At 36.8% G+C, this 72,089-nt stretch overlaps 1 long non-coding RNA gene across 1 annotated transcript; it reads right to left on the bottom strand.

Annotated features, from left to right (window-relative positions):
• Positions 1–12,972: 12,972 nt before the first annotated feature.
• On the bottom strand, positions 12,973–67,111 carry LOC120102313 (uncharacterized). The gene is made up of 4 exons (XR_005503649.2): positions 67,015–67,111; positions 22,280–22,365; positions 20,956–21,063; positions 12,973–13,503 (listed from the first exon to the last, which is right to left on the bottom strand). It is a non-coding gene; the product is annotated as an uncharacterized LOC120102313 (long non-coding RNA).
• Between the last annotated feature and the right edge of the window lie 4,978 nt (positions 67,112–72,089).

Here is a 72,089-nt window from a genome sequence, read left to right as displayed (position 1 = left end):
TGGTAGGTGGTCCAGTGTCAAGAAATCTGAGGGAGGCAGGTTAATTAAGACTACTGGTCCTACTACAGTATTGACTTCCTTTTCAGCTTCTTCCAGCTTTTCACTAATTTCAACCACAGGGGTCAGCAGTTTCTCTCCATTGGTTGGGTATAAATATCTGCATCTGACTCTTTCAGCTGCTTGTTGAGTCTTTCAGAGGGCAATCATGGTAGGCCCCTTTTAATATTTTTATTGAGTAATTTTGCATTGATATTAGTAAGAGAAATTGGTTTGAAGATCCGTTTTTGTTGCATCCTTTCATGGTTTAGGTATCACAGTAATGGTGGCGTCATAGAATGAATTAGGTAGTGTTCCTTTTCTTTCTACTTTATGGAATAGTTGAGGAATACTGGTATTAAGTCTTCGTTGAAAGTCTGGTAGAATTCTACACAAAAGCTGTCTGACCCCTGGCTTTTTGGTTGGGAAGTTTTAATGACTTCTTGTATTTCTTTAGGCCTATGGAACCATTTAGATAGTTTACCTGCTCTTGATTTAACTTTGGTATGTTGTACCTGCCTAAAAAACCATCCATTTTATGTAGATTTTCCAGTGTTGTTGAGTATTGACTTTTGTAGTAGTAGTATAATGATTTTTCTGAATTTCCTCCATTTCTGTTGCCATGTCTCCCTTTTCTGATTTCGATAATTTGTATACTGCCTCTAGGGCCCTTTAGTTCATTTGACTAGGGGTTTATCTATCTTGTTGCTTCTCTCAAAGAATTAGCTTTTGGATTTTTCAGTCTGTATCATTCTCTTTGTTTCTATTTGGTTGATTTTGGCCCCGAGTTTGACCATTTCCTGCCTTCTACTGCTCTTGGGTATGTTTGCTTCTTTCTGTTCTAGAGCTCTCAGGTGTGCTATTAAGTTCCTAGTGAAGATTTCTCCAGTTTCTTTACCAGGGCACCTAGTGCTATAAGTTTCCCTCTTAGCAATGTCCCAAACTTTTGGATATGTTGTATCAATATTTTCACTGAATTTCAAAAAGTCTTTAATTTCTTTATTTATTCTCCGACCAAGTTATCATTTCTTAAAGAGTTGTTTAGTTTCAACTTGTATGTGGGCCTTCTGTTGTTTTTGTTATTATTGAAGACCTTAGGATGTATGGGATTATTTTAAACTTCTTATATTGATTGATGCTTGTTTTTTTTGCCCAATTATATAGTTAATTTTGAAGAAGGTGCCATGAGGTGCTGAGAAGGTGAACTCTTTTGTTTTAGGGAAAAATGTTCTGTAGATATCTGTTAAATCCATTTGGTTCATAAACTCTATTAGTTTTACTCCGTTTAGTTTCTGTTTCAATGACCTGTCCATAGTGAGAGTGGAGTGTTGAAGTCTCACACTAGTAGAGAAGTTCTTCTCTTAATTCATTTTCAGTTCTAAAAACAAAAAAGTAACTTGGAATATTCTTTTCAGTCATGTACCTTTAAGTGGAACACTCTCACACATCATTATTAATCATATATATATTATATATATGATATGTATGTATGTATGTATGTATGTATGTATGTATGTATGTATGATTGTAAACCTTTCTTCTGACATCATTTTCCTCCTCTGTTGAAGGGATGATGGATATACTAGTTCCAAGGAGGAGTCAGTAAAGAATAGAAAAATCATGGCTAGCAAAATCTCTTGTTAGGGCTAGCTCTAGTTTATGGTCCTGAATCTCTAGACACATGCAACAATGTTGATCTAAGCCCAATTTCTTATGAATACTTTGGACATAGTGTAATATATACCTATCATACTTGTGGAATAGTTTCTCCAGCCAGGAATTTACTTACATACTTCCACATCAAACCGTAAAACAGAAGTTAGGGTTTATTTATGGACAGTAATTAGAGATAATAGAATCACTCACAATATGTGAGGACTGTCTAGTTTGCTGATCCATGCTAATTCTACTGTTAAGAATAAAATGAGAAAAAAGTCAAACATTCTAATTCTTCTATTTATTTTCCAAGGATTAATTTTTACTTATTCATTTGTATATATGTGTCTCTCTGCTTAAATGGAGGCAAGACGTTCAGACATCATATTTCCTTGGACTGGAGTTATGGGCAGTGATGTAAGTGTTTAGAAATCAACTCTAGTTCTCTGCAAAATAAGCAAATGATCTTAACTACCAAGCCACTTCTTTGGTCACCAGGAGTTCCCTTTGGGGGTGAAGAAAGACCTTGAAACTTTCCATTATTCTGTTCCTGCTTTTCTTCACAAGATATGTTTCATGTAACGAGTATCCTTAGTTCATGATACTTCATCTTATAAATCACACAGTGTTTATATTTGCTCTTCATGAATTAGAACTGTTGTTCCAATTTTTACACTTAGACAGATATACAGAAATAACGATGCCACAGTCAGAAAACATAGAAATGTTGAGAATGAAATGTCAATCATGAAAATTGAAGAGAAAAAAGTTTTGTAGCTACCCCTAGGATTAAGAATAGAGGAATTGCAAATGGAGAATTTTGAAGCCAGTGCAAGTACAAACATTGGAGCAGATTTATACCTGGGCTGAAATTATATTAAATACAATGAGATGTTTTAAATTATAAAGTTATTTCACTTTCAAAGGAATCACCATATATATAAAATGGAGAGGGGAAATACAAAATAGCAAAAGCAAAGGAATTGGCCTATTCTTCTATTGTCCTAAAGTACAGCTCTCTGGCCATCTGATTAAGATACTACTATTGGACATGAATTTTGTGGAGCATGATGAATATGAAACTATTTGCAATTTTCTATATGCAGATATCTGGTTAGACCGGAACCAATGTTTGACAATGCTTTCTCGTCTTTATTGTTTAGCGTTGACATCTTTGTTATAGGTGTGTGCTTTTATTTATGTTACTTCCATTTCATTCCACTCATCTTTGGTTGAAACCTGTCACCGTGATACCACCAGAAAAAATTTTTTATACAGGATTATTTTAGTTATCCTGGGATTTGTGCGTTTCTATGTGAAGTCGGGAATTGTTCTTTGGGGGAGGGCGGCAAGGGGGAGAGGATGGGGAGGGGAACACCCATAAAGAAGGGGAGGGGGGAAGGGGATGTTTGCCCGGAAACCAAGAAAGGGAATAACACTCGAAATGTATATAAGAAATACTCAAGTTAATAAAAAAATAAAAAAATAAAAAAAGATCTTGAAAGAATTGTTTTGGAATTTTGGTAGGAATTAAATTGGTTCTGTAGATTGTTTTGGTAAGATGGCCATCCTGGCACAATTAATTATACTATGCTATCCTTGCAGACAGAAGCCTAATGTCACTGTGCTCATAGAGGCTCCACCTAGCAGCTGATCTACTGAAACAGATGCAGTGACCCTCAGCCAAACATTAGACAGAGCTCAGGAAACTTTGTGCAAAAATTGGAGGAAGGATTGAGGAATCTAGAGGGAATAAAGACTCCACAAAAAGACCAACAAAGTCAACTAACTTAGATCTTTGGCAGCTCCCAGAGACTGAACCATCAAAGAACATACATGGACTGGAACTAGGGTCCATGCACATGTGTAGTAGATATGCAGCTTGGTATTCATGTGTATCCCCCAACAACTGGAGCATGGGTTGTCTCTCATTCTGTTATCTGTCTATGAATCCTATTCCCCTAACTGGGCTGTCTGGTGTTAGTGAGAGAGGATATGCCTAGTCCTGCAGTGAGTTGATGTGCTAGGGTTTGATAGTTTCTGGGTGGGGAGCTCCCCCTTTTCAAAAGAGAAGAGGGTAGAGAGGGGCTGTGTGAGACGAAGATTGGAAGGGAGGTTGTGACCAAGATGTAAAGTGAATAAGTAAGTTAATGGAAAGAAAGGACTTTGTAATTGCCTGGATAGGTGGCTCATTGAGTAAAAGTGTAACAAAATCTTGGAGAAATTATTATTTTATTTTTACAAAAATTATTTAATTATTTATGTGGCCATTTATTTACATTATTTTTTATTGTGCTTATTCTATTACAAGATGCATACTTTAAACCTAGTAAACTTCTCTTATAGCTACCCTTTCAAAATAAGTGTCTGATAATACTTTAAGTTGTTTGTGCTTGTGCTATACATTCTACTTTGTCTTGACCAAAATTTCCCTGCATGGTTAGAAGCCATGGTAAATAATTATTAAGTGTTTGCTGCAAATATTATTTCAGTTTATGTCCATACACTTACACTTCACTCTACTATACAAATTTTATTGTGTTGGTTTATCAGTTATTTGAATGATGTTATGTATTAATGTGACTAAATGTGACATATACCTTACCTTACTAACATGTTTCCAATCCAACTTCTTTATACATTCTTACTGATTCTCATGATTTACAATATCTGGTAATCACTACTTTACATGCATATTGACTAATATGACTTTCACAGATATGAGAATATGTGTATGTGTTCACATCCACTGCATATTTGATGTCTCTGATGACCAGAGGAGGGCCAGAGATCACCTGGGACTGTCGCCACTGACAGATAAAACAGCCATGTTGTCTCTGTGGCCTTGAACAAGGTCCATGAAAGGGTAGCAAGTGCTCTTATCAGCTGCACTGTATCTGTAGCCCCAGGTTTATGAAATTTTACACAAGTGACACAATTTTATTCTTATTTATAGACAAGGCCTCGATCCATTTTTCTGTTGATGTGTATCTAGCCTGATTCTCTTATATAGCAATTATAAATATTATTTATATATAATATTAGAGCTCTTGTTTCTTCACCTATATTAGCACAACAATATCTGCAATGTACTCTTCAAATTTCAGTGTATTAATTTATTCTAGAAACTGCATACATATTTTCATATTGGCTAGATGAATTTACCTTTTATTACCAAAATATAAATCTTCCATACCCAAATCGTCACCAGAATTTATTATTATTTGTTGAGACAGAATCATCTTTGCATATATGTGGTGCATTCAACTTGGTATACTGTAGCCTATGTTACATAAATATTCTGATTCCACATTTTTAGAGTTTGTATATTCTTGATTATAATTATTTTGGCCAATTCAAGAAAATTACTTGCATCCCTTGAAGGCTAGTGATGGTCAACAAGTTTCAGAAAGTTGTTGGAAATTTGTGCATCCATTCTAAAGCAGAGTCTGTTCATCTCATTTTCCATTTATTGATTACATGCTCTATAAAAGCTAAGACCTTCTCCCATTTGACTGGTTGTCTTTTCACACTGGTAATTGTTCTCTTTTTGTTCTGAAGCTTTTTAAACTTTAGAGTATTCTCATTTCTAAATCTTCCTTTAGTTTACAGAGCTACTGGAGTCTTACTTAGAAATTCACCATTTCTTCTGGTATCTTGAAGTGTTTTTCAGACATTTTCACTAGTAGTTTCAAAGTTTAAGAGGTACATTACAGTGCTTTATCACTTTGAGTTGCTTTTTTGTGTATTATGAGAGAGTTTGGGTTTTTCTAAGTGTGAATACATAGGTTTCTTCCAGTTGTTTATTCTTTTTCCAATGCAAAGCTTTACTCCTTTCTTGGGTATTAGAAGACTACTATTGCGTTCATTTATTTCTGTGTCTGATGTTATATGTTCATGAGTATATATTCTTATTTTATTTCAGTATAATTCTGGTTTTGTTACTATAGGTCTGTGATGTTTCAAAATTACTTATTTCCTTTTATATTTCTCTATTGTACAGAATAGTGACTTTCCTAAGTTCATTTCCCCATAAAAATGATGATTAGCATTTTTAGGAATACTGCATTGTTCTGTGTCTACATCAGTTTCATTATTAAAGTAAATTTGTTTTTCTTCGGTACATCATATATCCTGGCTAGTTTTTGTCCATGTGTCACAATTAGAGTCACCTGAGAAGGACGGTCAACTGAGGAATTATGTCAAAGGACACACAAATAAGGAAGTGGTATTTTCTTCCTTATTTTTGTTGTTGAGGGAGGATTGAGCCCAGTGTGTATTGTGCCAGCCCTAAATAGGTGGCCCAATGAGAAATAAAAATGGTAGCTCCATATAAGCATTAAAGTAAGCTGGAAAGTAGCCTTTTCCCATTGTTCCTGCCTCTTTCCTGTTTGAGTCACTTTCTTGAATTCCTTCAATATATTCCCTTGATTAGGTTGTGCAAGCCAGATAAATCCTGTAGTCTCCAAGTACGTTTTGGTTTGTATTTTATCACAGCACCAGAAACCCAACTAGAACATCATACTTCAATCTGTAGGCTTACCTACTTATCTTGACTCAGAAACATTCTCTTTCAACTCTTATTTTAATTCAGTAATTTTCCTGCATTCTTGTTTTACTGGCTGTTTGTCTGTTTGTTTGTTTTTTCCTGGATTTCTGGTGATAGGTACGTTAGACCTTTTATTCTTCCATGATGTTTTCATATTTTTCTGCATTCAACCTGGTGGGCTCTAGGAACATTTAATTTTTCTATATGTCATCCACTCTGTTAATTCTCTTCAACTGCTTCTACTCTATTGAGAATCCCATCAAGATAATTTCAGTAAGTTAATATTTTTGCTACCAAAATTGACTATGCTCCTGCTTTAGTCCCCTGGAATCTTCTTTCCTGTTAGGTCCTGACCCTCTTTCTTTGTTCCCCAAATTGCATAAGTCCATTGAGAATTTAATTTCATTTCTGTAATTATCTGACCTAATTTTTTCCCCTGTCAGCTCTTTTATATTTCAATCACTTCTTTTCATGGCTCAAAGCAAAACCATCCTAAGCAATTAGCATCATTTCTAAGAATCTTGTATTTTTTCATGTTTGACAGTGCAAATCCTAGCTTCTCTCTGATTCATTTGGGTAGTATATGTTCTAATTATTCTCAGCAAGGATTGGTCCAAATAGACTAGTCATCATTGGGAAAGGCATAGCTTCACTCCTATGCATTTTCTTAACAAATTGCACAATGTATAACCCCATTAATAGCTAAACATAATACATATGGGATAGATTATAGATAAATGTATAGATAGATGCATGGATGGATAGCTAGCCAGACAGACAAATAGATAGACAGACAGAGATTGCCCTTAAACAATGATCATATGTTTCTTACCTAATTTTTTCACCAATGCTCTATTTATTTTGCCTGCATTTCTTCAAATCCCTTAACATCCCATAATGATAATATGTGTAGCAACAAAGGGAACTGGAGAGATGTCTCTATGGTTAAAACCATCAGCTGGTCTTCCTGAGTCTCCCAGCATACAAAGCAGGATTACAATGATCTAAAATTCAAATTCCTGGAGACCCAAACATGGTGCAGTTAAATTTCTTAACTAGGATTCTCAACTCTTTGACCAAATGACAGACTACTACTGGACTCTGACAACATATCTGTTGAATTTATATTTATAAATACTAGGGTATCCATTTTGTAGAATAAGCCTTTATAGAGATAATATGAATTTACAGTGTGGTATTAGAATATGCCAGGGAAGATTCATAACTGCTTTATTATATCACCTTTAGCACCATTTATCTTGATCTCTAAGCATTTACTTACAAAAGTGGTCCATAGCAGAGTTTCTCTCAGATGAATTCCAAGTCTCAAGTGCAATAGACCACAAGAGAAATAGCTTTTTTCCTTATGAAATTGTCCAAATATGAGCTCAACAATACTTTTATCAGTCATTTTTCTAATCCATTAGCAATATTGACTTTGCCGTGAAATGAGAGTAATTCAATTTCAGATTATACCATAAAGCTGAAATCATTATAGCTTTGCCTGCTAGTTTTATACTAGTTATGGCTCTGTCAGAGTTCTCTTGATAAAGCTTTATATTTCAAGTTTTATCCTCAGACATTTTAAAAAACCTGTATTCCTAATGACTTTTGAAATAGCATAGGTTCTTATGAGAATTCAATGCTAGTCTTTATTCAGAGATGAACATTGTGTCTTATACTTAGACAGTCTTTATTCCCAGATACAAGTTTGAGGATATTTTCATAAAATGGCTATTGCACCTTAAGTCAAATTATCTTGAGAACTGGGTCATATTCTTTGGGATACCTTACAATTCGTGAGATCCTAACTTGTAGATTGTCTCTCAGTTCTATATTCTTGCCTTTTATGTTCTTTAGAGTATCACGCTGTCTTTGTCTTCTGAACTTTCAATGGGAACAATTGTAGCACTTTAAGTACTACAACATATAGAGTGTTCAATGATGTCAGTAGCACTCTTACTTGCCTTGAGGACATTTTATGTTTCAGTTTTTCATATGTCACAAACCTACATATAGATCTTAGCTGTACTCTGAGCTCATCATATTATGTGATATGTATTCTAAGTTATGATAGAAAAATGAACTGTTTCGTCAATGAACAGATAATAATTCTCTCCTTTCCCTCTCTAACACTTAAGTATGACCCACAACTTGGGCTGCTATCTTCTTATGCTGAGGATTGCTCTCAGAGTCTTGTTTATATTAAGTAAGTGTTCTACAAATAACCCCTAACCCAGTCTAGATATAGACTTTAAGGACAGAGTTTATTTTTAATATTTTATTTTAAATTATGTATATAAGTGTGTACAAGTGGGCAAATATGTGTATGCCATTTGTCACTAATGTACAGGTTCCCACAGAAGCCCAAAGAAGGCATCAAATTCTGTGAAACTGAAGTAACAGGTGGTTGGAAGACAGTGGTCGTAGGTGATGGGAACATAACTCTGGTTCCTTTGCAAATGTAGCAAGCACTCTTACCGACTGAGCCATCTCCTCATCCCAATTGGTAGATTTTGTAATAGCAGAATAGAAACATTGTTGGCAGGAAACTCCTTAAATGAGAGTTTTGAAATAATGCTTATATTCATGCATACTTTTTCTGTTTGTTTTACGTTTTTGTGCTGGTTGCTTTTAGATTTCCTTCTTGCGTCTGTTAAGCATCTTAGTAAATACTTGTATGTTTCACTTTCTTGTTTGAAGACTTTGAACAAGAGAGTAAGCTAATCTTTATTTCATATTGTTTCAAAGTAAGAGAATATTACCTCTTTTCCACATTTTACATGGGTCATTGACCTCCTGGTAAAAATTCCTGGGCTTAAAGCAGATTGAACCCTAATGGAGATTTGCATCTTAAGCTTTCGGTACCTATTCAAATAATATCAAACCTCACTTACTTGTTTTAAAAGTAACCCTTCTTTTCTAAAATTAAAAATTATGATATTATAATTTAAATTATAATTAAATCATTACAGATAATCTATCCACAAAATAATGTCTAAAAACACAGATATTATAAGGATAGAAAAATATGCTAAGAACATTTTCAGATTCTATTGGGAGCAAGGTCTTCATGTGTGAATTTGACAATAAAAGAATATGGTAGCTTTTATAAAGATTGTATGACTAAATAATTATTCCAGATTACAAACTCTATTACAAATTTTAGAGCATGTAATATATTTTAAATATATAGATGGCTTGCTTGAAGTATGTCTGTGCACCACATGTATGTAGTGTCCACAGAGGAAAGAAGGAAGCAGCAGATCTTCTGTAACCATAGTTACATGAGTCGTCACATGGGCTTTGGGAATTGAACTTGGGTCCTCTTGAAGGGCAAACAGCAGTCCTAAGAGTTGTACCATTTTTCCAGTCCCAAAGCATCTCTATGAATCCCTAACTCAGTATATTTACAAACATCTTTCTAAAGGAAGTTTTTCTCTCTTTTTCTAACTTCTCCTTCCCTATGGCCTCCTTTAGCGGGCACACTAGGTGCTAACTAAGTGAGTTTTAATTGGTGATGTTTCAACAATGCAAATTTATAGAAAATGAGAATCTTTTTATCCATGAACACTCATTTGGAACTTAACCTTTTGACTATTGAGTAATTCCATATTTTGGTAATGTTAGGAAAGAAACATTTTAAAAGTTAGACAAAAAAATTTCTGAAGGTAGATTCATTTCTATATATTAGTTTGAAGGAAGACATCCATAATTTAAATATGAATACATTATAATGATAGAATATCTGAATGTTATTTATTTATTATTTATTCTTACTTACTTTGCATCCCAAACACAGTTTCCATTCCATCCTCTCCTCCAAGTCTGTCTCACCTATCATCCATTCCTTCTCCATTTCTCTTCAGAGGAGGGATGGCCTTGGTGAATATCAACCAGCCGTGGCATATCAGGTTGCAGTACTACTAGCCACCTACTCTTCAATTAAGAGGAGAAAAGGTAACCAGTAGGGGCAAAGGGAAGAACAGAGTCAGAAACAACTCTTTTCCCACTGTTGGGAGTCTAACAAGAATACCAAATTATACAACTGTAACATATGTGCTGAGGGCATAAGTCAGGCCCATACAGGCTTTCTGCTGAGTGATTCAGTCTGTCAGCCTGGATGGACCTAGGGTGATTGATTCTATGTTTTTTTTCTTGTAGTGTCTTGAGCCCTTTGAACCCTCTGACTCCCAGAATCTTTCCTCCAATTCTTAAACAGGATTATGCAAACTCCATCTAATATTCTGCATCTGTTTTAATCAGTTGCTGGGTGAAGACTCTCTGATGACAGTTGGGCTAGATGTCAATATACGAGTACAGCAGAATACCAATAGGAATCATTTCATTGACTTTTTATGTTTGGTTGTTTTTTCATGTTTGGTACTATCATTAATCTCTGTACTGTCCAGCCCCAGGTCTTTACTCTCTGGGCAGTGTAAGTAGTGGATTCCCTCTCATGGCGTAGGATTCAAGTTGAATAAGTCATGGATTGATCTATTCCACAATTTCTTTTCTACCTTTATTTCAGCACATCTTGCAGCCAGGACAGAATGTAGGTTGAAGATTCTGTGGCTGTGTTTTTTTCCCAATCGCTGTACTCACAATTTGTTTGGTTATAGAAGAGGATCAGTTCAGGCTTCTTATTCTCATTACTCTAAGTCTTAGCTAGGGACATTCTCATTGATTCCTGGGAGTTTCCGTTGCCCTATGTGGCTAGCTTGTCCTAGAGATGGCCTTGATTTCAGTTATCTCTTCAGTACTCTCTTCCTCTGTCCTCTCCACACCCGATCTATCCTGTTCCCATCCCCACTCTATGCACCCAGCTAGTTCTCTCTCCCCATTCACCCACCCATAGATGTATGTTTTGTTTCTCTTTGAGCCCCCCTTAGCCTTTCTTGTTGCTTAGCTTCTTTAAGTCTGCATTCTAGCATAGGTATCCTTTACTTTTTATTTCAAATCTACTTATAAGTGAGAACATACCATGTTAGACTTTCTGGGTCTGGGTTATTTCAGCCAGAATGATCTTTTCTAGTTCCATCAATTTGTCAGTAAATATCACAATGCCATTATTTTTAATAGCTGGGTAATGCTCCATTGCATAACTGTACCATATTTTCTTTATTCTTCAGTTGAGGGACATCTAGGTTGCTTTTAGTTCTGGCTATTATGAAAAAGGGATGGATTTACTTCAATGTATTACTTAGTTCAGAAGTATGTCATGTTATAATTTAAATATAAATGCACTCTGAGGTTAGAATACCTGGATTTCATTTTTTATTTAATTTTTATTGATTCATTTAATATCCTGCTCAGTCTCCCCTGTAGTTGACATCTACTACAATCCTCTCCCCATTCTCCCTCCCCTTCTCCTCTGATCTGGGCTGCCTTGTCTGGTCCCAGTGGGAGACGAAGTGTATAGTTTCACAGAGAATACTTGGATTTCTTAACTCACAGTCATATACAATTACATAAAATTAAAATGGGATTACTTCATTACTATTTCAAAATTCAAGTTTTTCTTATTCCCAATTCAGAATATGTTAGGCACCAGAAAACACTAATGCATATTTTAAATTGTGTAGCATTTTTGTTTTCAGAGTAAACAATTTTCTAGAATTTCTATTTTTCTAAGCTAAATTTAATATTTGTCACAAATCTTGGATAACTATTTAATAATAAACCTTTTTTAAAAAGCTGCCATTTCATTATTCTATTATCAGATCCAAACATAAGCACTTCAATATCAGTATAATCTGAAAATAATTTTTAATATATTTTCAATAAAAACAGTCTCTGTCCTCTACGTTGTGTTATTGACACATGAAATCTGATTTATTTGGCCTGATGTTCAGCATGGAAAGAAATAAAGGAAGAACATCAAAACGAATGGCTCTCATTTTCCAAAACATACTCTGAAGTCATTCAGTTATCCAGCAACCTTATGCAAAGAGGGAATGTCTGAGCTTCTGGAATACAGGGTAGAAAGAAAGGATTTTTAGAAGAGGGACAAGATATGAAGATGTGCTGAGTCTTGGGTTGGACGAGATTGGTTTGGAGACCTGGCCCTCATAGTCAGAGCACCTAGAAAGTCTCACCCAAGAGCATTAGGAATTATATGTTTCGGAAAGGTGTGACAGAAGAGCTTCCTGTGCTCTTTGCCTGCTATTACTGAATTGTGGGTCTCATTGGTTCAATTTCATTTTCTCCACTGTTTTAGCTATTATGGCAGACCTCTAGAAATAGCTATTTCAGATTTAGTTGTATCCAAATAACAATGTGCTAATCCTAATTCACACTTGTGTTTTCCTGATGAGACCAGAATATGTTACCACTCTGAATATTTTCTAGACATATTCAGAGATGCCATGTCTTAGGGAAGAGGAAGTAAATTCTCAGGGAAATTGATCAGAAATAATATTATCCTGATTAAGCCTGAACTTAATCTAATTTTGACATTCCCATTTTAATGCTTTTTCAAAATCCAATTAGCTTACACAGATGATTAGCATTTACACGCCTCTTACTTTACAGTCTGCAAATTTCTGTCACCATAACTTTCTTTTTCATTTTTAGAATTTTAACTCATATATAACAAGAAGATTTGACAAGATTTTAATATTAGCTACATCAGAGCATATGCTACCAACACAAATTGTGCATTCAGATGTCAAAAAGTCATCATTAAAACAGGCAAGCTGGAAGTGTTATCAAATCAAATGACATAAAACTTGTGGTAATAACATATTTATTGTTTGCGTCACTTTTTCATTCTCTGCTTGAGGAATGAAAATCAAACAAATGAACACTAAAACCAACCAATACTGTAGTATATTGATGGTCCTTCTTAGAGAAGACCAGAAAATTAGTCTCCTCATGCTATAGAAAATTGACTCTACCATTTGAAAGCCTTGCGAGATGCCATGTTGCAAATCTCACCCATAAAACAGTATCAGTCTCACAGAAACCTCTGCAAACATGAGATGAGATGATAAATGATGCTCCTTGATTTCTGTGTAGCTTCAAGAGCATGAACTTAAATATCTCACACGAGTATTTTCCAGTTCAGAGTTAACTGATAATCTGCATTTTTTACATGAATGACAGATGGACATGCTTGAGTAAATATTGCATAAGATTGAAGTACTTAAATAAGAAACTGCAGATTCTCCACATTCATACTTTTCAGACAGTACCTTCCAAGGAAAGTTACAGACATAGTGAGCCACAGAGTATGTATTTGGAGGAGGGGCTTTGAAGATCTGTAAGCAAAAAGATACAAAAGTGATTAAAAAATGGCACAAACTCCCCCCAAAACAAAACAAAAATGCATATCTCTTTTTATCCTAATGTTTTATGATAAGGAATAATGGCATATCAGATCATTGGCTCATTGGGATCATTGCTTACTCTAACAATATTGTGAGCCTGAACTTGGGGACTCAGAAGCCACATAAGGACTAATGCAGTAATTACACTTCCTAATCCTTATGGCATGGGGGGAGGCATATAGAGATCATGAAAACTCACAAGATAGCTAGAATTAGGATGGATCCCTTAAGTTCAGTTGAAAATCTTACTATTCTTTTTTTTTGTAGGTCTATAGGTATAATTTTATTGATTTTATTTTTTTTATTAACTTGAGTATTTCTTATATACATTTCGAGTGTTATTCCCTTTCCCGGTATCCGGGCAAACATCCCCCTCCCCCCTCCCTTCCTTATAGGTGGTCCCCTCCCAACCCTCCCCCCATTGCCACCTTCCCCCCACCAGTCTAGTTCACTGGGGGTTCAGTCTTAGCAGGACCCAGGGCTTCCCCTTCCACTGGTGCTCTTACTAGGATATTCATTGCTACCTATGGGGTCAGAGTCCAGGGTCAGTCCATGTATAGTCTTTGGGTAGTGGCTTAGTCCCTGGAAGCTCTGGTTGCTTGGCATTGTTGTACATATGGGGTCTCGAGCCCCTTCAAGCTCTTCCAGTTCTTTCTCTGATTCCTTAAACGGGGGTCCTATTCTCAGTTCAGTGGTTTGCTGCTGGCATCCGCCTCTGTATTTGCTGTATTCTGGCTGTGTCTCTCAGGAGCGATCTACATCCGGCTCATGTCGCTCTGTACTTCTTTGCTTCATCCATCTTGTCTAATTGGGTGGCTGTATATGTATGGGCCACATGTGGGGCAGACTCTGAATGGGTGTTCCTTCAGTCTCTGTTTTAATCTTTGCCTCTCTCTTCCCTGCCAAGGGTATTCTTGTTCTCATTTTAAAGAAGGAGTGAAGCATTCACATTTTGATCATCCGTCTTGAGTTTCATTTGTTCTAGGCATCTAGGGTAATTCAAGCATTTGGGCTAATAGCCACATATCAATGAGTGCATACCATGTATGTCTTTCTGTGATTGGGTTAGCTCACTCAGGATGATATTTTCCAGTTCCAACCATTTGCCTACGAATTTCATAAAGTCGTTGTTTTTGATAGCTGAGTAATATTCCATTGTGTAGATGTACCATATTTTCTGTATCCATTCCTCTGTTGAAGGGCATCTGGGTTCTTTCCAGCTTCTGACTATTATAAATAAGGCTGCAATGAACATAGTGGAGCACGTGTCTTTTTTATATGTTGGGGCATCTTTTGGGTATATGCACAAGAGAGGTATAGCTGGATCCTCAGGCAGTTCAATGTCCAATTTTCTGAGGATCCTCCAGACTGATTTCCAGAATGGTTGTACCAGTTTGCAATCCCACCAACAACATGTTCCTCTTTCTCCACATCCTTGCCAGCATCTGTTGTCCCCTGAGTTTTTGATCTTAGCCTTTCTCACTGGTGTGAGGTGAAATCTCAGGGTTGTTTTGATTTGCATTTCCCTTATGACTAAAGATGTTGAACATTTCTTTAGGTGTTTCTCAGCCATTCGGCATTCCTCAGCTGTGAATTCTTTGTTTAGCTCTGAACCCCAATTTTTAATAGGGTTATTTGTTTCCCTGCGCTCTAACTTTTTGAGTTCTTTGTATATTTTGGATGTAAGGCCTCTATCTGTTGTAGGATTGGTAAAGATCTTTTCCCAATCTGTTGGTTGCCGTTTTGTCCTAACCACAGTGTCCTTTGCCTTACAGAAGCTTTGCAGTTTTATGAGATCCCATTTGTTGATTCTTGATCTTAGAGCGTAAGCCATTGGTGTTTTGTTAAGGAAATTTTTTCCAGAACCCATGTGTTCCAGATGCTTCCCTAGTTTTTCTTCTATTAGTTTGAGTGTGTCTGGTTTGATGTGGAGGTCCTTGATCCACTTGGACTTAAGCTTTGTACAGGTTGATAAGCATGGATCGATCTGCATTCTTCTACATGTTGACCTCAAGTTGAACCAGCACCATTTGCTGAAAATGCTATCTTTTTTCCATTTGATGGTTTTGGCTCCTTTGTCAAAAATCAAGTGACCATAGGTGTGTGGGTTCATTTCTGGGTCTTCAATTCTATTCCATTGATCTATCTATCTGTCTCTGTACCAATACCATGCAGTTTTTATCACTATTGCTCTGTAATACTGCTTGAGTTCAGGGATAGTGATTCCCCCTGAAGTCCTTTTATTGTTGAGGATAGCTTTAGCTATCCTGGGTTTTTTGTTATTCCAGATGAATTTGCAAATTGTTCTGTCTAACTCTTTGAAGAATTGGATTGGTATTTTGATGGGGATTGCATTGAATCTATAGATTGCTTTTGGTAAAATGGCCATTTTTACTATATTACTCCTGCCAATCCATGAGCATGGGAGATCTTTCCATCTTCTGAGGTCTTCTTCAATTTCCTTCTTCAGTGTCTTGAAGTTCTTATTGTACAGATCTTTTACTTGCTTGGTTAAAGTCACACCAAGGTACTTTATATTATTTGGGTCTATTATGAAGGGTGTCGTTTCCCTAATTTCTTTCTCGGCTTGTTTCTCTTTTGTGTAGAGGAAGGCTACAGCTTTATTTGAGTTAATTTTATACCCAGCCACTTTGCTGAAGTTGTTTATCAGCTTTAGTAGTTCTCTGGTGGAACTTTTGGGATCACTTAAATATACTATCATATCATGTGCAAATAGTGATATTTTGACTTCTTCTTTTCCGATCTGTATCCCCTTGACCTCCTTTTGTTGTCTGATTGCTCTGGCTAGAACTTCAGAACTATATTGAATAAGTAGGGAGAGAGTGGGCAGCCTTGTCAAGTCCCTGATTTTAGTGGGATTGCTTCAAGTTTCTCTCCATTTAGTTTAATGTTAGCAACTGGTTTGCTGTATATGGCTTTTTTTTTTTTTTGGTTCTTTTTTTCGGAGCTGGGGAGTATATGGCTTTTACTATGTTCAGGCATGGGCCTTGAATTCCTATTCTTTCCAGGACTTTTATCATGAAGGGGTGTTGAATTTTGTCAAATGCTTTCTCAGTGTCTAATGAAATGATCATGTGGTTTTGTTCTTTCAGTTTGTTTATATAATGGATCACGTTGATGGTTTTCCATATATTAAACCATCCCTGCATGCCTGGGATGAAGCCTACTTGGTCATGGTGGATGATTGTTTTGATGTGCTCTTGGATTCGGTTTGCCAGAATTTTGTTGAGTATTTTTGCGTCGATATTCATAAGGGAAATTGGTCTGAAGTTCTCTTTCTTTGTTGTGTCTTTGTGTGGTTTAGGTATAAGAGTAATTGTGGCTTCATAGAACGTATTCGGTAGTGATCCATCTGTTTCAATTTTGTGGAATAGTTTGGATAATATTGGTATGAGGTCTTCTATGAAGGTTTGATAGAATTCTGCACTAAACCCGTCTGGACCTGGGCTCTTTTTGGTTGGGAGACCTTTAATGACTGCTTCTATTTCCTTAGGAGTTATGGGGTTGTTTAACTGGTTTATCTGTTCCTGATTTAACTTCGGTACCTGGTATCTGTCTAGGAAATTGTCCATTTCCTGAAGATTTTCAAGTTTTGTTGAATATAGGTTTTTATACTAAGATCTGATGATTTTTTGAATTTCCTCTGAATCTGTAGTTATGTCTCACTTTTCATTTCTGATTTTGTTAATTTGGACGCACTCTCTGTGTCCTCTCCTTAGTCTGGCTAAGGGTTTATCTATCTTGTTGATTTTCTCAAAGAACCAACTTTTGGTTCTGTTGATTCTTTCTATGGTCCTTTTTGTTTCTACTTGGTTGATTTCAGCTCTGAGTTTGATTATTTCCTGCCTTCTACTCCTCCTGGGTGTATTTGCTTCTTTTTGTTCTAGAGCTTTTAGGTGTGCTGTCAAGCTGCTGACATATGCTCTTTCCTGTTTCTTTCTGCAGGCACTCAGCGCTATGAGTTTTCCTCTTAGCACAACTTTCATTGTGTCCCATAAGTTTGGGTATGTTGTACCTTCATTTTCATTAAATTCTAAAAAGTTTTTAATTTCTTTCTTTATTTCTTCCTTGACCAGGTTATCATTGAGTAGAGCATTGTTCAATTTCCACGTATATGTGGGCATTCTTCCTTGATTGTTATTGAAGACAAGTTTTAGGCCATGGTGGTCCGATAGCACGCATGGGATTATTTCTATCTTTCTGTACCTGTTGAGGCCCGTTTTTTGACCAATTATATGGTCAATTTTGGAGAAAGTACCATGAGGAGCTGAGAAGAAGGTATATCCTTTTGCTTTAGGATAGAATGTTCTATAAATATCCGTTAAGTCCATTTGACTCATGACTTCTCATAGTCTGTCTACATCTCTGTTTAATTTCTGTTTCCATGATCTGTCCATTGATGCGAGTGGGGTGTTGAAATCTCCCACTATTATTGTGTGAGGTGCAACGTGTGTTTTGAGCTTTAGTAAGGTTTATTTTACATATGTAGGTGCCCTTTTATTTGGGGCATAGATATTTAGGATTGAGAGTTCATCTTGGTGGATTTTTCCTTTGATGAATATGAAGTGTCCTTCCTTATCTTTTTTGATGACTTTTAATTGAAAATTGTTTTTATTTGATATTAGAATGGCTACTCCAGCTTGCTTCTTCTGATCATTTACTTGTAAATTTGTTTTCCAGCCTTTCACTCTGAGGTAATGTCTGTCTTTGTCTCTGAGGTGTGTTTCCTGTAGGCAGCAGAATTTAGGGTCCTCGTTGCGTATCCAGTTTGTTAATCTATGTCTTTTTATTGGGGAGTTGAGGCCATTGACTTTGAGAGATATTAAGGAATAGTGATTATTGCTTCCCGTTATATTCATATTTGGATGTGAGGTTATGTTTGTGTGCTTTCATTCTCTTTGTTTTGTTGCCAAGATGATTAGTTTCTTGCTTCTTCTAGGGTATAGCTTGCCTCCTTATGTTGGGCTTTACCATTTATTATCCTTTGTAGTGCTGGATTTGTAGAAAGATATTGTGTAAATTTGGTTTTGTCATGGAATATCTTGGTTTCTCCATCTATGTTAATTGAGAGTTTTGCAGGATACAGTAACCTGGGCTGGCATTTGTGTTCTCTTAGCGTCTGTATGACATCAGTCCAGGATCTTCTGGCCTTCATAGTTTCTGGCGAGAAGTCTGGTGTGATTCTGATAGGTCTGCTTTTATATGTTACTTGACCTTTTTCCCTTACTGCTTTTAATATTCTTTCTTTATTTTGTGCATTTGGTGTTTTGACTATTATGTGATGGGAGGTGTTTCTTTTCTGGTCCAATCTATTTGGAGTTCTGTAGGCTTCTTGTATGCCTATGGGTATCTCTTTTTTTAGATTAGGGAAGTTTTCTTCTATGATTTTGTTGAAGATCTTTACTGGTCCTTTGAGCTGGGAGTCTTCACTCTCTTCTATACCTATTATCCTTAGGTTTGATCGTCTCATTGAGTCCTGGATTTCCTGTATGTTTTGGACCAGTAGCTTTTTCCGCTTTACATTATCTTTGACAGTTGAGTCAATGATTTCTATGGAATCTTCTGCTCCTGAGATTCTCTCTTCCATCTCTTGTATTCTGTTGGTGAAGCTTGTATCTACAGCTCCTTGTCTCTTCTTTTGGTTTTCTTTATCCAGGGTTGTTTCCATGTGTTCTTTCTTGATTGCTTCTATTTCCATTTTTAATTCCTTCAACTGTTTGATTGTGTTTTCCTGGAATTCTTTCAGGGTTTTTTGTGTCTCCTCTCTATAGGCTTCTACTTGTTTATTAATGTTTTCCTGTGTTTCCCTAAGGGAGTTCTTCACGTCTTTCTTGAAGTCCTCCAGCATCATGATCAAATATGATTTTTAAACTAGATCTTGCTTTTCTGGTGTGTTTGGATATTCCATGTTTGTTTTGGTGGGAGAATTGGGCTCCGATGATGCCATGTAGTCTTGGTTTCTGTTGCTTGGGTTCCTGCGCTTGCCTCTCGCCATCAGATTATTTCTAGTGTTACTTTGTTCTGCTATTTCTGACAGTGGCTAGACTGTCCTATAAGCCTGTGTGTCAGGAGTGCTGTAGACCTGTTTTCCTCTCTTTCAGTCAGTTATGGGGACAGAGTGTTCTGCTTTCGGGCGTGTAGTTTTCCTCTCTACAGGTGTTCAGCTGTTCCTGTGGGCCTGTGTCTTGAGTTCACCAGGCAGCTTTCTTGCAGCAGAAAAATTGGTCTTACCTGTGTTCCCGAGGCTCAAGGTCGCTCGTGGGGTGCTGCCCACGGGTTCTCTGCGGCGGCAGCAACCAGGAAGACCTGTCGAAAATCTTACTATTCTATTGTCTTACAAATCTGACTTAGTTCAATATTGTGCCATGATTTAAGTACAAACATACAATTCAACTAGAAATTTGACATTTTATAAATAGTGCATAAAGTTTTTTTAGGCCTGTCTGGAAGCTGGTATCAATTTGTCTATCCTGCTGTGTGTGTCAGTTCATACAACTCCTGGTGTTGGTGGAATGGCCATATGAGAAGTCATGATTGATTTGATCAAAGCTGCATCTGACTGCAGCTGCCTGAAATGTATTTTTGCTCTCAGGAACTTATAACTGAAATTCAAATGTCCTACTTGCTTTCTAGAAACACAGCTAGAATTTATGTAGAAAAGAATACAGTCCCCATGCATTTACAAGTGTATGCATATGCATACTCACATGTAAGGATGGGGATGAGAACTGAAACAGAGGAATATTCTAGGAGAAGATACATCAGTCTTTGAGGATATGAAAGCATGGACACCTTCAGGTACGTTTTTACCTCTTATTATTAGTCACTCCAGAAAAAGCCTAAGTCCTCCACACCAATTGCCTTTTAAGGTTCGGACATACTTGATGAGTTTCAAACCTTTGAAACTAAATGATACTGTATCGTTGATGTTAATGAAAATAAGCTTCATCAACCATAGATATAGAAATGATTATCATCCAAGTAGAGAAATGAAATTATTTAACTGAAACTCAATGACTTTAGTGTAATTCAAGACCAGCCCACCCAACTTCAGGAGAGTCTATGTCTCTTCCCTCTCTGTTAGCCCCTTTTCCATTAATTAGCATATAGAGATAAGGGTGTAGATCCATCTCTCTTCTAACATGGCCAAAACAATATTGGGAATTTTATTGGTGAAGATTGAATGAACTTTTTTATATAATCAGCAAAAGCTGGTGGCTAAGAAACAAAGTATTTACAGCAGATATATGGAGAAAACATGTTGAAAGCTGAGGCTGTGGGCACTAAGAATTTCTAGCCAAAGACTATTAAGTATAGTCTAGCCATCCTATGAATATGGGTATGTAACTTATAAACTCCTACCTTCCTACTACATTTATCTTTTTCATGGATACCATAGTGAGTTGAGTAACTGGCAAAAGGCAAGTTTATTGGCTGAAACTTCTGTTCTTCATGACTGAATGCACTGGCCTGAGGGAAAAAAGAGATCTAAATCTATTAAACTACCAAATAACAATAAGTCCCCTAATAGTACGTACCATAAAAATAAAACAAACTATTTTTATCACAAAGTAGTGCTTACAAAAGTGTGAACATTTGTGTATGATTATTCATCTCAATAGCAATATTAAGTGAATCGTGGTATATTCTGTTTAGATTGTGATTGTTTGCAGTTTCCTCCAAAGAAAAAATTTTATTTTTTTATTAGTAGATACCATATAGTCTACTGAATAGCATGCACTCTTCTTTTATAAATTAGCTTCAGTGATAAATAGGTGGAATTTTAATCTTAGAAATGAAGCAACAAAGAATTCAAAGGTTCTAATCTGCCTATCACAATTTCTTCATTAAATATGTCAGTCTCCCTTTTCTCTGGATGATATATTTTACTTCCCTGAATAAATATTGTTTGCTTGTTTATGCTTCTATGTATACATGTAATAAAGAAACATTATGAAAATATGTAGCAATAATGTGTGAATATAATTTTCAGTCAGCGATTCCCCCATCCTGTATTGTTACTCATATCTATTCTACACTTACCTTTTATGTAATTGCCTAAGATAATATATTGTTTGTGTGAAGAGCAGAAGTAAGGTTTATTTCTTTATGTCTCAATTCATTATCATTACTCGGAGATTGTTATACTATGGGTCAATCATGAAGGACGTGACTCTTCATTATCAGCCTGCGTATTGGTGTTGGACTTATTTAGCCCTGTTTAAGCAGCTATATTGTTGAGATTACACAGATGAAGCTTCCTTGTCATTTCTAAGAGGCACAATCTGATAGCAACTTTCTTGATCTTTTGGCTTTCTTCTCTAAGATTTTGGTGGAGGAGTTCTATTGTACTTTTATCAATTTTGACTAGGCACCTGAATATCTAGATCTCTGTATTTTGACCAGTTTTTGATTTCTGTAAAGATGTCCTGTTGCAAAATGAAATTTCCTTTATGAGGTGTTGGAACTGCAGTAGATCTAGGAGAGAGGGAAGGTATGAGTTGTCAGAGGAGTGGAGGGAGAGTAGGCTATGGTTGGATGTATTGTATGAAAGGAGAGTAAATTTTAAAAGAAGAAATCTTGACCATCAATTTTATAATCTCTCCCTAAATCTGCTCCTCCAGAAAATGGCAGGGCTCTCGGGGATATCAACCAAAAACAGCATGACAAGAAACAAGATACAAACCTTCATATGATGGCTAGGTGTACCAAACCAGTCAGAAGAAACGTGTTCTAAAGTCAGGCAGAAGAGTCAGGACACTCCCACTGCCACTGGTAGGAGTCCATAAAACGGAAACATAAAACATATAACTGTATGAAATATATAAATAAGCAAGGCTATTCTAGCACAGAGAAGATCAATAATAATGAGATTTGAAGGACCCTATTTTGTCATGAGCTGAATATTTCACTGCTCTGTGATGTCTTTTGACTGGGACACTACACACTTTGTTGGGATACCTTGGGTATCTTACATGATTACAACATATGCGGAATGAAAGGATTCATTTTAGCTACTTCATAGGCCAACCAAAACCTTTTGTGTAGTCACTGGGTTTGAGTTTGAAAGATTCCAACCTCAAGGAAAGAATGAAAGCTGACTGTACAGTGATGCGACTCTAGATCATCCTTGTCCTACAGAATTAGTTGCTTTAAAATGTATTTTAGCACATATATTTTCAGAACTGACAAAGAGGATAAAATGGATGAAAACATCAGGACAGTGCATATAAGGTCTAATTTTCCCCTAAAAATAGTTGTACATAAAGGAGAAAGCCATTCAATATTTATAACGCATAATTGCTAATATCTGCAGCAGTTTGTATTGAACTATAGGTCACAGAAATTGTCTTTTTTTTATTATTGTGCAACAAAATGAGCCTCTAAGTTTCTTGACTTAGACACTAGTGCTTAGATCTTAGAACAGTTTGAGCAGCCCTTAAAGTCACAAAGTGACTGGAACCTCACTTGTTGGTTTTCTGCACTGTTTACCTCTCATCCATCAACATGTTATTTGACTCTCCTCCTAAGAAAAGTAACCACTCGATGGCTGGACTTTACTAGTCAATGAATGCAGTTCCCATGTTTAGAAAGTGTATTTTTCCCAGTATCATCAGCCAGGTGCCTGTGGTCTGATGAAGGAAGTCACCTCTCTGAGGTACTTCTGAATACATTTGAATTACAATGAAGATAACAAGATTCCTGCAGCCTGCAACTTATCCATTTTTAGTTATTTATCAACACAGTAATGGGATTATTAGTAAATTGCTTTTTTCCTCCAACTTGCTCCATTTGACTTCTTCCATTTGCTTGCATTATCAGGAAAATAATTTAATGCATGCTAATGAATTCTAAATTTGCATAAATCATCTCCCTATGTGATTTATAATCCTGACTTAAATATAACCCCAAATACCCACATGCAAGGAAAGCCTATTATATGTGTAGGCATAATTCTCATAATCATACAATTTATAAGCTGAGCAATTGAAGAGATTAGATGACCTCGAGCCACTCAGAAATGAACCTTTTTTCTTACATTCTTACCTCTTTATCGGTCTGTCAATTAGAGAAACTTAGCATATTTCCATCTTGTAGTATTTTCAGCAGTGCATTAATGTTGAACAAGTAATTAGATTTCCTCAAAATCATTTTGGTTTTTTTACATAAAGAAAAGCACAAATAAATATGATTCCAGCTAATTTATTTATACACTCAATACATTTTGTGATAGCTTAATAAATATGCCAAAAACTAAAATATGAAAACAGGATCATAAAGAAAGAATGAGCACAAAACACTATTCTCTAAAACAAGAGAAAATGAGTGGAATCTTAGTGACATATTTATTGCCATCTCTCTAATACCAACACTTACAAAAATAGCAGTTACTTATTTACAGGTGTTCTTTTAAGCATATATTCATGTTAACCATTTAATTCCCTTAAGTGGCCTTCAACATCAGCCCAGTTTTCAGCTATAGTTTACCAATCCAGTTACTGATACATGAAAAGATAATGCAGATTCAGTAAATTACAAAGGAAGAAGGAATGTTGATCACTGATCACATTGTGCAATGTGCAAACCATTACAAAGTATGGTCCAGGCAAACTAGTATTAATAGAAATTTGGATATATCTATCGCTCCTTATCAGTTGGTTAGGTCCTTCTATGATTTTGGGGGGTGGGGTGAGCACAATGTATGAAAGAAGTTACACTAATACTTTGTATTGGCCAAATCTAAAAGTGTTTTTTGGCACGCATGAATATGCAGTGATAATGATTAATCAAAAAAGGTATTCAAAAACATGTCAGCAGGGGAAAAGATCATGCCATTCACGTTGGAAGGAAATTGAATAGCCTATTAAAATTGTCATCAGAAAGAAAGCATCCTATCTTAACAATATCAAAAAGAACAGCTATTAACTAGCAGAAGAAAAAATAGCCCGAAAAGGAGGACATGTATGAATTGAGGTCTTACACAAGAAACAGTATCATATATTTGCAAAGCAGATAAAATTATGCAATTACTAAGTTTCTCATCTAACCACGATCAAAGCATAGTTTTTTTCATACTCTACAATCTTTTAGGAGTGTCACGTTTTCTCTTAGGCTAATAGGTGTAAAAAAGGAGAACTCCAGGTTCTCTGATTCAGTTTCTCTGAAGAAGTCTTTGTTCTGTTTTCACAATAGACTAGCCACTTATTAGCTGATAATATCACTGACCACAAAGGGGAAGATTAGAACTCTCATACCACTCTCATTATTCCTTCTGGCATAGGAGCAATAGCTACTGCACCTATACACTCAGAAATGCCCAGAGTACCATAATAATTCCCCATAGGGACCAAAGATACACAGCAGAAGGAACAGGAGAAGAGAAAATGATGCACTCCTGAAAAATGTTCAGGAAAAAAAAGTCAGGGAATAATGAGGTGGATAACTAATACAAAGATTAAAAGATGAGAGAAGGGGAAATAACAGCCACAATAATGCCAAGAAAAATAGACCTCAGTTTTTCAGCTCTGGACAATCTTTAAAATAGCTAATGTAAAACCTGATGTGTTTTTAAAAAGGAATGATAAGTAGGGAAACAATACCAAAAGATGTCCTAGATTCAGGCAGTCTCGCTGTACAAAGTTGGGGAGGATTGTATTTAGCAACATAAAAAAAAATAAATCCAGCAATTTGCTTTGCATCTTTGGCATCCAACTAGCAGATGCATGAATAATGTTACCTGAAGTTGGAGCTCATAAGGCAACCTTCCCAGCAGATTATTTTCCATAACTAAAGAAAGTTAAGCCTCTGATTTTGGCTAAGGTGAGTACACACAGTTAGGCAGAGGTGTCTTTCTCTAGAGCTACAGAAACTATTTCTATTCAGAGAGAATGACACACACACACAGAGAGAGAGAGAGAGAGAGAGAGAGAGAGAGAGAGAGAGAAACAGAGACAGATAGAGAGACATAGACAGAGAAAGAGACACAGAGAGACACAGAGATGCAGAGACAGAGATAGAGACAGAGACAGAGAGACAGAGAAGAGTACCAGGGATTATTAAGGACTAGATGTATTATAGGTGAACAGAGATAGGTCAGCAGAGACTGTGAACATAGAAACTCTGGGTTACCTTGGAAGTTCCCATTACAACCCAGGAACTGAAAGCTACCCTATTAATCTCAGAAACAAAGTCCTGATGTAACTTTTAAAAACCTCACTTTAAGTTGTAAACTGCATCACTTCTGTCATTGCAGTATTCTACATGGAACAACGTAAGAGGGAAGAAATTTTAAGATTTAACGCACAAGGAACACTGAGTAATCTTGATCTCTTTTAAACTACTGCACTCATTTCCTAATTACACTGCTTTAATTTCATGGTGCTGTTCAGACTTCATTTGATCATTGTCTGTGGTTCTGTACATGCTCAATTAGGTAATCTTTGCTATTGTTTCCATGCACTATTCACATACAAGTCCTCTCTATTCTTGCTTCATTTTCTTTTTCTTTTCAGTCTCTCTCGGTTCTATTCCCTTTAAAATGTTAATTAAATGAAATTAATTTAATTTTATGTGTAGAGCACATGCCAAAGCATATATATATATACCACTCAGAGGACAATATCTTGGTGACAATTTTCTCCTTTTTACACCTTGTGATTCCTGGGGATCGGTCTTGGTGGCCAGGGTCATTAGGTGTAGAGGTTTCCTACCAGCTCACTTTAAATTTTTTTGAATTGACAAAGTATTTGCAGCATTAACACCAGTAACATGGTACCTCTAAACTTGCTGCCACCTCCAGGTGTACACAGTTAGGTCAGAAAAAAATTAAGGAAAATTTTTAAAAAGTCAGCTCCCTGTACCAATTAGAATTTAGTTTCTTTTTGACATTTTAGCTACAAACTTCTTTGACTTTAATCATCTTTAAATTATATGAATCCTATTTATACAAACTTTTCTCATTCCATTCATTTGTCTTTTCTTGCCAATGAAGTAATACTAACATTAATTCTTGTCCTTATCCCACATATACCCCTTCTATCCTGAAATCTAGTAACTAATAACTTAATTTATATAATTATATCCTTGATTATGTATTTGAAAAATGATATTGAAGGTGGGTCCACTGTATTTTTCTTGATATTACTCCATTGGCAGAGTAGGCTTATACAGCAGTTGTGGCTTTGTCAGTATTTTTTGCTCAGAGTGGTACCTGACACCCTGAGTGTATGAACTGATGCATTTGCTACTTAACTCTCCTGTGGAAGAATAACATCTTAATCCTACTATCTGTATCCATTTGATTCATTCAAATTATTTTCAATTAAAAGAGTACATCTTATGAAAATAACCCAGTCAATGAAATAATAATAGAAACACATGTCTAAATACAAGCATAAGAAACATGGAAACTCAAGACAATGTGAACCCTGCAATCAAAGGATTTTATTTTATAGTAAGGCATTCGAATGAGAGTGAATTGTATGACAACACAAAGAGTAGTTCAAAGATTTCGTTAAATCAAAGAGGATTTAGAAATGTCTGAATTAATTCCAAGGAATACGTAACAGTAAATATATCAAAAACAATTGCTGACTTCTTAGCCGAAAACTTAAAAGCCTGTTATGATATATTCTAAAGTGTAAAAGGCAACAGCTGCCTTCCCCAAATAATGTATCCAGTAAAACTGTCCATTACAACTGATAGAGGAGAAACTTTCCCTGAGAAACATAAAAAAATTCATAATCAATAACCAAACTGCAGATGATATTTGAATGAAGAACTAAACAAACCCATGGAAAACAGAATAGAACAAATGATCATGACAACACAGTAATTAAGCAAATGACAGAAACACTCAGAAACCCAGCAAGATGACATTCATCCATATTTTACAACAACTTTTACTATTAATGGTATAAATTTTCCAAGTAAAATCCATGAACTAGGAGGCTGGATTACAAAAGAAAATGTATGCAACTATCCCTCTAACAAACTCTCCTTACTGAGAGTGGGATGGTGGAAAAGGCATTTGAAACTAAAGGAATTAGATTGTTAGTAGATGATACTATTCTACCTTTTGACAATGGAGACTGCACAACAAAATAGTAGAGAAGATAAACAAGCTCACTCCATATTGGATAAGAGAAAACAAATTGAAAAGACAAGTCAATTCTAAATATGCATGCACCAAAAACAAGATCCCAAAATTTCATAAAATGAGCATTACTGCATCTGAAGACACAATCATAGTGAATAACTCCTCACATTCATGAATAGGCAGGATATTCTAACAAAACCTAAGCAAAAAGTTCTCTGAATTAAATAACAGTAGAGAAAAAATGAACCAAATATATATGTTCAGGGATCATTGAAACCAAACACATTGAAAATGAACACTCTGAATAGTCCAAGGGTATTTCTACATAATATGATATACTGTAGCACATTGTACTATATTAGTCAAGATTCTCTAGAGTCACAGAAGTTATGGACTAGACTGCATCCTCTTTCTCTCTCTTCCCTCCTACACACCTCTCCATATATATGACCTGCTGGCTTACTGGATGGTTCTTGGATGTGAATGAACCATCCAAGAGTTCAGTATGTGCAAATTTTCACAAGACTGGATATCTGTTTATGTTTGAATCATGAAGATGTATGCTGCAATGCCAGTGAGGTAATGTATGTGCTAGTACGACAAGGCCAAACAGGCAAAGGAGCAAAAAACTCCATGCTTTTACATATGCTTCCAGCAGGATTGTGGCCCAGGATAAAGGTCTGTATTCTGACATCAAGATCTGAATCAGAAGTGTATCATCCTATCTCAAAGGTATGGACTAAAAGTGAATTTATCCACTTCAAACCAGGCAGAAAATTTCTTACAAGTGTACCCTGTATATCTGGATTGTAGTTCATTACAGAAATAGTCAAGTTGACAACCAAGAATAGCAATCATACATTTAAATTAAAACTTAGAGAATATCTATAGCTTCTTGTAGTCTATCTGATCACAATAGGCTAAAGGTAAAAATAAGCAGGAAATATAAACTCTATAAAATATACAAATTGAAAGAGATAGAATATTATCAATAGAATTAAAGGTGAATATTAAAATTTTATGCCAGACAGTAATGAAACTCAGAAAACCCTAAAGACATCCCTTGAAAAATGTAATGCCCATAAAAATAAAATATAAAATAAATCAAAAAATTTCTAGACATACATTACCAAAATATAGCCATGTTGATATAACCAAATGAAACATCTAAATTTATCAATGGGAGTAAAATATTGATAAAATATATCCTGCAAGCAAAAACTGACAAGTTTGAGATAAATTACCACTGAATTCTCCAAGACTCTAACAGAACTAATACTACTTATCTCCAAACTATTTCACAATATATGAATGATGCTAAGTAATATTTATAGCATAAATATTTCCCTGAGACTAAAACTAGATAGTCACATGGCAATCAAAGATTATAGGTCAGTCTACCCTATGATCACAAATACAAATAGTCTTAATAAAATACTTTCAAACCAAACTGACATACAAATATAATCATATGGTCAGGTTAGCTTGTTTCTAGGAGGTAAGGGCATTTCCACATATAGAAATAATAATTTAACGAGATGATAATGAGATTTATTTTTCCTTTGAGTTTGTTACATAGTGGATTACATTGATGGATGTCCGTATATTGAATGACCCCAGCATCTCTGGGATGAAGCCATGGTGATCATTCTGATGTGTTCTTGGATTCAGTTTGCAAGAATTTTGAGTATTTTCATCAATATTCATGAGAGAAATTGGTCAGAAGTTCTCTTTCTTTGTTGTGTCTTTGTGTGGCTTAGGTATTAGTGTAACTGTGGATTCATATAATGTATTACGTAGTGTTTCTTCTGTTTCTATTTTAGGAAATATTTTGAAAAGTATTGGTATTAGGTCTTTTTTGAAGGTCTGATAGAATTCTGCATAAAAACCATGTGTTCTTGGGGATTTTTTGGTTGGGAGACGTTTAATGACTGCACATGATAATCTTATTAGATTATGAAAATGCCTTTCATAAAATACAATACCTCTTCGTGCTAACAGTATTGGAGAGAATAGGAATTCAAGGACTATACCTAGATATAATAAAAGCAATATGCATCAGCCAATAGCTTCAAACTAAAGGAAGAGAAACTTGAAGAAATCCCACTAAAATCAGGGACAAGGCAAGGCTTCTCTCCCCTATCTATTCAATATAGTACTTGAAGTTCTAGCCAAAGCAATTAGGCAACAAAAGGAGATCAAAGGGATACAAATTGGAAAGGATAAAGTCAACATATCACTTTTTGCAGACCATAGTATACATAACTGACCCAAAAAATTAAACTAGACAATTCCTGCAGCTGATAAACAGCTTCATCAAAATGGCTGGATACAAAATGAATTCAAAAAAATCAGGAGCTTTCCTCTACTCAAATGATAAACAGACTGAGAAAGAAATTTGGACAATGAGACCCTTCACATTAGTCACAAATAATACAAAATATCTTGGTGTGACACTAACCAAGCAAGTGAAATATATGTATGACAAGAACTTCAAGTCTCTGAAGAAAGAAATTGAAGAAGGCCTCAGAATATGAAAAGATGTCCCAGGCTCATGGATTGGAGAATTAATATAGTAAAAATAACCATCTTACTTAAATAAATCTACAGATTCAATATAATCCCATAAAAATTCCAATTCAATTCTTCACAGACATAGAGCAACTTTGAAATTTATCTGGAATAACAAAAAACCCAGGATATCAAGAACCATTCTCAACAATAAAAGAACTTTTGGAGGAATCACCATCCCTGATCTCCAGCTATACAACAGAGAAATAGTGATAAAAACACATGACATTGGTACAGAGACAGACAGGTAGATCAATGGAAAAGAACTGAAGACCCAGAAATGAATCCATACACCTATAATTACTTAATCTTTGACAAAAGAGATAAAACCATCCAGTGGCAAAAAGACAGCATTTTCAAAAAAATGGTACTGGTTCAACTGGCAGTCGCCTTATAGAAGAATGCAAATTGACCCATTCTTATCTCCTTGTACAAAGATCAAGTACAAGTGGATCAAGAACCTCCACATCAAAAAGAACCAATGAATTTAATAGAAGAGAAACTAGGAAGAACCTGGAGGACAATTGCATAGGGGAAAATTTCCTAAACAGAAAACCCGTGGCTTATGCTCTAAAATCAAGAATTGACAAATGGGACCTAATAAAATTGAAAAGCTTCTGTAAGGAGAAGGACACTGTCAATAGGACAAAATGGCAATTCACAAATTGGGAAAGGATCTTTACCAATTTTATATCCAATAGAGTGCTAATATCCCAAATATTCAAAGAACTCAAGAAGTTAATATTCCAGAGAACCAAATAATCCTATTAAAATTGGGGTACAGAACTGAACAAAGAATTTGCAACTGAGGAATCTCAAATGGCTGAGAAGCACCTAAAGAAATGTTCAACTTTCTTTGTCATCAGGTAAATGCAAATCAAAACAAACATGAGTGTCCACCTCGCACCAGTCAGAATGGTTAAGATCAAAAACTCTGGCAACAGCAGATGTTGGAGAGGATGTGAGAAAGAGGAACACTCCTCCATTGCTGGTGGGATTGCAAGCTAGTATAACCACTTTGGGAATCAGTCTGGCAGTTACACAGGAAATTGGAAATAGTTCTACCTGAGGACCCAGCTATACCACTCCTGGGCATATACTCAAAAGATGCTCCAGCACATAACAAGGACACATGGTCCACTATGTTCATAGCAATCTTTTTTTTTTCTTTTTTTCGGAGATGAGGACCAAACCCAGGGCCTTGTGTTTGCTAGGCAAGCGTTCTACCACTGAGCTAAATCCCCAACCCCAGCAATCTTATTTGTAATATCCAGGAATTGGAAAGTTTCCAGTTGTTCATCAATAGAGGGATGGATACAAAAAATGTGATTTACAAAATGGAGAACTACTCAGCTATTAAAAACAACGATTTCATGAAATTCATAGGCAAATGGATCAAACTTGAAAATATCATCCTGAGTGAGGTATCCCAGTCACAAAAAAGCACACATGGTATTTACTCACTGATAAGTGGCTATTAGCCAAAAAGGAGCTCATACTAGCCACAATACAACTCATAGATCATATGAAACTCAAGAAGAAGGAAGATAACACCAAAGTGTGGATGTTATACTACTGCTGAGTAGGGGGATGAGAAAAATGTCTGGGAAGTAGAGAGAGAGAGGAATCTGGGAGAGAGAGGAGAGGCAGGTAAAAAAGGGGGGCGCTGTTCAGAGATGATAGAGATGGGGGAGATGTACAGAGGGTCAGGAATTTGAAAGTAGGTGTGTGGCAGTGGAGAAAGGGAAACTGAGGTTAGCCACTAGAAAGTCCCAGATGCCAGGGACTCAAGAGTTTCCCAGGGCCTAACAAGGAGGACTTTAGCAGAAATACCCAACAAAGGGAAGATAGAACCTGTAGAGATCATTTTTTTTATTAACTTGAGTATTTCTTATATACATTTCGAGAGACCATTTCAAGTAGATAGGTACAGCTCAGTGTTAAGGGATGGGGCTATCAACCCACCGCGAAAAAACTAATCCAGAATTCCTCCTGCTGAAAGAAAACACAGGGCAAAGAGTAGAACAGAAACTGAAGGAAAAGCCATCCAGAGACTGCCCCACCTAGGGATCCATTCCATTTGCTGACACCAAATCCAGACACTATTGCTGATGCCAAGAGGTTCCTACTGAGAGAAGTCCGCTATAGCTGTCCTCTGAGAGGCTCTGCTCTGGACCAATACAGATGAGGATGTTCACATCCATACATTGGACTGAGAATAGGGACCTCAATGGGTAAGTTAGGGCAAGGACTGTAAGAGCTGAAGGGGTTTGTACCCTCATAGGAAGAACAATATCAACCTACCAGACCACCTTCCCCCCAATGTCCCCGGGGACTAAGCCAACAAACAAAGTGTACACAGTGGCTATCCATGGCTCCAGCTGAATATGTAAGAGGATTACCTTCTCTGGTATCACTGGGAGGAGACACCCTTGTTCCTGTGCAGGCTTGATTACCCAGGATGGGGGAACCTATACCGCTGAGTTATGAGTGGGTGTGAGGATGGGGGAGCACCCTCATAGAGGCAGGGGGTAGGGAGAAGGTGCTAGCGGACTTGTTGAGGGGAAACTGGGAAGGAGATAGCATTTGAAATGTAAATAAATAAAATAACCAACAAAAAGAAAATAAAAATCTGTAACATAAATCAGCTCAGGAATAATATTATACTTTAATCTCAATAAATAGAGAAAGGAATTTTTGACAAAATCCAACATATTTCTAAGATAAAAATCTTGAAGGGAATATGAGTATAAGGAATATATCTCAAATTAATGACAAATAAATATATGCCAAACCAAAAACAAACATTATAATAGAAGTGAAAATAAAAAAAATAATTCTAATAAAATCAGGAATTAGAAAAGAGTGTCTACTTTCCACATTTATTTAATGTGGTACTTAGAACATTGGCTAGAACACACAGCAAGAAAAAGAAACAAACTTGACCCAAAAGTAAAAGAAAAAGTCAAAGTATCTTTATATGTAGATGATAGGATTCCATATAATTAGAATTTCAAACTCTTCCAGTAAAAGCTTTGGACAGATTAACATGTATAGCAAAAGAAAAGAATACAGATTAGCCTACAGAAATCAGTGTCCTTCCAATGCATTAGCAGACATGCTGAAAGTCAAATTTGGAAAGTATCCTCATGCATAATAGCCTCAATAAACACAAAGTCAAATAAAAGTAATTATAGTAGTAGTGGTACTGATAATAATAATATTAATAATGATATTGATGATGGTGATGATGATGATGATAGCAAAAGGAACCACTACAGAGTAACCATATCTATGGAAATTAAACATCTCCACCAACAAAAATGGTAAACATGGAAAAAAAGATATTTAATAAAACACTAAGAAAGATCTACCATGTTCATTGACTAGAAGAATTAAAAATTTAAAAATAATCATAATACTAAAATTCGTGGATTCAATACACTCTTTGTCAAATTTTCATTGGTACTGTTTTCAGTACTAGAAAGGTAAGGATATAAAAATTCCTGGTAAAATAAAGTAATCTGAGCAAATAAACAGTGCTGGGAATATCACCACATGAGATCACAAAGCTAAAATAACATGGGGCTCCTACAGAACTAGTATAAAAATCAGTATGGTAGAATATAGGACCCAGGTACAAGTCATCACAGATACAATCATCTGATTTTAGAAGAAAAAGAAATGGTTCCTGTAAATATTCTTGCGAGCAAAGATCACCTCTTTCATGAATGTTCCTGGGAAAACTGGATGTTCCCAGGAGGAAGAGTTGGTCAGAATTGCAAGAACCAGTGAGAAACTTTGTGCCTTATTTCTGATCTATATACCATACACTGCCAGTGTAAGGAAACTGCTTCAGAACATACGTATATAGGCAAAAACTTCCTGAAAAGAATCCAAATACCTAATGAAACAATTCTAACACCATAACACTTGTAATTACTTGAAATGAAGTAAGTGGAGAAAATTTTGGGTAACTACACAAAGTGAAACATATTATCAAGAATATTGAAGGAATTTAAAATATTAAATACCAACTAATTAAACATCAAATCAATAAATGTGGTTATGTCAAGAAGCTTTAAAAATTAACATTGTACTCGTTTGAATAAGATTGATTGCCATAGGCTTATATATTTGAATGCTTAGAAACTAGGAAGAAGAATTTTTTACTTTTTACTTGAATATTATTTTATATTTTAAATGTAATCCCCTTTCCCAGATTCGCCTTCCCAAAGCCCCCATCCCATCCTCCCTCCCCCTGCTTCTATGTGGGTACTCCCCCATCCACCCAGATACTCCCATTAAACCACCTATGCATTCCCCTACCCTGGAGCATTGAGCCTCTCCTCCAATTGATGGCCTACAAGGCCCATCCTCAGCTACATGTGCAACTGCAACCATGGGTCCCTCCACTCTTTGGTGGTTTAGTCCCTGGGAATTCTGGGGGTTTTGGTTGGTTAATATTGTTGTTCTTCCTATGGAATTGCAACCACTTCAGTTCCTCAGTCCTTTCTCTAACTCCTCCATTGTGGACCCTGTGCTTACTCTAATGGTTGGTTTCTTTCTCCTAGTTCCTCAGTCCTTTCTCTAACTCCTCCATTGTGGACCCTGTGCTTACTCCAATGGTTGACTGTGGGCATCCACCTCTGTATTTGTCAGGCTCTGGCAAAGCCTCTCAGGAAACAGCTATATCAGGTTCCTGTCAGCAAGCACTTGGCATCTGCAACAGTGTTTGGGTTTGGTGGCTGCATATGGGATGGATCCCCAGGTAAGACAGTCTCTGGATCGCCTTTCCTTCAGTCTCTGCTTCACATTTTGCCTCCATATTTCCTTCTTTGAGTATTTTGTTCACCCTTCTAAGATGAACTGAAGCATCCTCACTTTGGTCTTCCTTCTTCTTGATCTTCATGTGGTATTCTGAGCTTTTGGGATAATGTCCACTTATCAGTAGGTGTAGACCATGTGTCTTCTTTTGTGTCTGCATTACCTCATGCAGGTCCTCAGGTAGAACTATATTCAAATTTCTGAGAAATTGACAGACTGATTTCCAGAGTGGTTGTACCAGTCTGCAATCCCACCAACAAAGGAGTGTTCCTCTTTCTCTACAACCTGGCCAGCATCTGCTGTCACCTGAGTTTTTGATCTTAGCCATTCTGACTGGTGTGTGGTGGAGTCTCAGGGTTGTTTTGTTTGGCATTTCCCTAATGACTATGGATGTTGAACATTTCTTTAGGCATTTCTCAACCATTCAATATTTATCAGTTGAGATTTCTTTGTTTAGCTCTGTATCCCATTTTTATTAGAATTATTTGGTTCTTTTGGAGTCTAGCTTCTTTAGTTCTTTGTGTATATTGGATATTATCCCTCTATGAGATGTAGGATTGCTACAGATCTTTTCTCAATCTGTTGGTTGCCATTTTGTCCTATTAACAGTGTCCTTTGCTTTACAGAAGCTTTTCAATTTTATGAGGTCCCATTTGTCTATTAGAGCATATTAGCCATTGGTATTCTGTTTAGGAAAATTTCTCCTATGCCCTGTTTTTAGGCTCTTTCCCAATTTCCCTTCTATTAGGTTCAGTGTATCTGGTTTTTTGTGGAGGTCCTTGACCCACTTGTACTTGTTCTTTGTACAAGTAGATAAGAATGGATCAATTTGCATTCTTCTTTATGCAGACCCCTAGCTGAACCAACACCATTTCTTGAAAATGCTGTTTTTTTTTCCCCCATTGGATGGTTTTAGCTCCTTTGTCAAGGTACAAATGACCATAGTTGTGTGCTTTCATTTCTGGTTCTTCAATTTTTTGCATACTGTACATTTTATTTCACATTTTCAAATATTGTATATTGTGTTTTTATACAATATTGCAAAGTTGTATGATTAGTAAACCATGTATGAGCAAAACATCATGAATAATGCTTGTATAATTTTCTGAAATGACCGAAAGGGTACATAAAGGAATCATTAACTAAGAGTGGAAAATACAAGATACCGAAAGATTTGAGGTTTTATGTGTCAGTCTGTGACCACTGATTTCCCTTTTATTTTTATTAAAATGTAGCTTAAGTACCCTCAGTTAAACGGTACAATTTCTTTTTCCTAGTCCTTGCACTATGACATGTTTGGTTGTCCTGTTTTGACTTCAAATTACTCTGTGTGTGTGTGTGTGTGTGTGTGTGTGTGTGTGTGTGTGTGTGTGTGCCTGTGTGTATCTGTGTGTATGTACATATGTATGTGTGTATGTATGTATTTGTGTGTGTGTGTATGTGTTTGTGTGTGTGGGAAAGTGAACATTTGTTTGCATACATGTATGCAAAGAGGCCAGTGTCAATATTCCATCAATTCTCTTCTGTTTGTATACCTACCTTTCTCTCTACCAATATCATGTAGTTTTTATGATGATTGCAGAAGGGATGGTGATTCAATCAGAAGTTCTTACATTGTTGAGAACAGTTTTCACTATCCTGGGTTTTTTGTTATTCCAAATGAAAGTGAAATTTTTTGAAAGTGGTGTAAGTATGTCACTGGGAATTGGTATTGATGTTCCAAAAGTCCATTCCTTGCTCAGCTTCTATTTCTCTATGCCTATGAATTAGGGTGGAGTTCTCAGCTACTGCTGTGATGCATGTCTGCATGTGGCTATGCTTCCTGCCATGGTGGTAATGGATTAAGCCTTTAAAATAGTAAGCAAGTCCCCAGTTAAATGCTTTTCCTTACTAATGTTGCTTTGGTATGCTATGTCTTCACAGAAAGGGACAGTGACTAAGCAAAGATCATTAGCCATCAACAAAATAGAAATTAAATATCCAAAAGATGTGCACAAATTTTAATTAAAATGTAGTCTTTATGAAGATAGGTAACAAATGGTGGTAAGGATGTGAAAAAGACATTGGTAGTGGAAAACAAGTTCATGCACCCAGTGTAGAAATCATACACGTTTCTCAAAAAAGAAAACAAACAAACAAACAAATATTTGTTCTATACCACAGTTATTACTCAAGAGACTAAAAAACAGACACGGCATAGTTATTTACATCTATTGAACTATTGTTAAGATCTATGCTATGGAACCAATATAAAAATCTATCAACGGTGAGACAATTGAAGAAAGTGAACATATACCCAGAATGAAATCTTATTAGGACTAAAATGAACAAATTCATTATAACTTACAGATGGATGGATATAAGCAGAAATTATATTAAATAAGTATAGTCATTCTATTAAAAACAAAGCCAGCTATTGTATACTTTTGGCCACTTTAGCAGGATGAAGACTAAGGGGAAAAAAGGAGGAAGACAGGGTTTACAGAGAGGGAAATGATGCAGGAGTATAAACTTAAAGGCATTAGACATTTATATTAAAATGTCATAATAGATGCAGTGCTAAGGCTGGAGAAAGGAGAGATGGCTTAGCAGATATGTATGTTTTTAGTGTTTTTAGGTTTTACAGAGATTGAGAATTCGGTTCCCAAATCATGGACCAGGATTTCACCTGGATTCTCATTTTCTCTATATTGTCAGATCCATTTTTTTTAGTGTATTTAGTACTTTTCCACGGTAGACAACACTGAAAAGATTTTTGTACTGTACCAGCAAAAAATGCATTATAGGATCACATTACTTTACAACTCAATTCTATTTAACTATTTAGTCATTGCTTGGCCCTTCTGATATTCTACATGCACTCTTGGTAGATTGGCCCGCCTGTTCCCCCACTCTACACACTACATGTCTTCCAGAAGGTCAGCATCAACCAAGGACACAGGTAAAACCCCCGCCCCAATATACTCACCAGCTTGGACGCCCATAGAGCCCATCAGACTTAGTATCTGTCAAACCCTGCTGGAGTTCTAATGCCCTCCTAGTCTGTTTGTTGACCTGTATCTGTGGCTGATCAGCATGCCCATTACCCAACATACACCCCTGCCTGTCTCCTAGGAAGACTGTTCTAATCCGGCACATAGGAGTTCTGCTTTAACCAAGGACACAGCAGGACTGCCCTAACAAGAAACAATACAGTGTAATTCCCACCTCCCGGGAGCTCAGCTCTAAGCCAGGATACACAGTTAGCTCTATCTGTATCAAAAGAGGCCTACTCCATTCAAAAACACCCAGGCTGGTATAACCCAAGGCAAACAGATGGTGAAAGGCAAGCACAAGAGCATAACTAACAGAAGCCATTGCAATTTTGTCACCATCAGAACCCAGGTCTCTTACCATACAAAGCTCTAGATACTCTAATAATACTGAAGATCAAGATTCTGACTTAAATCCTATCTCATGAATATGATAGAGGCCTTTAAGGAGGACAAAATAATTCCTTTGAAGAAATGCAGGAAAATATAGTCAAACCCTTAAAGAGAAATAAATCCCTTAAAGAAATACAGGAAAATACAATCAAATAGGTGATAGAACTGAACAAAATGTTTCAAGGCCTAAAATTGAAAATGGAAATGATAAAGAAATGGAATATGCAGATGGGACCCTAAGAAAGAGAACAGGAAATACAGATGCAATCACCACTAGAAGAATGCAAGGGTTGGAAGAAAGCAACTCAAGCATAGAAAATATCATCGAAGGTATTAATAAACCTGTCGAAGAAAATTGCAAGTGGAAAAAGTTTTTAACTCAAAATATCCAGGAATTAAGGATGCAATGATGAGAAAAAAACCTAAGAATAATACAAAGAGAAAAGGGTGCAGATTCCCAGTTAAAAGGGCCAGAAAGCATCCTCAAAAATCATAAAAGAAAGCTACCTTAACCTAAAGAAAGATATGGCCATAAAAGTATAGAAACCTGAAGGACTCCACATATATTGGAGTATAAAAGCAAATCCTTTAGCCACATAATAATCAAGCCACTAAATGTGTACAACAACAACAACAATAACAACAACAACATCAAAAAAATGTATTAAAACTTTCAAGAGAAAAAAGCCAAGTAACATAAAAAGGCAGACCTAGCAGAATTACACTTCACTTCTCAAAAAATACTTTAAAAGCCAAAAGATCCTGGACAGATGTCTTTTTTTCTCCATCTTTATTAAATTGAGTATTTCTTATTTACACTTCAATTGTTATTACCTTTTCCGGTTTCCAGGCCAACATACACCTAACCCTTCCCCTTCCCTTCTGTATGGGTGTTCCCCTCCCCATCCTCCCCCATTACCACCCTCCCCCCAACAATCCGGTTCATTGGGGGTTCAGTCTTGGCAGAACCAAGGGCTTCCCCTTCCACTGGTGCCCTTACTAGGCTACTCATTGCTACCTATGCAGTTGGAGCCCAGGGTCAGTCCATGTATAGTCTTTGGGTAGTGGCTTAGTCCCTGGAAGCTCTGGTTGGTTGGCATTGTTGTTCATATGGGGTCTCAAGCCCCTTCAAACTCTTTCAGTCCTTTCTCTTATTCCTTCAATGGTGGTCCCTTCTCAATTCAGTGGTTTGCTGCTGGCATTCGCCTATGTATTTGCAATATTCTGGCTGTGTCGACAGATGACTTATAAACCTAAAGAGAACACAAATGCCGGTGAGGACAAATATAGCCAGCAAAATTGTCAGCCACTATAGATAGAGAAACCAAGGTGTTCCAAGACATATTTAAGTTTAAAAAGTATTTTCTAATACTCTAGCCCTAGAGAGGACACTAGAAGGAAAACTCCAAAACAAGGAGGGAAACTGCAGACAAGTAAAAAACAAGAAATTAATCATGTCACACCATATAGAAAAGAAGAGGATTACACATATACATTATATCACCACCAATAACAAAATAAAAAGAACTAACAATCATTATTATTGCTCAACATCAATGGACTCGATTCCTCAATAAAAATACAGTCTAATACACTAGGTATGAAAACAGGATCCAACATTCTGCTGCAAACAAGAAAGACACTTCAGCAACAAAGAGAGACACTACTGCAGAGTAAAGTGCTGGGGAAAAAAGTTTTCCAAGAAACAAGCTGTAGCAGTCATTCTAATATTCAAAAAAATAGACTTTCAACCAAATGTAATAAAAATGATGGGGAAGACCATGTCATAATCACCAAAGTAAAAAATCGGCCAAGATAAAGACTACATTCTGAACATTTATGTCTCAAATGCAAGAGTATCCATCTTTGCAAAATGAACTTTCCTAAAGCTCAAAACACACATTTGAATCCCACACCCCACCCTCACCAGTGGATTGGTCATTGAACCAGAAACTAAACAGAAATAGAATGAAATTAACAGAAGTTATGAGCCAAGAGTTTGGGCTAATATCTACTTATCAGTGAGTGTATACCACATGTGTTTGTGGCAGGGTTACCTCACTCAGGATCGTAATTTCTAGTCCGAACCATTTACCTGAGAATTTCATGAAGTCATTGTTTTTAATAGCTGAGTAGTACTCCATTGTGTAAATGTACCACATTTTCTGTATCCATTGCTCGGTTGAAGGACAACTAGGTTATTTCCAGATTCTGGTTATTATAATTAAGGCTGCTATGAACATAGTGGAACATGTGTCCTTATTATAAACTGTGGTATTTGCCCAGGAGTTGTAAAGCTGGGTCCTCAGGTAGTACTTTGTCCAATTTTCTGAGAAACTGACAGATTGATTTCCAAAGTAATTGTACCAGTTTACAATCCCACCAACAATGGAGTAGTGTTCCTATTTCACAACCTCACTAGTATCTGCTGTCACCTGAGTTTTGCCATTCTGACTGGTGTGAGGTAGAGTCTCAGATTTATTTTGATTTGTATTTCCCTGATGACTAAGGAGGTTGAACATCTCTTTAGGTACTTCTCAGCCATTTGATATTCTTCAATTGAGAATTCTTTGTTTAGCTTTGTACCCCATTTTTAATAGGGTTATTTGGCTCTCTGGAGTCTAACTTTTGTGGTTCTTTATATATACTGGATATTAGTCCTTTATTGGATGTAGGATTGGTAAAGGTTTTAGCCCAAAGGTTCAGAATACTCAAGACACAATTCACAGGCCACATGAAGCTCAAGAAGAAGGAAGACCAAAGTGGATGCTTCAGTCCTTAGAAAGGGGAACAAAATACTCTCAAAGGAGGACATATGGAGAAAAAGTGTGGAGAAGAGACTATAGGAAAGGACTATAGGAAAGGCCATTCAGAGACTGGCCTACCTGCAGATCCATTTCACATACAGACACCAAACCTGAACTCTATTGTAGAGGCAAAGAAGTGCTTGCTGACATGAGCCTGATATAGTTGTCTCCTAAGAAGCTCTCCAGACCCTGACAAATACAGAGGTGGAGCTCAAGCCAACCACTGGACTGGAGGAGTTAGAGAAAATACTGAAGGAGCTGATGGAATTTGCTATCCCATGGGAAGAATAACAATATCAACCAATCAGAACCCCCTAGATCCCAGGGACTAAACCACCAACCATAGAGTACACATGGAGTTACCCATGGCCCCAGGCACATATGTAAAAGAGGATGGCCTTCTTGAAAATCAGTGGGAGGAGAGGCCCCTGATCCTATGAAGGCTCAATGCCCTAGTTTACATGAATTCCAGGGCGAGGAGATAGGAGAGGGTGGGTGGGGCTGCACCCTCATAGAAGTAGGGGAAGGAGGATAGGCGGTTTCTGGAGGGGAAATTGGGAGGGTGGATAACATTTTAAATGTAAATAGATAAATTATCCAATAAAAACAATAGTAAAAGCAAAAAAAAGTTATGAGCCAAATGGATTTAACAGATATCTACAGAACATTTCACCCTGAACAAAACAATACACTTACCTCTTAACACCTCACAGAACCTTCTCCAAAATTGACCATATAATCAAACAAAGAACAAGCTTCAACTGACATAAGAAGATTGAAATAATCCTTTCATTGTATTAGACACTATGAAATATGACTAGATTAAAAATAAACAAAAACAACAGAAATTGAGCAACTAATACTCAATGATAACTTGGTCAAGGAAGAAAGAGAGAAATTAAACTTTCCACAGTTCAATGAAAATGAATGTACATCATATTCAAACTTATAAGACACAATGAAAGCAGTAATGAGAGAAAAGTTCATGTTACTAAATGCCTGTAAAAAGAAATCATTGGCATTCTATACTAGCAACTTAATAACATACCCATTAGCTCTAGAACAAAAAGAAGATTACACTCAAGAGGAATAAATGACAGGAAGTAGTCAAACTAAGGGCTGAAGTCAACCAATTATAAACAAAGATACAATATAAATCAACAAAATCAAGAGCTGGTTCTGTGAGAAAATTTACATTATAGGTATACCCTTCACCAAACTAACTAAAAGACATAGAGATAGTATTCAAATAAACAAAATCAGAAATGAAAAGTGTAACATAACAAGAGAAACTTAGGAAGTTAAAAAAATTATCAGAACTTACTACAAAAGCCTATATTCAACAAAACTGGAAAAACTCAATGAAATGGATGATTTCCTACACAGATACCAGGTACCAAAGTTAAATCAAGATCAGATAAACTGTCTAGAGTTCCATAACTCATAGGAAATTAAAAGTTATTATTAAAATCTCCCCAATCAATAAAAACTCACAGCTAAATTGTTTTAATGCAGAATCCTACTAGACCTTCAAAGAGGATTTAATACTAGTATTGCTCAAACTACTGCACAAAATAAAACCAGAAGGAACATGACCTAAATCATTCTTTGAGGCCACTGTTACTGTGATACCTAACCTAACCCACAATAATACTGAACAAAGAAATAGAAATCCAGGCTAATTTTGCTTATGAACATCAATGTAAAAATAGTCAATAAAATGGTAGCAAACTGAATCCAAACACATGAAAAATGTCACTCCCCAAAAGGGGTTATTCAAAGGATGCAGAGATGGTTCAGTATATTAAAATTTATCAACATAATCAACTATATAAACTTAAAGCAAAAAATTATTAGATGCTGAAAAATCCTTGAAAAAAATTCAACATCCCTTTATGCTAAAATTCTTGGAGAGATCAGGAATTCATGGCAGGTACCTAAACATAACAAAAACAATACACATCAAAGCAGTACTTAACATGAAACTAAACAGACAGAAAATTGAAGCAATTCCACTAAAATCAGGGATAAGAAAAGACTGCCCACTCCATACCTATTCAATAGTGTACTTGAAGTTCCTTGTTAGAACGGTAAAACAACAAACATTGATCAAGGAGAAACAAATTGAAAAAGAAGTTAAGGTATAATTATTCAGAGGTGATATCATAGTAGATATAAGCAACACAAAAAATGCTACAAGATAACTCTGACAGCTAAAAAATAGCTTCAACAAAGAGGCTAGATATCATATTAATTCAAAGCAATCAGTAGTCTTCCTTTATATAAACACTAAATGGGCTGAGAAATAAATAAGGGGAGCAATGCCCTTTACAATAGCCACAAATAACATACAATATCCTGGTGTAACTCTAACCAAGCAAGTGAAAAATCTGTATGACAAGAACTTCAAATCCCTGAAGAAATAAATCAAAGAAGACCTCAGAAGATGGCCAGATCTCCCATGCTCTTGGATAGGTAGGATTGATGGGGAAAATGGACATCTTACCCAAAGCAATCTAAAGATTCAATTTACTTCAAATCAAAATTTCAATACAATTCTTCAGATACATGGAAAGAACAATTCTCAACTTCATATGGAGAAAAAGAAAAGAAAAAAATAGCTGAAACAATTCTAAACACTAAAAGTAGTTGGGGAAGATTCACCATCCCTGACCTAAGCTTTTCTACAGAACAATAGTGATAAAATCTGCATGGTATTGGCTCACAGACAGGCAGGTGCTAGACTATTGTTTGTCTATATTGAACATAAGCCACTTATTTAAAATGTTATGGTTCTGTGACTTTTATGGTGTGTTGATTGTTAATGTTAGAGAAAAGGACATTTTTTAAATAGAAACCTTGATATGAGGTGGAAACTACTTATTTGGTTATAAAGTCAGTTATGTCAAAAGATGTTTTGCTGGGTTACATAAGTGAAAGGATGACTTGATAAAATAGACACATAAAAGAATGTTGTCCTCTAGCATACACATGAAACAACATAGAATGTAGCAATATAAATAGACCCTCATAGACAGTGGGTGATAAGAGCACTGACTATTAGTTTGATTTGCTCCTCCTAGCTAGTCTTCTCTAAGGCATGCCTATATTGCCTTGACTTAAATAGCAGCATTGTTGAATTCAACTGGTTGTAATGTCACAGCCACTGAATAAAACTTGCCAAGGAACTGATTGTGAGGTTCCTTAGGCAGTTTTCTTCTTCCTTGGACTCTATTCAGGCCGGTTGGTATTTCTTATTCCTTGTGGTTTCTTCATGATTGAACTATAGCTATTGGTTCCTGCCTAGTGTCTGCCTGCTGAAAGGACTGGACTGTGGCTGCTATATCCTTTGTGATATATGCCTGACTAGATGACTAATTTGTAACTGTTATGTCATAACTGGTGTTTGCTATGGGACTGAACTGCTTCTAAAGAAGATCAAGTTTGTCCCCAAGGAACTATTGCTAAACAGGTCCATTTTCTCATATACTAATAATTTTTTTCTTCCACTACGTCTGGTGAGTGGTGGGTAGGAGGAAAGATTGGACATATATTAAAAGTAGGTTGTAAAAACATTATGCCTACAGACTGGACAATCAATATATTAGAATCAAAGACCCAGGAACTAACGAAAATACCTATGGATACTTGATATTTGACAAAGAAGCCAAAAACCATATAATAGAAAAAAGAAAGTCTCTTCAACAAACGGTGCTGCTTTAACTGGCAGTCTTCATGTAGAAGAATGCAAATTGATCCATATTCATCACGCAGCACATAGCTTAAGTTGAAGTGGATCAAAGATCTCAACATAAAACCAGATACAATGAATCCAATAGAAGAGAAAATAGAAAATATCCTAGAACACATTGGCCAAGGGAAATGTTCATGTACAGAACACCGATTGCTCAGGCTCTAAGATCAACAAAAGATTGGGTAAAGTTCTACTTCAAGACCTAACTATACTACTTCTGGGCATAAACCCAGATGACGTTCCATCATCCCACAAGGGCACATGCTCATCTATGTTCAGGGAAACTTTATTTAAAATAGCCAGAAACTGGAAACAATCTAGATGTCTTTTGACTGAAGAATGGATCCAGAAATTATGGTACATTGACACAGTTCAGTACTACTCAGCTATTAAAAACAATGACTTCATGAAATTCTTAGACAAATGGATGGAACTAGAAAATATTTTCCTGAGTGAGATAACCCAGTCCCAAAAGACATGCATGGTATATACTCACTGATAAGTGGGTAATAGCCAAAAAGTACAGAATACCTATAATACACCTCACAGATCCTAAAAAGTTATTTAAGAAGAAAGGTCCAAATGAGGATGCTTCAATCCCACTTAGAAGGGGGAATAAAGTAATCATGGGAAGCAGCAGGATGGTTGGATATAGGTGGGAAATGGGAGGTGGGAAGGGATTCAGTATCAGGTTTGGGGGTGGACAGGAGAGACCTTCAGCAGGTCAGAAGAATGAATGAAACCCTGCAGCTATTAGCAATGAGGAGGGAGCTCTAGAAAGTTTCAGAGACCTGGATGGGTGAGGATCCCAGGACTCAATATGGGTGACTTTAGCTAAATGACCAATAGCGAGGATATGGAACCTGAAGAGAATACCTCTAGTTGTTAGACAGGACTAGCAGTAGAGGAATGGGCACACCAACCCACCTTCAAACATTTCCACCCAAAATTGTTTCTGTCTAAAAGAAATGAAAGGACAAATATAGAACAGACACTGAACAAATGGCCAAACAATGACCAGCCCAACTTGGAATACATCCCCCGGACAGGTGCCAAACCCTGACACTATTACTGATGCCATGTTGTTGGTGGTTCTCTGAGAGGCTCTAACAGCAGCTGTCTGACACAGATGCAGATACTCACAGCTAACTGTTGGATTGAGGTTGTGGACTTACCTCTACAGAAGAGTTAGAAGAAGGATTGAAGCGACTGAAGGGCATGGCAACCCCATAGGATGGCCAACCATGTCTGCTAACCTGAACTCATCAGAACACCCAGAGACTAAGCCACCAACCAAAGAGCATAAATACATTGGCTGCTCCTGAGCCCCTGGCACATATGTTGCAGAGAACTGCCTAACCTGGCCTAAGTGGGAAAGGATGCCCCTAATCCTGGAGAGACCTCAGGGAGGGAGTGATACCCGGAGAGTGCGGTGACATCCCATCTGTCCTAGAGTTGAAGGGTATTACAGGCATGACTGATGCCTTAGGAGACCTAAAGTTGTTTTTACACTGTGGGACCATGAAAGGAACTCTGGTTCCTGGTTGAACAAACGCTTGAAACCCCGCTGACCCTGAAAGGAATGGCAAGCATTTCGCCTTACTCCCAGAAATCAGGCCCCTGTCACTAGCCACAACCCCCCATAGATTTGTGGCCATCAGTCACATAAAGGATAATGCCCCGAGCCCCTCAACAGGTAGGGCATGACCATAGGTCATGTAGTCTCAAGGCAGATCTCCATTATAATGAGGTATCTACTAAGGGCCTGGAGGCTTGGCCAATAAACTTTCCTTCTCAGACACTCCACCCTTCAAAAGGTATTTAAACTCAGGCCCACCCTGAGAAGTGGTGTAAGGTTATATTCATCCACTTTCTGCCATGACAATAAATGTCTTAAATCCATGGACTGTCTCTTTACATAGGGATCTGCCATGGAGAAGCCCTTTGCCTACAGAGCTAAAGTCTAATTTCTAGTATGTAGAAGGACTTTGCACTCCCAGGTACCTCAACCAGCAAGCCTACAGCCCACCACCATCAAGCCAAGGATTCTCTCCCTTTTTCCCCCTTGGCCTTGGGCTAGATCCAGCCCAGCCCCAGGGCCCCACTCGATTCTCAGCTCTTCTGTGGCTTCTAGCAGTACCTGGATGCCAAAGAGCCCGAGAACCTGATGACCTCTGCCTCTCACAAGCCTGGGTCACATAGTGTTTCCTCATCCTTGAAGCAGTGTACCAGGGCTTCCCTAAGACCAGACACCTGCCTGACAAGTACGGAATAAGCACAATCAAACTTCCTGCGTCCCGCCTCCCTAAGCTGCTGAGCCCTGTGGCAGAGCTGAACCAAGACCCCCATAACCCTACACGAGAACACTGGAACTGGAATTAAAACGGTTTTTGATCCAGCATGCTGTTTCTGTGGATGTACTGTAGGCCCTCTGCAAAGGCAGTCAGTGCTTTTAGTCAAGACGCCTTCTCTCCTGCCTCGTTACTGATCCATTCTTGGTTTGCCCAGCCATGACTGTTAAACTATTATAGATGAAATATACTCTTGCCTTTTCACATTGGTTCCTTTTAATCCACGATTCCGTTTTAATCTTGTACATGACATTTTGTGGTTCCTTGATTGTTTTTCATAGCACTGAGTAATATCCCACTGTCTGCAGGTGCCTCCGTTCTTTAAAGCCCTACAAAAGCTGTGAGTTTGTATTTGGTGTGTGTGTGTGTGTGTGTGTGTGTGTGTGTGTGTGTGTGTGTGTGTGTGTCTGTGTGTGTGTTTATGTGTGTGTGTGTCTGTGTGTGTGTGTGTGTGTGAGAGAGAGAGAGAGAGAGAGAGAGAGAGAGAGAGAGAGAGAGAGATGAAAAGTTACCAATGAGGGTGAATGTATATTGGAACATTACCTTACTAACCTAAGTTATCACTCTATCACTTTAACCATAGACATCCCTTAATTGATGGGAAATGATATAGGAAGCCAGAACTTTTAAGGTGAATTAGTCAAAAAGAAGCAGCTACATTTTTGATTACACAAATTGGACAGTGATTGGCTTAGTCGGGGTTTGTATTCCTGCACAAAACATCGTGATGAAGAAGCAAGTTGGAGAAGAAATCTTTATTCAGTTTACAGTTCCGCATTTCTGTTCACATCAAAGGAAGTCAGGACGGGAACTCACACAGGGCAGGAACTTGGAGACAGGAGCGGATGCGGAGGCAACGGAGGGGTGCTGCTTACTGACTGGCTTCCCCTGTCTTGCTCAGCTTGCATTTCTATAGAAGCCAGACCTACCAGCCCAGGGATGGCATCACCCATGATGGGGCCTCACACCTATGATCATTAATTGAGAAAATGCCTTACAGCTGGATCTCATGGAGGCATTTCTTCAAGGGAGGCTTCTTTCTCTGTGATAACTCCAGTTTGTGACAAGGTGACACAGGAAACCAGTCAGTACACTGGCATCAGAGATTATAATATATTTTGTTACTTTTTATCCTGTCATATTTTGTATTGAAATACTTTTTTGTATTTTAGCTCCCCTCAAATTCATAATTTTTCTTCTGTTCCAATAACATACAGTACTACGTATAGACTTATCGTGGTCTATTTTATGTGGTGAGGCAGGCTTCTTTTAGATATCCAGAAAGCTAGAGTGCCATTATGAACAAATGAAAAACAATCACATAATTCTACTTCTATTTATTATTTTATACAGATTTTAGATCCAACTTTTATTATTTGTAAATATATTATAGTGGTTAATTTTGACTATCATAGAAAGACATTTCTGGGAATGTATCTGAGGATGATTCTAGATTGAGTTAATTAAGTAGAAGCACTCTAAATGTGGACTTGATCATTTCATTGGGTGTGATCTTTCTTGGACTGTCAAAATAAGAAAGGGAACTAAGAACTAACATTCATAACTATCTGTTTCATATCTCTGAGCATAATGGGTTAAGTTGTCTTAAGTCCATCAAGATTTGTTGTTCTTTGAATCTGTGAACCAAAATAACCCATCCACTCCTCAAGTTTCTCAAGTCAAATACTTTTTTTCCTGCAACAAAACCAGTACCAAATTCAAATGTAAAATCATTTATATGAATTTCTCCTACTTTTTCATTCATAAGGTTTTTAGAGTCATTCATACTGTTAAGTGCAATGCAATCCATTTATATGCAATAGATTCTGTGAATTAGCGGACAAAATAGAGACAGCGCCAAGGAAAGCATTTTGTAAAGGATATAAGGCAAAATTTCCTTCTAGGGATCCTAAGTAGGTTGTGGTCATAAATAAACATAATTTTATCTTTTCAGTGCATTATACGAGCAATAGATCAAAATGTGGATAGGTCACAACTACTTAACTGAAACGACAATTTTACAGTTTTTGCTGCTTTGAGCATTATTACTGTGGTACTATTTTTAGTCCACTTCGTTAGATAAGCTAATAGGGTAAGTTTATGGGCATTGTTATGTATAAATTTCTATTTAGAGAAACATATCATTTTTAAAATCAGTTCTATCATTTTTAGAATAACACACTTTTATTTGAGTATCTTACTAATATCTATCTATGAGTAATATTTCTACAGTCAACCCTTCTTTTCTCATTCACAATGGCTAATCATTTGTAGTACCAAAAATTTCTTTTCACGTGAAGTGACTCAAGGCAACCAAAATGAATAACAGGAATGTATAATACTTCAAGGATTTTCAACAAATGAGTTTTCTACCCTTTCATTTATAAGGTCAATACTAAACAGTGAGCTTACTGGCAAGATTGAATTATTTGAGACAGTGCCTAAAAAATGAAATGAAATTAATTGCAAAGTACATATATAAATAAACAAATAGTAGATTATCTTAGATTTAGAACATCTGGGAATATCAGCATTATCCAATTTAATCATAGCTATGCTGTCAAACACTTCCCATAGGACACAATAATGAGGAAAAAGACTAAGATGCTTACTATCTTTGATTGCCTTCATTTTTTTGTTGTTTGCTTTGTTTTATTTTTGTTTCTACAGACCAGGTGCATTATGAAGGTTCCAATGTCCTGGCATACTCTATATTGAAAAAAAAAACTGGCCTCAAACCCACACACATTTACTTCAGTCTACATTGTGAGTGCTGGACAAATTAAATGCATGCCCTAAATATGATATTGATTAACCTTATTTTAATTGTACTTGTAAACTGTAATATTCATTTACCATCATTAGATTTGCTAGTGACTGAGTGTGGCCACTTGCTTATTACCTAAGAGGCAGTCAGTTAAGTCAGAAACTAGAACATAAAAAACAGTGACTGGTATTATATAAATAGATATGAAACGACTAGAGGAAAGCCAAATTCTGGAGGTAAGAAGATAGAATATAAGAAAACAGAAGAGACGTTCTGTATGAGAAATGGTAGGAGACATGTTTCACTGATAAGCTTAGTGACTATTTTGAGACAAGAATATCATCAAAGAGATATTTCACCAGAAAAACTAGCTTGTCTTGTTTATGTAATTATCATTTTACTTAAATAAAGTGAGGCATTTTATATAGAGAGTTTGTTTAGTTCTGAACTTCTTAGTAAATCTGATTACAAATTGAAAATCCAGGAATTTAAGCAATGAAATATCAGGCTAATCAGAGTATGAAATACATTTAAACCCAGTCAGTGTCCTGAGCTTACAGAATATATTATTCTTGTTTAGGAAACTACCTATTATTATTACCTTTTCAAGTAATATGGATACTGTCTAAACTTAAATCCAAATTATTTTAAGAGTTGTTATACTTCATAGATGGTTCAATGGTTAGGACAGCTTGCGGTTCTTTCAGAAGACTCAAGTTCAGTACCCCGGTTGCACAACTTGTACTGAAAAACCACTTGAAACTCTATCTCCAGAACATCTGTAGCAGTATTCAATTAATGGTACTCAAATGGTCTCCTGGGTGGGCGTGATCCTTGCTATCCAACCACATGCTCTGGGTTCCTGAATGAAAGACACATACACACAGTCTTTATACTTTTATATTCCTAAAACAGCTGTATGGCTGGGCCACTTCCTAACCTCCATGTGGCAAATTTACCTTCCTCTGATATTCTCAAGCTATTACTTATTGAAATCTAAATTCCATCTTTGCTGCCCGTGCCCAGTCGGGCAGCCTGCTTGGGGCCACCTTGGCTCCCGTGCTCAGTCCGATGTTTGGATGCAAGCATCTGCATCTGAATTGGTAGGACTCTGGCAAAGCCTCTCAGGAGACATCCATATCAGGCTCCTTTCAGCAAGCACTTCTTGGCATCAGCAAAAGTGACTGGGTTTGGTGGCACCATATGGAATGGATCCTCAGGTGGGGCAGCCTCTGGATGGCTTTTTCTTCAGTTTCTGCTCCACTCTTTGTCCCTGTATTTCCTTCTGGATTAAAATTTTGAGAATGGTGGGTGACCCCATTCCTCAAATGGGGGCCATGCCTGTCCTCTAGATATGGTCTCTACAGGGTCTCTCTCCCCTGTGTTGGGTATTTCAGCTAATGTCATCCCTGTTGGGTCCTGGGAGCCTCTTGCTTTCCTGGTATCTGGGACTTTCTTTTGACTACCCCCAGTTCCTCATCCCACATTGCTCCACACCTCTGTTCAATTTCCTGACCCTCTGTACATCTCTCCCGTTTCCTCCCACACCAATGTGGAGGAAACTAGCACCATGACGCAAGATCAGGCCATGTGATGTGGACCTATGAACTGAGATTACGCAGAGTGGAGGGAGACTATAAGGGAGTGTGCTTGGGGGCTGAGGGAGGAGAGAGAAAAAAGAAAAAGAAAAATTGCTGCTTGCATGCAGAAAGAAAGGTTCCTGAATAAACTGCTTTGAGAAGAACGCTGTGTTATTGCTCCTTTCTGCGGGTCGGAGACAGAAGCAACACACCAGATCCTGCTTCCCCTCTCCCCTCCCTCTCCCTCTCCCTCTCCCTCTCCCTCTCCCTCTCCCTCTCTCCCCTCCCTCTCTCCCCTCTCTCCCCTCTCCCCTCTCCCCTCTCCTCTCTCCCCTCTCTCCCCTCTCCCCTCTCCCCTCTCCCCCCTCTCCCCTCTCCCCCTCCCCCCTCTCTCCCCTCTCCCCTCTCCCCTCTCCCCTCTCCCCTCTCCCCTCTCCCCTCTCCCCTCTCCCCTCTCCTTCTCCCTTTCTTCTCTTCTTTTCAAGTCCCTCCCACCCTCTACCTCCCATAATTATTTTGTTCCCCTTCTAAGTAGGACTGAGGCACCAACACTTTTGTCTTCCTTATTTTTGAGTTTCTAATGGTCTGTAAATTCTACCATTCATATTCTGAGCTTTTTTCCTAATATCTACTCATCGGTGAGCACATATCATGTGTGTTCTTTTGTGACCTTGATACTTCACTCAGGATGATATTTTCTAGTTCTACTCAGCTATTAAAAATGACTTCATGAAACTTTTTAATTTTAATGGAGAAAATTAGGGACAAAACATTACAACATACAGTTTAAGAAATTAATTACTCTGGATAGTTACTTATGGATAGTTATATATTTATCATAAAATATACAAAATTGTTGCAACAAAGAATTTAAACATGAGAAGACTTTAGGAAATAAGACAACAATCAATTTGGAAAATATCTTTGGAGATGAGATTTCTGTACATACAGAGTTTAGGCAGCCTCGGGAATTTTTTTCAATGTGTGGATAAAAATCCTTTTGGCTAAATCTAATGCAACTATATTGAAAACACAGAGCTTTCTGAATCTTTGAAGGCAGAAAAGGTTTAGAGGAAGAACAGCCATTAAATATGATAATTTCAACTTCCAGCATAAAAACTACCCATTTCAGAGTTCCAGGATCAGCACTTATGCATGGCTGCAAGAAGGAGTTTACCAAAAAATTCCAGAAACCAGAGTAAGCAAAAGACGCTGACCCCAGACACCATGGCTGTACCACTCAATATTGCTGCTTTAGTACTTACGCATAGCATCCTGTGCATCCTCCAGAGTGGCAGTGATCCATGATCTGGCTAAAGGAACCTCCAAGAGATTTCAAATTCAAAAAGCTCTTTTTTTTCACTTTCTTCCATTTTTCGTCAATATTAAAGTCTAAGCTAGTCAAAACTAAACACTAAGACTAGAAAACTTAGAAACTGACCGTGTTATACAGAGAAGGGCAAAGGTTCATAAAGAACAAGAGAAAACATTAATTTGTCATTTCTTGACAGTTCTTGAAAGTATGATGGCTTAAAATAATAATAAAATACATTGTCACCAACAGTATTACTAATCCAAGGTGTACCTGGAATCTGATTTCTGCAATTCTTCAGATTCAAATATTTATTTTAGAATGGACACAAGCTGCACAAAGACAGGTTAAAATATGTGAACTCCAATGCCAATCTTGTAGAGGTAGTCCTGCCATAGGGTGCAGAGCAGGCCATCAGGTGAAAGCTAATAAGCAAGGCTCTTCCATAGCCTCTGCAGTTCTTGTCTCCACATTTCTGCCCTTAATTACTCCTCTGATTTCCAATCATAATGGACTATACCTGTATGCTGAAATAAACCTTTCCTCCTCATGTTGCTTTTAGACAAGGTGTTTTCCATAGCAGTAGAAAACTAATTGTCACTTAGGAAAAGTACATTAAATCTAGTAAGCCATAGACCAACAGAAGACATGTAAGTAGGAGACATGAGAAGTCTTCCAGTGAAATGAAGGAGGATAACTGGGTGAGAAAATGACTAAAATTTACAAGGTAAATGTATGATGCTCTTACAAAACAACAACAGTAAATGATTCTGGAAAAATGAATCACTAAGGCAGGTGGCAAATGACTTCTGACACTGTATTTGTTTGATATTACTATTAACTGTCAATTACAAACTAAAGAGTTTAGTATTATAAAGGGCTTCTTGCTCTTGTTATTTACCTAAGTGTGGTTGCTAGTACCTAGAACATGTGAGTTATAACTACTGGTAACTCCAAATTCAGAGGATCTGACACCATTTTCCGAATTCAAATGCACATAACAGCATCCATATATGCATAACAACAATACGAAGAAATACTGAAATAATAGGTTGAAGAACCCAACTAACCAGATTCACAGAAACTAGATTTCATGTATCACAAGACAATGACAGAAAAATAGGAGTGGAGACTTAGAGAATGGACTTAACTTTCAGGAGGCAGTAATAAGAACACAGCTCAAACACTGGCAATTGGCTATGAATAGACATTTTTACAAAGAGGTTGTATATTGAAAAGATATTTAACATCACCAATTGTTATGTTAGGTAAATACAAATTCACCACCTATTCTTTAGAAAGAGTATGGTCAATATGTAAAATGAGTTGGATATAACACTATAAAACTGAAGTCCTTGCACACTTCCAATGGGAGGTGACAATCAGGAAGTCACTCTGATGAACAATATGACAATCCCAGCAAAAGACCAGCAGAGCATTGACATCACTCTGAAACTGAGTGATACCATATATACGGAAAGTGAGAAATGCCATTTCTACAAGCATATGTGCATGGTTGAGAAGATATTTAATATCACCAATTGTTAGGTAATGCAAACTTACCTCTTATATATACATACATACACACATACATATGTACGTATGTATACATACATACATACATACACATATATATACATATATATATATATAAAAGGCTCATGTGTATGTTTGTATAAAATAGATAAAGTAGGATTTTTAAGAAGTATTTTCACATCTGTGTTCACGTCAACATTTTTGACAAACGCTTAAGGTGTAGATGCTGCATAAGTGTATATGAATGTATCAGCAAAACATGTTTTTATGCTACAAGGAGAGTGACTCTGAGAAGTTTTGACCTTGATTCTATTATGTTATGCAAAGTAGGGCAGCTACCATACCATTTTAGGGGTATGAAATGGCAAAACTATACCAAATCATAGAAACATAAACCAGAACTGTGATTGGTGGGAGCATGAGTAAAGTGTTGATATTCAAGAAGGATAGAGTTCCAGTTTGAAAGATGAAAAACTTTATAGTCTGTATAATATTTTTACCTATAATAAATATACTGCATTGCAATCTTAAAAGTTATCATTCCTTGTCATTAACAAACTTGAACATGTGTGGTGTGTGCATTCCCTGTCTTAGCAGATGTCCTTTTTAGAGGCAGTACATCAAATAGACATGGACCGAGAGCCACCATCTTGCTACATGATGAGTTGTTAGCTCTGGTGTGGTGTTGCCTGATGGACAACTCTTCTTACCTTACAAGTAAAAGAAAGTATTTATTTTATGAATGTCTCTCTTTTGAACATAATTTATGCATTTGATTAATTGAATAAATTCATATCATTGTCAGGTGGAATAATTATAGTAAAAATAAACATCAGATTGATTATAGATGAAGAAAAGAAGGTGGACTAAAGGTAATTTTGACGGTAGGTTTGGCAGCAGTCTATAGTTTTGAAGACTAAATTTATCTATTTAATTTTCAAAAATGTTCAACAATCCTGATATAAAGATTAATAATGATGAATGAGGGAAAGGATTCCTGATCCTGAATAGAGGTATTTTTATATTTTCTAATTCTCAAAGTGAATGAGTAATAAGCACTATATTTTGATAAAATATTCTTATAATTTACATGCATATTGATAGAGTCATCTAGAGAAATATAATTTAAAGTTATATCTCTCTTATTCTCAGTGTCTCAAATTGCAAAAATCATTTTCTAATATTTCAGATAATATGTTGCTGAAATAAATGGGGGTTTTACTGGAAACTATATAAAATATATTGTGCTAAGTGATTCAGCAACTTAAAGTGTGTAAAAATATATTCAAACTAGAGGAAACAAATTGTCTTAATGTAATGACTTTAAACCATTAATATAGATTATATTTTATTAACCAAGTTAAAATTTAAATCCAGCATTACATTAAACAGTAAAAGTGGAATCTTAAAAGCATGTAGAATAAAATCAATATGCACCTTTACAAGTATTCTCTTAGAACTTGCCAGTGATCCAGTCAGGTATCAGAGCAAAGAGTTTCAAGTAAAGCTTCCAAAACTTGACAGATTTAATTACAGATGAATGACTAAAATATGGTGTGCTCTTTATATTTTTTATTGGATATTTTATGTATTAACATTTCAAATGTTATCACCTTTACTGGTTTCCTCCCCAGAACCTCCCTTTCTAATTGTGGGATCTTCTACCTAAATGGTAAATTGGATTAAGAAAGAAAAATATATTTATGCTAACGAGTACTCTAACCATTTAAAAGTAAACAAAACAACTATGATGAAACTGACAGTTATGTAACTTTAATCTGGAGTCTTTGAAGCAATACAGATGGGCCAATGTCCCTTAGATGGAGACCTAAATTTTCAGGTTAGTGCAAACTTACATTGTAGAGCTGAAGTTCTCATAGGCATATTATTTTAATAAAAGAAAAAAATGAATGGCTTAATTGTGAAGACATTTTTATAAGAAAGTTTAAGTTTATAAGATTATGAATCAAGGGGATAAAAAGGTTAGGAGGTGTCCTTAGACATTTTCTACAAAGTGATCAGTGATGGTGTTTGTGTCCCTCTCATTTTATCCCACAGGGTGATCATTAAACAAAGACAGCTCTCCGGGTACAGGTAGTGTGGTATTGAGGGATGGTGGCAAGGATATTGGAAACCTGATCTACACACCTTCTTTTATCTATTCATTTGAGTACTTTTTCCCAACTTGGCTCTTGTGTCTCCAGATGCACTATAGGGCTGGCATATCCATGTTTGAGGTGTTTGACAGATTATGTGTCCCTGTGCGAAAAATGAAGGCTGGAAAAACCTACTCTTATTGACATTTCTAATATTTTAAATTTTATATTTTTTGGTAGCCAAATTTCTTTGATTCTCATTATTCCCCATCCAGTATAAGATCTAAATGTAATTAATTTTTAACCGTTTTCTGTTTATGGCTGAGAAGTGTGATTTATTTCTTTTATTGCATGGTATTGATGGAGAACATTTGATAATAACTAATATGTTGTGAAGTTGCCATTATGTCGATCTGTTTACCAACTAGGGTTATTAGTAAATTTTAAGGAACAACTAGATAACACTCTCAGGCCATTGTTATGATATTATTATTATTCTCTTATAAGATACATCCCCCTCCTTCCAGTTTCCCCTCTATTTCCCCTCTCCTGCAGATCCACTGCTTCTATTTCCCCTTAGAAAACACCATGCCTCCCAGTGATATCAACTGAACTCAGTATAACAAGCTGCAAAAAGACTAGGCACTCACCATTGTATCAAGGCCCAACAAGGCAGCCCGTTAAGGAAAAAGCTCCCATGAGCAGTCTAAACAGTCAGAGATAACCCCACCCCCATTGTTTGGAGTCCAAAACAAAACAAAACAAAGCAAACCTAAGCTAAGAACCACAGTTTAAATGAACAGGGCCTGGTATAGACCTATGCAAGTCCTGTGATCACCCTGGTCCCCTTTGGGCCCTTCAGTCATTCCTCCATACTCTGTGTAGTTAGCCAAGCTCTGCCTAATATTTGACTGTCATTCTCTGAGTGTGTTCTCATCAGCTGCTGAAGGGAGGCCAATTTTCTATGTTGACAATCTGTCTAGGCACCGTATAATAGAATCAGGAATCAGTTCAATAACTTTTGTTTTCCTTTTGCTTTTGTTACTTGTTTTGTTTTGTTTGCAGTTGTGTTTCATTTTACCCTATGTCTTTAAGTAACCCAGTTTCCCAATCCTAGTCATCAAGGCAGTGTTGGGCATAGGTTCCCTCTCCTGGCATAGGCCTCAGGATACATCAGTCCTTGGCAGGCCACTCCCACAAGCTCTGAACCTCAATTGCCCCGTGCATATTGCCAAAGGACAGGTTTTGGGTCATAATTTTGTGACTATGTTGATGTCCCAGTTCCACCCCTAAAACTCTAGTTTGGCTCAGGCTCCATATATGCCATTACTAAGAGTATATGGTCAACTTCATAGGATCCAGGAAGTTTTTACTGCACTTAGCTTTCTATATTGGCTTTTAAAAGATCACGATTCTTGGGTCTTTAGGCATGGAATTTTACTTGGAAACTTTTTTCTATTTTTATTTTTATTAACTATTTTGTTCATTTACATCTCAAATGTCTCCAACTTCCCTTTACCCCTCCATAAACCACCCATTTCACATCTGCCATCTCACCCTTCCCCTTTTCTTCTATGAGGATACTCCCTTACCCATTCACCTTCTCCTTCTCCACTGTTCCAGCATCCCCCTATACTGAGGCATCAAATCTCCACAGGACCAAAGGCTTCCCCCATTGATGACAGACAAGGCCATCCTCTGCTACGTATGTATCTGGAGCCATGGATCCCTCCCTGTACACTCCTTGGTTGATGGTCTAGTTCCTGGGAGCACTAGGTGGTCCAGCCAGTCAATGATGTTGTTCTTCCTATGGGGTTGTAATATCCACCTATTCCTCCAGTCCTTCTGAAAACTCCCCCACCAGGGTCCCCAAGCTTAGTTGATGGTTGGCTCCAAGCGTCCACATCTGCATTGGCCAGTTGATGGCAGAACTTCCTAAGGAACAGTCACACCAGGTTCCTGTCAGCAAGCTTCTCTTGGCAACAGCAAAAGTATCAGGCTATTGTGTCTGAAGACAGGGTGGATCCCCAGGTGGGGTGGTCCCTGGATGGCCCTTCCTTCAGTTTCCTTCATTCTCAACAACAAAAGAACTTCTTGGGGAATGACCATCCATTCTTTATTGGATAGTGTATGTACTAACATTTCAAATGTTTTTCCCTTTCATGTTCCCTGTTCCCCCTCTAATACTCTCTTTCTACCTGCCTCTAAGAGGATGCTCCCCTACCACCAAGCCACTCCAACCTCAATACCCTGGCATTTTCCTACACCGGGGGAAGGAGCCTTCACAGAACCCAGGGCTTCTTATTCTATTGATGCCAACAATACCATCCTTTGCTACATATGCAGCTGGAGTCATGGGTCCCACAATGTGTACTCCTTAGTTGGTAGTTTAGTCCCTGGGACCTCTGGGGGTGCTAGTTGGTTGACATTGTTGTTCTTTTATGGATTGGAAACCCTTTCAGCTCCTTTAGTCCTTTCTCTAGCTCTTTCATAGGGGTCCCAGTGCTTAATCTGATGGTTAGCTGCAAGCTTCTTAATCTGTATCTGTAAGGCTCTTGCAGAGCCTCTCAGGATTTATCTGTATCAGGTTCCTGTCAGCAGGCCCTTCTTGGCAGCTTCAATAGTGTCTGGGTTTGGTGGCTGATTATGGGATGGAACCCCACGTTCAGTCTCTGGATGGCCTTTCCTTCAGTCTCTGCTCCATTGTATGTCCCTGTATTTCCTCCCATGAGTATTTTGTTCTCCCTTTTAAGAAGAATTGATACATCCACATTTTTTCTTCCTTCTTCTTGAGCTTCATGTGGTCTGTTAATTGTACCCTGGGTATTTTGAGCTTTCGGGCTAATATCCACTTATCAGTGAGTGCATAACATGTATGTTCTTTTTTTTTTTTTTTTGGTTCTTTTTTTCGGAGCTGGGGACCGAACCCAGGGCCTTGCGCTTCCTAGGCAAGTGCTCTACCACTGAGCTAAATCCCCAACCCCATGTATGTTCTTTTGTGACTGGGTTGCCTCACTCAGGATGATATTTTCTAGTTCCATACATACATTTGCTGCAAATTTCATGATGTCGTTGTTTTTAATATCTGGGTAGTACTCCATTATGTAAATGTACATTTTTTGTATCCATTTCTCTGTTGAAAGACATAAATCAATACATTCTTTTTCCTTCTACAAAGCACACGTCCAAGTGGATAAGGACCTCCACATAAAACCAGATATACTGAATCTAATAGAAGAGAAAGTGGGGAAGGACCTCAAACACATAAGCACAATGGAAATTTTTCTGAAGAGAACACCAATGGCTGTGCTCTAAAATCAAGAATTGACAAATGAGACCTCATAAAATTAAAAAGCTTCTGTAAGGCAAAGGTCAATAGGACAAAATAGAAACCAACAGATTGGGTAAAGATTATTTCCAACACTACATAGATTGCTAATATCCAAAATATACAAAGAACTCTAGAAGTTAGACTCCAGAGAACCAAAAAATCCCAAGTAAAATTGGGTTAGTCTCAACTAAGAGATTTTTGAATGGCTGAGAAGCACTTACAGAAATGTTCAACATCTTTAGACATCAGGGAAATGCAAATCAAAACAACCCTGAGATTCCACCTCACACCAATCAGAATGGCTAAGATCAAAAACACAGATACTGGCAAGTATGTGGAGAAAAAGGAACACTCTTCTATTGCTTGTAGGACTGCAAGCTGGTAAAACCACTTTGGAAATCAATCTGGCAGTTCATGAGAAAACTGGAAATAGTTCTACCTGAAGACCCAGCTATACCACTACCGGGCATATACCCAAAAGATTCTCCAACATATAACAAGGACACAAGGTCCACTATGTTCAAAGCAGCCTTATTTATCATAGACAGAAGCTGGAAAAACCAGGTGTACCTTAGCAGAAGAATTGGTAAAGAAAATGTGCTTCATTTACACAATGGAGTACTACTCAGCTATTAAAAACAACATCATGAAATTTGCAGGCAAATGTATATATGGAACTAGAAAATGTCAACCTGAATGAGGTAACCCAGAGGCAAAAGAGCACACATGGTATGTACTCACTGATAAGCGGATATTACCCAAAAGCTTGCAATCCCCACGATATAATCCACAGACCATGTGGAGCTTCAGAGGAAGACCAGGGTGTTGGTACTTTAGCCTTGTGCTGAGCGGGGAACAGGATGATCAAGGAAGTTGAGGGAAATGGGGAAATGGGACAGAGAGATGAGGTGTCGTATATAAGGGAGGCAGTATCAGGTACTGAAGGGGACAGGAGAGAGGTAGAGAGGGTGACGAAATCGAATAAAAATATGTAACAGTGGGGGATGAGGAACTGGCGATAGCCACTTGAGGGTTCCACATGCCAGGGAAGCAAGAAGCTCCAAGAACCCAATGCGGACAACTTTAGCTGAAACACACAGATGTCTCTCCCATGCAGCCCAGCTGAGCTTTGTTCTCTCTTGGTATTTCAGCTAGTCTCTGCTTCTTTCAGCCTTCCTAGAGAGTCTGCTTCTTCCACGTTTTTTGGGTCTGAGGTTAAAAAAGTGTTTAAGTAGCTTAGCTTGTCAAAGAGTCTTTACCTAAGTCAGGCTCATCTGGGAGTAATCTTCAGCAGTCTGTACTGCTTATATACTCTAGGGAATGGAGGGGCCCAGAGAACCTCGTCAGTTTAAGGGACCTGAAACTATTTTCACTTGTTTACTTCCTACTTTAACCATTTATCTGCAGGATGGAATTTAGAATCTTGAAGGAAACTGATATCTAATAAGCCTCAAGCTGTGTGTAGGAGAAACTTCAACTTCTGATCCACTTGCCTCGATCTTTCCACCAGCGCTACACCATATCTGGAATATGAGGTACTGTGGATTAAATTAAGGGCTGAGATCATATTAGGCAACTATTTTAATTACTAAGCTATGTTCCCACTCCATAGATCATTCTCCTAAAACAATTCAATGAGTCTCCTTTTACATTCCTAAAGTCCTTGGTCCTTAATCCTATAATGATATGAATCACCTGTGACACAGAATATTAACTCTCCTCTGAGATTCTGAATGAAAACCTGTATGTTTGCAAATGTATTTATATCTTCACACACATTAATTAATCAATGCGGTTCAGAAATTCTATTGGTTTAGCCTTTATAATATCTTAACAGCAACCGAAGCCTCCAATAACCAGTCCGTATTTGACTATTGCTACTCACTTTTGGAGGTGATTGGGGATGGTAGTATTAATTGCTTGTCTCTTCTCTGATCTCTAAACATGTATCTCTCATGAGAGCTTATTCTTTATCAGCACGAAATAGTAACTCCAGATGTTTGAGACATCAGAAAATTTCAATTTTGTTTGTCATTTGGAATACTGGTAAAGACAGATGTCTGTTATCAGGCTTCTAAGGAGGCTGCCTCCTAAGATCCTGAGCTTTCAGTCTCTGAATGTCCAGGGATCATTTTATAAAAGCTTCACTCATTTCTGGATAGTACTTAATAAAGATATAATCATTAATTTCTTTTAAAAATATTCCTATATTTTAACCTTGAACTCACACATGTGCTTTTAAAAAGATTTATTTATTTATACAACATATATGATTACACTGTTGCTCTCTTCTGACCCACTAGGAAATCATATTAAATCCAATATGATTGTGAGCCACCATGGGGTTGCCTGGAATTGAACACAGGACCTCTGGAAGATCATTTAGTGCTCTTAACCACTGAGCCATCTCTTTAGTTACTCAAACATGTGCTTTTTAGAAATTTATGGTTGAGGTCTGAGGAGCTGTCTCATTCAGTAAAGGCTTGACATACAAACCAAAAGATCCCTAGAGTGCACATCAAAAGCTCGGCATGTCAATGTATTCTAGTCACGTCAGCCTTTGCAATGGTAAGAATTGAAACATGTAGATTCGTGAAGCGCAATGGCCAGTAAGCCTAGCACAATTATAGATGTTCAGCTTCAGTGAGACTCAACTTCAAGAAATAAAAAAGAGAAGCCATCTGACCCAGAGCGAAACATGGTCTCCAGTCCTCCATGGACCTGCACAATCATCTACACCTAAGTGTTTGTACATCTGCAGTCACTTGCCAACACATTACATACATACACACTACATAGAAACAAATCACAAAAGCTTGCAGCTCATTGGAAAAAGATGTTATATTTTTAAAAGACTGTCAGAATTCATAAATAATATTGGTAGAAATATCCTCAGCTTTTGTATTGTACTCAATACAAGTGAACCGTTTTTATTTTATGGAATTTCTGAGATAAATGTGAGATAGTTTCCTCATTAATATTCTATGCAGTGTATTGGGCTAAATTTCATTAACCTGAAAGTCTCTATTGGATGGAACTCAGTTGAACTTTTAGGTTGAAATCAAATCAATTTGAATGAAATCAACTACAGAGTTTGATCTGACCTTGATGTCAAGGAAGATTTTCCCAATTTGGCCAAGAAACAGTGCTTTCAAAAGCCAAATTCATTTTCAGACCTTATTTTTTCTTTTCAATCTTTTAACTCTATTTCCCACAAGTCAAAATTAATTGAACTTAGAGGTGTTTTTATTATATTAAATTGATAATTTCAGCTGACAGGTTGTGTTTCAAAATTCCAAGCCTAATCTTGTCAGACCTAAAACATTAGAGTGCTTCTTGGGGGAAAATGGTCAATGAGAAAAAAACTGTTATTTGCTGAAAGGAATGAAATGCATTTAGAAAGAATGCTTCTTCTTGCAATATTCCTAGAAAAAATAGAGAATAAAAGACTTAGCAGTCAAGAATGAAATGCAAAAATATCCCCTACTTGGCAAAGTTCTATATTCTTTTCCTTTTGATTAACTGTACAAAGGTAAAGATTAGAAAAGGGAGGCATTAACATAAAAGTCAATTAAAATAAGATTTTTCTTCATATAACAATTAGGATTAATCTATCAAATCAGATTAAGTACATCCTTAGCATCTGAGGAAATTAGACATCAAAAATTCCAGGGTTCTACTCCAACAGCTCATGCCATGAGTTAAGGCAATGAAACTCAACATAGTAGTATCATTAATTTGTGAATAGTGTTTCTTTTGATGAAATCTCAAATTACATTTTCATAACTCAGTTTCTAACAAAGAAATTCATATTGGTTTTTTATGATTTTTCTTTCACTCTCTTTAAAACATGAAATGAATCTACTATGAATAGTCTAATAAAATCGATGTATATCAAACTGACTCTTAAGACTTTCTTATTTTGTATCAAGGCTGTTAATCTAATACATTTGGCATTTCTGTTTAGGGACAAATTTAAGGCCCCTGGCATCAATGTGGGAACCTTCAAACAGTGTTGTGATATATCTTCTGCTTGTGACAGTACACTGTAGCAAAGCTATGCCATTATTGACTATGCTTATGTTTAGAGAAGCCAGCATAAAATAGGGATGCAAATTTTAAAGTGATACATATTATAACACTACTGCATATATTTTTTATGTCTTTATTATTTGCTGTGCTCCTTTTCACTATGATGAATTTGGGCAGGAGATTCTTGCATAACAATTAGTCGATGACCAAATCCTGTTTCTTTTATTATGGCTATTTTCTATATTATGTTACTACCATAATGCCAAATACACCACTCATTCCCTAGTAACAGCATAGATAGAACTTGAAATATAAGAGTTAAAATATACATGTGCCTCAGTTTCTACAAATATACAAGCATCAGTCCATTCCATTACCATAGTGTACAGCTAAAGTTTCACCTAGAATGAAGCTCTTAAAGTTTCATGTTTCTGCTTTGTTTGCTCATATTTTGACAGCAGGGATGGTCTCACCAATATATGATTTTTAAGTTCTCTAGAACATAATTATTTTGGAGACTCATTTAATAATGTCTCCTCTCTTCATATGCCATTTTAAAAAAATTTGTGCCTCTCACATACCTTTTCCTTTTTCCCAATTAGATTCACCCCTTCCTGTCTTTAGAAAGCACTTGTATTCACTACCCTGGTTCCAACTGGCAGGAAAACAAGTACTAGTTTAGCAAAAATCTTATCCTCAGTCCATTCCATTTATTTGGGATTCCATTAAGGTAGTGTTCTTTATGAGTCTACACGGTGCTTTATTGATCAGAAGCAATACAGTTTCATTCAGTATAGAATTGAGATTTTCCCCAAGGCAATAAAGTTAAAACATACCCCATCAAATGTTTAAAATTTAAGCAGTGTTATAGGTTTCCATTTTTGGCATCCACAGTTGCAGACGGAGTCCTGGAAGTACTGGACTGGAAAATAATAATCTTAACCTGGTACCATGAGTTATCTACATCTGTCTGTGGATGAACACATCCACAGACTCTCATCTGCAAACCCTCCATAAAGGTAAAGAGTACTTCTTAGTATGAACCTCCTTAAAACAGCTCTCAACTTAAATATGACTCCATTCCCATGAAGTAAAGGCAAGCATTCAGTCCTTAATGTCTTCATGGTTACTGTAGGTTTTTTCCACTGTAAACTGAGGGTCAATCTATTGATATAATGACTCCTCTTTTAGTCCTTTTATACTATTCTTCTTCACATTTGAAGCTATTTAGCTCCACACATATATGCATATGATGTTTCTTTAGGTTATCTTATTTTTTAGAGGAGTGATAAGTAGTATTGCAGCATATTTGATATGTATATTTAAAGGAGGACTTTTCTGGCTGATTTGAATGCATATTTATCAGACATATGCTTCTTCTTCCTCTGGGCAGCAATACAGACTCCTTTAGTATATGGATTCTAGTTTTTATGGTCTTTAAAAATTTTTTATGCTCCATTCTCACTTTAAGCCTATGAGGGTAACAGAGGATGGGTCATTACACTGACTTTATGATTATAAAACAATGCTTAGATAAGTTAGTGGATGGGCTCAAAATAATCCTACTAACCAATGGAAAATGACTCATTAAAATTTAAATCTGTTTTATTGTTTCTATTTATACTGTGATCATTTCTATATTGGATTCCCTAGAGATAGAATTTTAAACCCTGAAAAAAGAATTTTGGAAGTGAACTTGGAATCTCGAAAAGAACAGGAAGCACTCTTAACTGTTCACACATCTCTTCAGCATTATCTTTTCATTAAATATCTTATACAAGAAAGAGAACACTTTACAATGCCTTTTCTAGAAATTGACATAGAAATGAAGAAAATGTTAGTAAACATCAATCAAGTCAGTCACATATTTTAAAAGGAGGATCTATTTGCAGCATTCATAGGAGCCCTAAGTGTAAATGCTTCCACTAATGCTATTTTCAAGGTATCAACATAATTGAAGTCACAGTGGTAAGACACATAGCACAGTCATATCATGTAAGCTACAGCAAATCAGGTCTTGTATCTCACTAATATTGTCAAAATATCTTGGATTTTAAAAACTTGTACATGTAGCAAAGCATCTTAGGGAAGAATCCTGCAAGAAAGCACTCTCAAACATTTGCTTATATTTGAAGGAAGATGGTATGGAATAGCAACTTTATGGTAATTAAAAATCAGCCTTTCATTAGGAAGTCCACGCTTGGTTTTTCAACTCACCAAGTCCATCAGTTATATCATTTTACAGCTTCTATGAGCATTGGTCTAGATGTGATTTACTTGGTGACTTTTCACCGATTACAGTGATCACATTCTGTCAGCTCTTATGTAGGAATCCAAGAGCTTTGTTTATTAATTCTTTCCAATCTGCTACAAGAACAAATTATAGGCTGAACTCAATCCCTCTGAATGACAGTATTTGGTTAGAAGTACTTAAATAAACCTGGAAGCTTGAGGTAATGCCATTGAGTGTAGCTATAAGAACAGTCTCCTTAAAAATGGGATTTATAAGACACCATTTTAAATATAAAATAAGCTTACCATAAAGTACAGCAAGGACCCTTGAATAAATAACTCTACTCCCGCAATTTCAAATTATAATTCCTTTTCTATTAGGTTGAATATCTACATTTTTACATCCTTAAGCAGATTACTTGCTTGTCTTTAATTTACTAAGACAACTTAGTAAATTTTGATAACAAAATCACTTTGCCTCATTTCCTGAATAAAAGGACAATTATTTATTTTATATTATCTTTCTTTTGTTATAGAAAGTTTCTCACTTTCTGGAACTTAACGATTACATGTGTCAAAGTTTACAAATACCTTAATATTATTAGTTGCTAACTATCAAATGAGACATGTATAATGTCCGGAATGAAGCATGAACATCATGTAGAGGTCAGAAACAAAGTGGTCACACAGTATACCACATACCTTGGGGTAATTTCTTGTTACTATGGTGCCTTAAGTCCCATGAATGTGATAGAGGACTAGCAGAAGGTTCACAGACAGTAGATTCAACATATATCTGGGCATTCTAGAATGTTAGAGAGCCTTGATAACCTCTCTCTCTCTCTCTCTCTCTCTCTCTCTCTCCTTTAATTTTTTGTCTTGGTTTGTATATATGATGCTTGCATATATGCAATGTCTACAGTGCATTTTCATGTATATGAGTATACTCCTTCATGTGCTATTGTGTTCAACTGTGCTCAGGGGTCAGTTTTTTCCTACACTTCGCCTGAGAAAGAGTCATTTGTTTACCACAGGGTTCTGGAGAGTCTTGTCTTTCCACCTTTTATGTCGCTGTAGGCACACCAGAATGAAAGCCATGTGCTACAACAATTTTCCATTGTGTTTGTTTTAGGAGTCAGAACTCAGGTGTTCTCAACTGTTTAAATGTGATTTCCCACTTGTGCAATCACCTTAACCAAAGATTGTTTATATGTGGCTCAATACAAAACCTACATTATCATTTGTATTGGTATCATACTTGTATAGCTGGTGCTTACAAAAAATGTTAGTGAGATTTCATGAGCATAACTTATGACCTTCCTAGGAGACAGTCTTACAGAAAATTCTTTGTTCCTCTGTTTTTTTTTAAATGATTTTCCACCTACACTTCTCCAATGTTCCCTGTTCCTTAGGAGTATGAGTTGTACTGTATATTTATTACTTGTAGGCAAGATAATCAATTGAGAATAATAAATGTCCCTCCACATATACAATCAAAATCAATTTTTATTGTTTGACCACTGAATTTTCATATCTTTCTCATGCATTTTAAACTGATAAAGCAAAATCGCTTTTTTTTCTTGTAGGAATATTTGTAATTTTTCTTTCTTTCTTTTACACTACTTCTCTGTCTGGCCAACATGGACTCCTTCCATTTCCTTGTGTTACATAGTAAATTATAAGAAATTTAGTCCTCTGGACTTTGTTCAACTTCAACTCAGTGAGTGATTTAACCACGATACCATAAACTGGAGGCTGATCAAGCAGAATACCCAGTATTTTGCTCTCCCCTCTGCATGTACATCGTTCATATACAGCATGTATACATCTCACAAGCACACACATGCGCACACGCGCATACACACACACACACACACACACACACACACACACAATTTTACTATTCAATTTCATGACTTTTTCCACAAGGACATTGTTTGATATATGATCTAATGTATTAAAACTTAAAAGAGTACAAGAAGTGCTTGGTGACAAGAACCTGGTATAGCATTGCCCTTGGAGGCTGTACCAGAGCCTTATCAACATAGATACAGATACACACAACAAACCATCAGACTGAGCATGGGGACCAGAGTGGAGGAGATAGGGGAAGCACTGAAGGAGTTGAAGGGGTTTGCAACCGTAGAAAGAACAACAACATCAACCAACCAGACCCTCCACAGCTCACAGCAGCTAAACCACCAACTGAAGAGTACACATGGAGGGGCCATTGCTACAGCTGCATATGTAGCAAAGGGGTGCCTTATCTGGCATGAGTGGGTGGGGAGGCCGGTGTTCCTGTGGAGGCTTGATGCCCCAGCTTGGGGAAATGTTAAGGAGGTGAGGCTGGAGTGGGTGGATTGGGGAGCACCCTCATAAAAGCAAGGGGAAGTGAAATGAGATGGGGGAAGAAGGGTAACATTTGCAATGTAAATAAATAAAATAACCAATAGAATTAAGAAAAAGAGAATTCTGCTACCAATTTTTCTTTTAAATATAATTATTAGGTTTGTCGATTTTCTTTTCACTTTAATTATTTTCCATATTAATAAGTATGTTCTATTTTCACATTAACAATTTTTTATTTTTGTGGTGATAAAGAAACTGTAGATTTTTGTTGTTTATTCTTTTAAATAGATGCCACATAGCCCAAATGGGTATTGAACTTTAGCTGTAGGGGAAGCTGCTCCTAAATGCCTAGTCCTCCTGTCTCTGTCCCCAAGTGCTACGATTACGGGTGTGAACCATCATGTCCAGCAAAGTAACGTAGTTTTTGATAACTAACACTGATTTCAGAAATTTTCTTGGAGAACTACTTATTTTCTACTATTTTATGAAATCACTGAGTTTCTTTCTTCTTGATACTCTGACAGGCAAAATAATTTGTTTTATTTTCTTGAAAATTGCATCAGATTTGAGGTTGTATATACTTATTTCATAGTCAAAAGCAAAGACTTTATGTTTATATTGTAATCTACTAAATTCTATCATATCCTCTCTTTGTCTAGGAATAGAAAAGATCTTAGAGCAGCTTTAATTTATTTTGCAGCATATAGTTTTATTTGAAATTATCTCATAGTCATTAATGTTTGGTGTTAAAATTGTGTGGAGAGACGGTATGGAGTTAAAAAGTCTGGGTTTTAGTTCACTGCACCCATGTCAAGAGGTACAAAACCACTTGTCACTCACTCCTGCTCCAACCTAATTATGTTAGTGGGATCTAAAACCCACTTCTAGCCTCTATAATTCTGGACGGCATAATTTGCCATTTCAACTTTCATATAGACTCTAGTGTCTGTTGATAACATTCCTACCTGAACATGTGCTATATTGTTTGTAGCTCTGCTTGTCAGATCCAGAATAAAAAAAAATTCCAGGAAAAAAAATCAATCACACTTAATGAGTACTGGGCACTAGTTTCTTGACCCATGTTAACCACAATATGTCATCTGCAAAGAATATATGTCCTGTCTTATTTATTTAAATCCATTGCTTTTATTATTATATTATTAGGTCTCTAGAACTAATTTAAGTTGTTATAGATATAGTGAACTCACTACCTTTTTAAAACTCATTTTATTGTTTTTAATTGGTATCCTAGTGGATAAAACCATTGCCTTTTTGTATTGGGACTTTTTTTTTTAACCACAAAATAAATTCTATTTTTTCCAAACATATATAGCTGAATTTAGAAGCCAGATCAAAATATTTTATATACAATCCTGTTCGATTATGTTTCGTGACCCTCTTGTTAACCTTTTAAAGTGCTTTGGACTCCACTTTGTCGTCTGAAATATCACAGTTCCCTCCTGCCAGAGGGCCATCTGCAAGCACATATGGTGCTTTAACTTCTACAGTATGACCTGAAAGGGATCGCTGCATCACTGTCAGCCTGAATTCCAACTCTGGTACCTGACCTGAGCTCCCTCTCCAGGTACAAAAGCAAATGATCTCCCAACTCTTTTAATTATTAACATGGCCAAACTAAAATTATTTACTCCAAGAGAAAGATAATAAAAACTTTCAGATATTAAATGTCTTGTACTTTAAATGTGTCATGTGTTTAAAAAATATAAGAGTATGTATTCTTGATATTAGATGGGGCAATAGGGGGCATTGTGATATGCACTGTCATTTCTTTTTTTTTTTTTTTGTGAAGACAAAGCTTCATTTTTATTAACTTGAGTATTTCTTATATGCATTTCGAGTATTATTCCCTTTCCCAGTTTCCGGGCAAACATTCCCCTCCCCCTGCACTGTCATTTCTTAACCTCACCACTAAAGTTGAATGAGGCTCCAGTTGATCCTGTTTTCTCCTACCTGGCACGTTTTCACACTGACTTAATGAGTTATCATATATCACCAATTCTAATTATCCCTATATCCTATATTAAGCTTTTGGGGGTGTCTCTCACTATATCTTAGGATTTGTCCTTGTTTTTTTGCTCTTTTTTCAGCAAGAATGGTGCTGGCAACAATGAAGGTACAAAAAAAAAAAAAAAAAAAAAAAAAAAAAAAAAAAAAACACAAAACCAAAACAAAAAAGAACCATTGGGAATTAGCAATTCTGGTTGTTTAATTTTATAAAAGTACTGATTACATCTGAAATTTTTTCTTCTCCTTTGGAAGGAAAAACCCTAACTAATTCTTTAATACTCACAATGTACATGTGATATCCATCACCTTTCAAATCATTGACAATAACTTGAAGAATTACCGTAAAAAATGTTACATGGTTTTAGCACCTTGAACTTCTCTGAGTCTCTGCATTTACCACATTTGACATTAAAGGGGCTGATTATAACTAATAGTAACTTTCATGTGGGACAAAAACATATTTTTTAAATTTTTTTATATACATTTCGAGTGTTATTCCCTTTCCTGGTTTCCGGGCAAACATCCCCCTCCCCGCTCCCCTTCCTTATGGGTGTTCCCCTCCCCATCCTCCCCCCATTGCCGCCCTCCTCCCAACAATCTAGTTCACTGGGGGTTCAGTCTTAGCAGGACCCAGGGCTTCCCCTTCCACTGGTGCTCTTACTAGGATATTCACTGCTACCTATGAGGTCAGAGTCTAGGGTCAGTCCATGTATAGTCTTTAGGTAGTGGCTTAGTCCCTGGAAGCTCTGGTTGCTTGGCATTGTTGTACATATGGGGTCTCGAGCCCCTTCAAGCTCTTCCAGTTCTTTCTCTGAATCCTTCAACGGGGGTCCTATTCTCAGTTCAGTGGTTTGCTGCTGGCATTCGCCTCTGTGTTTGCTGTATTCTGGCTGTGTCTCTCAGGAGCGATCTACATCTGGCTCCTGTCGGTCTGCACTTCTTTGCTTCATCCACCTTGTCTAAATGGGTGGCTGTATATGTATGGGCCACCTGTGGGGCAGGCTCTGAATGGGTGTTCCTTCTGTGTCTGTTTTAATCTTTGCCTCTCTATTCCCTGCCAAGGGTATTCTTGTTCCCCTTTTAAAGAAGGAGTAAAGCATTCACATTTTGAGCATATGTCTTGAGTTTCATTTCTTCTAGGCATATAGGGTAATTCAAGCATTTGGGCTAATAGCCACTTATCAATGAGTACATACCATGTGTGTTTTTCTGTGATTGGGTTACCTCACTCAGGATGATATTTTCCAGTTCCAACCATTTGCCTACGAATTTCATAAAGTCATTGTTTTTGATAGCTGAGTAATATTCCATTGTGTAGATGTATCACATTTTCTGTATCCATTCCTCTGTTGAAGGGCATCTGGGTTCTTTCCAGCTTCTGGCTATTATAAATAAGGCTG

The sequence above is a fragment of the Rattus norvegicus genome, chromosome 4, assembly GCF_036323735.1.
Source record: "Rattus norvegicus strain BN/NHsdMcwi chromosome 4, GRCr8, whole genome shotgun sequence".
Classification (NCBI taxonomy): domain Eukaryota; kingdom Metazoa; phylum Chordata; class Mammalia; order Rodentia; family Muridae; genus Rattus; species Rattus norvegicus.
Note: the sequence above shows the minus strand (reverse complement) of the source record. Positions and strands in the feature narration are given on the sequence as shown.